Source organism: Triticum dicoccoides, chromosome 6B (assembly GCF_002162155.2).
Source record: "Triticum dicoccoides isolate Atlit2015 ecotype Zavitan chromosome 6B, WEW_v2.0, whole genome shotgun sequence".
NCBI classification, from domain to species: Eukaryota; Viridiplantae; Streptophyta; class Magnoliopsida; order Poales; family Poaceae; genus Triticum; species Triticum dicoccoides.
Genome location: NC_041391.1, coordinates 131,282,665 through 131,353,188, shown reverse-complemented (window position 1 = coordinate 131,353,188; position 70,524 = coordinate 131,282,665). Strand labels below are relative to the sequence as shown.

The 70,524-nt window shown below is 46.2% G+C and overlaps 20 non-coding genes and 3 pseudogenes across 20 annotated transcripts; all 23 read left to right on the top strand.

The window, feature by feature from the left end:
• Positions 1-54,538: 54,538 nt before the first annotated feature.
• On the top strand, positions 54,539-54,633 carry LOC119327103. The gene has a single exon (XR_005158386.1). It is a non-coding gene; the product is annotated as a small nucleolar RNA Z157/R69/R10 (small nucleolar RNA).
• A 66-nt stretch (positions 54,634-54,699) lies between these two features.
• On the top strand, positions 54,700-54,833 carry LOC119327130. The gene has a single exon (XR_005158409.1). It is a non-coding gene; the product is annotated as a small nucleolar RNA snoR80 (small nucleolar RNA).
• Positions 54,834-54,946: 113 nt separating this feature from the next.
• LOC119327030 lies at positions 54,947-55,039 on the top strand. Its single transcript, XR_005158361.1, has one exon. It is a non-coding gene; the product is annotated as a small nucleolar RNA R38 (small nucleolar RNA).
• Positions 55,040-55,150: 111 nt separating this feature from the next.
• On the top strand, positions 55,151-55,232 carry LOC119327022. Its single transcript, XR_005158354.1, has one exon. It is a non-coding gene; the product is annotated as a small nucleolar RNA R12 (small nucleolar RNA).
• Positions 55,233-55,308: 76 nt separating this feature from the next.
• LOC119326942 lies at positions 55,309-55,394 on the top strand. The gene has a single exon (XR_005158284.1). It is a non-coding gene; the product is annotated as a small nucleolar RNA SNORD24 (small nucleolar RNA).
• A 2,196-nt stretch (positions 55,395-57,590) lies between these two features.
• LOC119327017 lies at positions 57,591-57,662 on the top strand. Its single transcript, XR_005158348.1, has one exon. It is a non-coding gene; the product is annotated as a small nucleolar RNA R66 (small nucleolar RNA).
• A 965-nt stretch (positions 57,663-58,627) lies between these two features.
• Positions 58,628-58,722, top strand: LOC119327101. Its single transcript, XR_005158383.1, has one exon. It is a non-coding gene; the product is annotated as a small nucleolar RNA Z157/R69/R10 (small nucleolar RNA).
• Positions 58,723-58,785: 63 nt separating this feature from the next.
• On the top strand, positions 58,786-58,919 carry LOC119327133. The gene has a single exon (XR_005158412.1). It is a non-coding gene; the product is annotated as a small nucleolar RNA snoR80 (small nucleolar RNA).
• A 112-nt stretch (positions 58,920-59,031) lies between these two features.
• Positions 59,032-59,132, top strand: LOC119327032 (annotated as a pseudogene).
• Positions 59,133-59,252: 120 nt separating this feature from the next.
• LOC119327025 lies at positions 59,253-59,334 on the top strand. Its single transcript, XR_005158357.1, has one exon. It is a non-coding gene; the product is annotated as a small nucleolar RNA R12 (small nucleolar RNA).
• Positions 59,335-59,386: 52 nt separating this feature from the next.
• LOC119326943 lies at positions 59,387-59,472 on the top strand. The gene has a single exon (XR_005158285.1). It is a non-coding gene; the product is annotated as a small nucleolar RNA SNORD24 (small nucleolar RNA).
• Positions 59,473-60,008: 536 nt separating this feature from the next.
• Positions 60,009-60,095, top strand: LOC119327140. The gene has a single exon (XR_005158418.1). It is a non-coding gene; the product is annotated as a small nucleolar RNA U31b (small nucleolar RNA).
• A 56-nt stretch (positions 60,096-60,151) lies between these two features.
• On the top strand, positions 60,152-60,208 carry LOC119327122 (annotated as a pseudogene).
• Positions 60,209-60,569: 361 nt separating this feature from the next.
• LOC119327127 lies at positions 60,570-60,651 on the top strand. The gene has a single exon (XR_005158407.1). It is a non-coding gene; the product is annotated as a small nucleolar RNA snoR77Y (small nucleolar RNA).
• Positions 60,652-60,714: 63 nt separating this feature from the next.
• On the top strand, positions 60,715-60,895 carry LOC119327105. The gene has a single exon (XR_005158388.1). It is a non-coding gene; the product is annotated as a small nucleolar RNA Z112 (small nucleolar RNA).
• Positions 60,896-62,014: 1,119 nt separating this feature from the next.
• On the top strand, positions 62,015-62,100 carry LOC119327138. Its single transcript, XR_005158417.1, has one exon. It is a non-coding gene; the product is annotated as a small nucleolar RNA snoR8a (small nucleolar RNA).
• A 752-nt stretch (positions 62,101-62,852) lies between these two features.
• LOC119327102 lies at positions 62,853-62,947 on the top strand. The gene has a single exon (XR_005158385.1). It is a non-coding gene; the product is annotated as a small nucleolar RNA Z157/R69/R10 (small nucleolar RNA).
• Positions 62,948-63,009: 62 nt separating this feature from the next.
• On the top strand, positions 63,010-63,143 carry LOC119327131. Its single transcript, XR_005158410.1, has one exon. It is a non-coding gene; the product is annotated as a small nucleolar RNA snoR80 (small nucleolar RNA).
• A 339-nt stretch (positions 63,144-63,482) lies between these two features.
• Positions 63,483-63,569, top strand: LOC119327031 (annotated as a pseudogene).
• Positions 63,570-63,680: 111 nt separating this feature from the next.
• LOC119327027 lies at positions 63,681-63,762 on the top strand. Its single transcript, XR_005158359.1, has one exon. It is a non-coding gene; the product is annotated as a small nucleolar RNA R12 (small nucleolar RNA).
• Positions 63,763-63,838: 76 nt separating this feature from the next.
• On the top strand, positions 63,839-63,924 carry LOC119326947. The gene has a single exon (XR_005158288.1). It is a non-coding gene; the product is annotated as a small nucleolar RNA SNORD24 (small nucleolar RNA).
• Positions 63,925-64,300: 376 nt separating this feature from the next.
• On the top strand, positions 64,301-64,393 carry LOC119326935. Its single transcript, XR_005158278.1, has one exon. It is a non-coding gene; the product is annotated as a small nucleolar RNA SNORD96 family (small nucleolar RNA).
• Positions 64,394-64,641: 248 nt separating this feature from the next.
• On the top strand, positions 64,642-64,713 carry LOC119327016. Its single transcript, XR_005158347.1, has one exon. It is a non-coding gene; the product is annotated as a small nucleolar RNA R66 (small nucleolar RNA).
• Positions 64,714-70,524: the final 5,811 nt, after the last annotated feature.

The following is a 70,524-nucleotide window of genomic DNA, read 5'->3' as shown; positions in this document are numbered from 1 at the left end:
CAAATTCTGGCAGCAACTTGCGCTTTGGGTAGCTCTTTGTTTGATGGCCATTGCCATATTTGTCTGCGGTCTTGAGTACTTTGCTCCACTTCATTCTGAGTATGTCTTCCGCTTTTTTGAGCTTCCGTGTTTCCTTCTTCAAACTTCTTGCAGTGGCGACGAGTCTTTTGTGATGGTTCTTATGCTCCGGTGTTGTGTCCGGACTGTTGATTGCTCCGTGAAGTGGTTGATTATCTGGTTCGTCTTGTTCGGATGGTTGCTTGGTTGTATGTTCGTCGTCCGCTGGTTTGCCCTGCTCTATCGCTGGGTCGTTAGGAATGCTGCTTTGATCGAGGCGGGACTTAGGGCGGCGTCTATGTTGCCGTTTTGGTTGTTTATCGGCAGGATTATCCTCTGCCGTGTCCCGTTGTTCCTCGTTATCGCTTCCCTTTGGGGTGTCCACCATATGTATGTCATGTGACGAGGTGGCCTTCCAGTGCCCTGTAGGCGCTGGTTCTTGATTGTCTCCGGCATCGTCGTCCATACCGTTGATGTCTTCGGAGTCGTAGTTTAGCACGTCGGTTAGATTGTCCATGGTGGCTACGAAGTGGGTGGTGGGTGGGCTCTGAATTTCTTCATTGTCCGCGTCCCGACCATCCTGGCCGTAGTTCGGCCAGGGCTCTCCGGATAGTGAGAGATGCTTCAATGAATTTAAGATATCGCCGAAGGGTGAGTGCTGAAAGGTGTCCGCAGCGGTGAATTCCATGATCGGCGCGCAATCGGTTTCGACTGGCAGGGGCGCAGGAGGTTCGGAGTCCGGTACCTCGGAGTCATGGGCTTTATGCGGGACAAGGTAAGTGTTCGGCTCCATCGCCGTGGAAGTTGCAGCTCCTGAGGCGGTGTCCAGCCATCCGTCCTCGATCCGTGTGATTGGCTCCGGACTATGGGTCGGAGCGGATTCGTGTGCGGCCTCCAAGGTGCTGTCCAGCGGCAGAGTTAGGTCGTGCCCATCGTGATAGCGCGGCACGCTCGGCTGTGGCTCAGGTCCATCGAAGATCAAGTCCCCGCGGATATCGGCCGTGAAGTTTAGGCTTCCAAACCTGACCTGACGGCCAGAGGCGTAGCTTTCGATCTGCTCCAGATGGCCAAGTGAGTTGGCCTGCAGTGCGAAGCCGCCGAATACAAAGATCTGTCCGGGGAGAAAAGTCTCACCCAGGACTGCGTCGTTGTCGATTGAAGAGGCCATCAAGCCTATCGGTGACGACACAGAGGAACTCTCAATGAAAGGACCAATGTCGGTGTCAAAACCGGCGGATCTCGGGTAGGGGGTCCCGAACTGTGCGTCTAGGCGGATGGTAACAGGAGACAAGGGACACGATGTTTTACCCAGGTTCGGGCCCTCTTGATGGAGGTAAAACCCTACGTCCTGCTTGATTGATATTGATATTGTGGATGTTTACAAGAGTGGATCTACCACGAGATCAAGGAGGCTAAACCCTAGAAGCTAGCCTATGGTATGATTGTAATGGTTGTTGTTGTTCTACGGACTAGAGCCATCCGGTTTATATAGACACCGGAGAGGGCTAGGGTTACATAGAGTCGGTTACAATAGTAGGAGATCTACGTATCCGTATCGCCAAGCTTGCCTTCCACGCCAAGGAAAGTCCCATCCGGACACGGGACTTTATAGCCACCCAGTTACATTGTGACGTTTGGTATACCCAAAGCGTTCCTATGGTATCCGGGAGTTACACAATCTCATGGTCTAAGGAAATGATACTTGACATTAGAAAAGCTCTTATCAAACGAACTACACGATCTTGTGCTAGGCTTAGGATTGGGTCTTGTCCATCACATCATTCTCCTAATGATGTGATCCCGTTATCAATGACATCCAATGTCCATGGTCAGGAAACCATGACCATCTGTTGTTCAACGAGCTAGTCAACTAGAGGCTCACTAAGGACATGTTGTGGTCTATGTATTCACACATGCATTGCGGTTTTCGGTCAATACAATTATAGCATGAATAATAGACAATTATCATGAACAAGGAAATACAATAATAACCATTTTATTATTGCCTCTAGGGCATATTTCCAACAGTCTCCCACTTGCACTAGAGTCAATAATCTAGTTCACATCACTATGTGATTGTAATGAATCGACACCCATGGGGTTTGATCATATCTCGCTTGTGAGAGAGGTTATTAGTCAACGGATCTGAACCTTTCAGATCCATGTGTGTTTTGCAAATCTCTATGTCATCTCCTAGATGCAGCTACCACACTCTATTTGGAACTATTCCAAATAATTGTTCTACTATACGAATCCGGTTTACTACTCAGAATAATCCGGATTAGTGTCAAAGTTTGCATCGGCGTAACCCTTTACGACGAACTCTTTTACTACCTCCATAATCGAGAAAATTCCTTAGTCCACTAGTTACTAAGGATAACTTTGACCGCTGTCCTGTGATCCATTCCTGGATCACTCTTGTACCCCTTGACTGACTCATGGCAAGGCACACTTCAGGTGCGGTACACAACATAGCATACTATAAAGCCTACGTCTAAAGCATAGGGGACGACCTCCGTCCTTTATCTCTATTATGCCGTGGACAGGTCTTGAGTCTTACTCAATACTCACACCTTATAACACAACCAAGAACTCCTTCTTTGCCGATCTATTTTGAACTCCTTCAAAATCTTGTCACGGTATGTGTTTGTTTGAAAGTACTATTAAGCAATTTTGATCTATCCTTATAGATCTTGATGCTCAATGTTCAAGTAGCTTAATCCAGGTTTTCCATAGAAAAACACTTTTCAAATAACCCTATAAGCTTTCCAGAAACTCTATATCATTTCTGATCAACAATATGTCAACAACATATACTCATCAGAAATTCTATAGTGCTCCCACTCACTTATTTGGAAATACAAGTTTCTCATAAACTTTGTATAAACCCAAAATTTTTTATTATCTCATCAAAGTGTATATTCCAACTCCGAGATGCTTACTCCAGTCCTTAGAAGGATTACTGGAGCTTTGCATACTTGTTAGCATCTTTCAGGATTGACAAAACCTTCTGGTTGTATCACATACAACCTTTCCTCAAGAATATCATCGAGGAAACAATGTTTTGACATCCTATCTGCAAGATTTCATAAATCATGCAGTAATTGCTAATATAATTCCAACAGACTCTTAGCATCACTACGAGTGAGAAAGTCTCATCATAGTCAACTTCTTGAACTTGTCGGAAAACATCTTAACGACAAGTCGAGCTTTATTAATGGTGATACTTACCATCATTGTCCGTCTTCCTTTTAAAATCCATCTGTACCCAACAGCCTTACGACCATCAAGCAGTTCTTCCAAAGTCTACACTTTGTTTTCATACATGGATCCCCTCTCAGATTTTATGGCCTCGAGCCATTCGTCGGAATCCGGACTCACCATCGCTTCTCCATGGCTCGTAGGTTCATTGTTGTCTAGCAAGATGACCTCCAAGACAGGATTATCGTACCACTCTGAAGTAGTACGCGTCCTTGTCGACCTACGAGGTTTGGTAGTGACTTGATCCGAACTTTCATGATCTCTATCATCAGCTTCCACTTCAACTGGTGTAGGCGCCATAGGAACAACCTCCTGTGCCCTACTACACACTGGTTGAAGTGATGGTTCAATAACCTTATCAAGTCTCCACCATCCTCCCACTCAATTCTTTCGAGAGAAACTATTCCTCGAGAGAGGACCCGTTTCTAGAAACAACCCCTTTTGCTTCCGGATATGAGACAGGAGATATACCCAACTGTTTTTGGGTGTCCTATGAAGATGCATTTATCCGCTTTGGGTTCGAGCTTATCAGCCTGAAACTTTTTCACATAAGCGTCGCAGCCCCAAACTTTTAAGAAATGATAGGTTAGGTTTCTCTAAACCATAGTTCATACGGTGTCGTCTCAACGGAATTCCGTGGTGCCCTATTTAAAGTGAATGCGGTTATCTCTAATGCCTAACCCATAAACGATAGTGGTAATTCGATAAGAGACATCATGGTATGCCCCATATCCAATAGGGTGCATCTATGATGTTCGGACACACCATCACACTATGGTATTCTAGGCGGTATTAGTTGCGAAACAATTTCCACAATGTCTTAATTGTGTACCAAACACGTTACTCAGATATTCATCTCTATGATCATATCATAGACATTTTATCCTCTCGTCACGACAATCTTCAACTTCACTCTGAAATTAGTTGAACCTTTCAATAATTCAGACTTGTGTTTCATCAAGTAAATATACTTAACATCTACTCAAATCATCTGTGAAGTAAGAACATAATGATATTCACTACATTCCTCAGCACTCACTGGATTGCACACATCAAATGTATTACTTCCAACAAGTTGCTCTCTTGTTCCATCTCACTAAAAACGAGGCCTTTCAGTCATTTTGCCCATGTGGTATGAATTGCATGTCTCAAGTGATTCAAAATCAAGTGAGTCCAAACAACCCATCTGCATGGAGTTTATTCATGCGTATATACCAATAGACATGGTTCGCATGTCTCAATCTTTTCAAAAATGAGTGAGTCCAAAGATCCATCAACATGGAGATTCTTCATGCGTTTTATACCAATATGATTCAAATGTCAGTGCCACAAGTAGGTGGTACTATCATTACTATCTTATATCTTTTGGCATGAACATGTGTATTACTACGATCGAGATTCAATAAACCATTCATTTTAGGTGCAAGACCATTGAAGGTATTATTCAAATAAACAGAGTAACCATTATTCTCCTTAAATGAATAACCATATTGCCATAAACATAATGCAATCATGTCTATGCTCAACGCAAACACCAAATAACAATTATTTAGGTTTAACACCGATCCCGATGATAGAGGGAGCGTGTGACGTTTGATCACATCAACCTTGGAAACACTTCCAACACATATCGTCACCTCGCCTTTAGCTAGTCTCCGTTTATTCCGTAGCCTTTTATTTCGAGTTACTAACACTTAGCAACCGAACCGGTATCTATTACCATGGTGCTACTAGGAGTACTAGTAAAGTACACATTAATATAATGTATATCTAATATACTTTTCGACCTTGCCTGCCTTCTTATCTACCAAGTATCTAGGGTAATTCTGCTCCAGTGACCGTTCCCCTTATTACAGAAGCACTTAGTCTCGGGTTTGGGTTCAACCTTGGGTTTCTTCACTAGAGCAACAACTGTTTTGCCGTTTCATGAAGTATCCCTTCTTGCCCTTGCCCTTCTTGAAACTAGTGGTTTCATTAACCATCAACAATTGATGCTCCTTCTTGATTTCTACTTTCGCGGTGTCAAACATCGCAAATATTTCAAGGATCATCATATCTATCCCTGATATGTTATAGTTCATCACGAAGCTCTAGTAGCTTGGTGGCAATGACTTTGGAGAAACATCACTATCTCATCTGGAAGATTAACTCCCACTCGATTCAAGTGATTGTTGTACCCAGACAATCTGAGTACAAGCTCAATGATTGAGCTTTTCTCCCTTAGTTTGTAGGCTAAGAAACTCGTTAGAGGTCTCATACGTCTTGACGTGGGCACTAGCATGAAATCCCAATTTCAGCCCTTGGAACATCTCATATGTTCCACGACGTTTCAAAAATTGTCTTCGGTGCCTCAATTCTAAACCGTTTAACATTACTGAACTATCACGTAGTCATCAAAACATGTATGTCAGATGTTTGCAACATCCATAGACAACGTTTGAGGTTCAGCACACCGAGTGGTGCATTAAGGACATAAGCCTTCTACGCAGCAATGAGGACAGTCCTCAGTTTACGGACCCAGTCCGCATAAATTCTACTATCAACTTTCAACTAAATTTTCTCTAGGATCATATCTAAAACAGTAGAACTAAAACGCGAGCTACGACATAATTTGCAAAGACCTTTTGACTATGTTCAAGATAATTCAGTTCATCTAATGAACTCCCACTCAGATAGACATCCCTCTAGCCATCTAAGTAACACATGATCCGAGTCAACTAGGCCGTGTCCGATCATCACGTGAGACGGACTAGTCATCATCGGTGAACATTTCCATGTTGATCGCATCTTCTATACGACTCATGTTTGACCTTTCAGTCTCTTATGTTCCGAGGCCATGTCTATACATGCTAGGCTCGTCAAGTCAATCTAAGTGTTTCGGTGTGTAAATCTGGCTTACACCCGTTGTATGTGAACGTTAAAATCTATCACATCCGATCATCACGTGGTGCTTCGAAACAACGAACTTTCGCAACGGTGCACAGTTAGGGGGAACACTTTCTTGAAATTTTAGTGAGGGATCATCTTATTTATGCTACCATCGTTCTAAGAAAATAAGATGTAAACATGACAAACATCACATGCAAATCATAAAGTGACATGATATGGCCATTATCATCTTGCGCCTTTGATCTCCATCTTGAGGCACGGCATGATCACCTTCGTCACCGGCATGACACCATGATCTCCATCATCGTGTCTTCATGAAGTTGTCTCACCAACTATTACTTCTACTACTATGGCTAATGGTTTAGCAATAAAGTAAAGTAATTACATGGCGTTACTCAATGACACGTAGGTCATACAATAAATTAAGACAACTCCTATGGCTCCTGTCGGTTGTCATACTCATCGACATGCAAGTCGTGATCCCTATTACAAGAACATGATCAATCTCATACATCACATATATTTCATTCATCACATCCTTTTTGGCCATATCACATCACGCGGCATATGCTGCAAAAACAAGTTAGACATCCTCTAATTGTTGTTGCAAGTTTTTACGTGGCTGCTATAGGTTTCTAGCAAGAATGTTTCTTACCTACGAAAAAACTACAACGTGATATGCCAATTGCTATTTACCCTTCATAAGGACCCTTTTCATCGAATCCGATCCGACTAAAGTGGGAGGGACTGGCACCCGCTAGCCACCTTATGCAACAAGTGCAGGTCAGTCAGTGGAACATAGCTCACGTAAGTGTACGTGTAAGGTCGGTCTGGGCCGCTTCATCCACAATATCGTCGAAACAAGATAGGACTAGTAATGGTAAGCATATTGAACAAAATCAACGCCCACAACAACTTGTGTTCTACTCGTGCATAGAATCTACGCAATAAACCTGGCTCATGATGCCACTGTTGGGGAACGTAGCAGAAATTCAAAATTTTCCTACGAGTCACCAAAATCTATCTATGGAGAGACTAGCAATGAGAGAGAGGGGAGTGCATCTACATACCCTTGTAGATCGCTAAGCGGAAGCGTTACAAGAGAACGGGGTTGAGGGAGTCATACTCGTCGTGATCCAACTCACCGAAGATCCTAGTGCCGAACGGACGGCACCTCTGCGTTCAACACACGTGCAGCCCAATGACGTCTCCCGTGCCTTGATCCAGCACGGAGAGAGGGATAGGTTGGGGAAGACTCCATCCAGCAGCAGCACAACAGAGTGGTGGTGATGGAGGAGTGTGGCACTCCAGCAGGGCTTCTCCAAGCACTGCGAGAGACGAGGAGGGAGAGAGGTAGGGCTGCGCCTTGGGAGAGTTCATCTCGTGTGTTTTGTAGCCCCCAATACCTCAAGTATATATAGGGGAAGGGGAGGGGCTGCACCCCCATCTAGGGTTCCCTCCCTAGGGGTGGAGGCAGCCCCCAAAACCCATCTACGGTGCGGCCAAAGGGGGGAAGAGAGGGGGGCACCCTAGGGTGGGCCTTAAGGCCCATCTGGACCTAGGGTTTGCCCCCTCCCACTCTCCATGTGCCTTGGGCCTTGGGGGGCGCACCAGCCCACCTGGGGATTGTCCCCTCCCACACTTGGCCTACGCAGCCCTCTGGGGCCATTGGCCCCACCTGGTGGACCCCCCGGTGGTCGCGGTACGTTACCGATAGCACCCGAAACTTTTCCGGTTACCAAAACAGGACTTCCCATATATAAATCTTTACCTCTGGACCATTCTGGAACTCCTCGTGACGTCCGGGATCTCATACGGGACTCCGAACAACATTCGATAACCATGTATATCTATTCCCTATAACCCTAGCGTCATCGAACCTTAAGTGTGTAGACCCTACGGGTTCAGGAACCATGCAGACATGACCGAGACAACTCTCCGGCCAATAACCAACAGCGGGATCTGGATACCCATGTTGGCTCCCACATGTTCCACAATGATCTCATCGGATGAACCACGATGTCAAGGATTCAATCAATCCCGTATACAATTCCCTTTGTCTACCGGTATAGTACTTGCCCGAGATTTGATCGTCGGTATGCCGATACCTTGTTCAATCTCGTTACCGGCAAGTCTCTTTACTCGTTCTGTAACACATCATCCCGTGATCAACTCCTTGATCACATCGTGCACATTATGATGATGTCCTACCGAGTGGGCCCAGAGATACCTCTCCGTCACATGGAGTGACGAATCCCAGTCTCGATTCGTGCCAAACTAACAGACACTTTCGGAGATAACCGTAGTGCACCTTTATAGCCACCCAGTTACGTTGTGACGTCTGGTACACCCAAAGCATTCCTACAGTATCCGGGAGTTAGACAATCTCATGGTCTAAGGAAATGATACTTGACATTAGAAAAGCTCTTAGCAAACGAACTACACGATCTTGTGCTAGGCTTAGGATTGGGTCTTGTCCATCACATCATTCTCCTAATGATGTGATCCCGTTATCAATGACATTCAATGTCCATGGTCAGGAAACCATGACCATCTGTTGATCAACGATCTAAGCTAGTCAACTAGAGGCTCACTAGGGACATGTTGTGGTCTATGTATTCACACATGCATTGCGGTTTCCAGTCAATACAATTATAGCATGAATAATAGACAATTATCATGAACAAGGAAATACAATAATAACCATTTTATTATTACCTCTAGGGCATATTTGAACATAGTATCGGGGGGTATGAACCATAGAGAAGTTGGAATACAGTAGATAAAGTGCTAATATGAAATTGGAATCAGTTTGCAACAGTACCTGAAGGTAGTGATTTGCTTTAGTATACTAACTGATCTCACAAAGTTTTCGTTAAGTTTTTTGTGGATGAAGTGTTCGAAGAACGAGGAGTTACTGATGTGAGAAGAATAAATAGAGGCAAGAGTTCAAGATTGGGGGTGCCCAAGGCACCCCAAGTAAATATTCCAAGGATACTCAAGCATCTAAGCTTGGGGATGCCCCGGTTGGGATCCCATCTTTCTTCTTCAACAATTATCAATATACCTTGGTTTTTGTTTTGTTCACATGATTTGTGTCCTTTGTGTTTTTCTTTTTCTTTGAGAACCATGCTAGTATGAGATGTCCCTTCATCAATTTATGGAATGATTCATGTGCTTCACTTATATCTTTTGAGTATGACCTTATAGAATGCTCTTTGTGCTTCACTTAAATCTTTTGAGTATGGTTTTATAGAATGCTTAGTGTGCTTCACTTATATATTTTGAGCCTGGATATTGGTTAGTCTATATTAATTGTAGAATGCTCCATGAACTTCACTTATATCTTTTGGAGTATGAATAATACTATCATCTAAAGCAGGTTTGGAAGAGTGTCAACTTTAGGAATTAGTGATCCCACTATTCCGAATGAGAAGAATTTTGCTTATGTGGAGAGTAGAAAAATTCTATGCTTGTAGATCATGAAAAGAATGCTTTGTGTCATGGTTATATTGTTGAATTCATTCATGATGCTACTGAAAGTTATTATGAGGGAGGAATATATGCTTGTAGGAGTTGCAATAATATCAAGTTTCCTCTCTATGTGCTTAAAGTTTTGAAGTTATACTTGTTTTGCCTTCCTATGCTAGTTGATTCTTGTTCCTATAAATTATGTGTTCACAAAATCCCTAGGCATAGGAAGTGGGTATATTAAAATGTGCTAGTCATATTCTTCATGATACTCTCTTTATGTTTCAATTCTCTTCTTTTATGTGAGCATCATTGAAATCATCATGCCTAGCTAAAAGGCATTAAAGAAAAGCGCTTGTTGGGAGACAACCCAATATTTACCCTTACTATTTTTGTGTGTTTACATGATTAATCTACTGTAGTAATCATGTTTTATAGCTTTTTGTTTCAATAAAGTGCCAAGTAAGACCTTTGGGAAGACTTGGGTGAGAGTTAATGTGATCTTGCTGTAAAAAATAGAAACTTTGCGCTCACGAGATTAGCTGTCATTTTTTACAGAAGAGTGATTTTGAGTTGATTTTTTTGTGCAGAAGATTAATAGACAAATTCCTCACGTCCACCAGTTTATCTCATAATTTTTGGAGTAGCAGAAGTATGGTTTCTGTTCAGATCACTACAGACTGTTCTGTTTCTGACAGATTCTATTTTCATTGCATTGTTTGCTTGTTTTCTAGTTTCTATGGCTTATATTTCTCAATATAAATTGTAGAAATGGTATGGTACAGTAGGCATTGTGTGAGAACAATTATGAAACTTGTCTTTGACAGTACCAAAGTGAATGGTTTACTCTTTATCATACTAACCTATCTCACGAAGTTCCGTTAAGTTTTATGTGATTGAAGTTTTCAAGCTTTGGGTGAGATATCGATATGAGGAGAATAAGGAGTGGAAAGACCCTAAGCTTGGGGATGCCCAAGGCACCCCAAGGTACTATTCAAGGAAGACTCAAGCGCCTAAGCTTAGGGATGCCCCGGAAGGCATTGATACATCTCCAACATATCTATAATTTTTTATTATTCCATGCTATTATATTACCTGTTTTGGATGTCTATGGGATTTATTTTACACATTTATATCATTTTTGGGACTAACCTACTAACCGGAGGCCCAGTGCGTATTGCTGTCTTTTTGCCTATTTTAGTATTTCGAAGAAAAGGAATATCAAACGGAGTCCAAACGGAATGAAACCTTCGGGAGCTTGATTTTTGGAACGAACGTGATCCAGAGGACTTGGAGTGCAAGTCAAGAAGCATCCGAGGCAGCCACGAGGGTGGGGGCGCGCCCACCCCTACAGGGCGCGCCCCCCTATCTCGTGGGCCCCTCGGGCGGCCACCGACGTACTTCTTCCTCCTATATAAGCCTACATACCCCAAAAACATCCAGGGAGCCATCAAAGAAATATTTCCACCACCGTAACCTTCTGTATCCACGAGATCCCATCTTGGAGCCGTCGCCGGCGTTCTGCCGGAGGGGGAATCCACCACGGAGGGTTTCTACATCAACACCATATCCCCTCCAATGAGTTGTGAGTAGTTTACCACAGACCTTCGCGTCCATAGTTATTAGCTAGATGGCTTCTTCTCTCTTTTTGGATCTCAATACAATGTTCTCCCCCTCTCTTGTGGAGATCTATTTGATGTAATCTCTTTTTGCGGTGTGTTTGTCGAGATCCGATGAATTGTGGGTTTATGATCAAGTTTATCTATGAATAATATTTGAATCTTCTCTGAATTCGTTTATGTATGATTGAGTTATCTTTGCAAGTCTCTTCGAATTATCGGTTTGGTTTGGCCTACTAGATTGATCTTTCTTGCCATGGGAGAAGTGCTTAGCTTTGGGTTCAATCTTGTGGTGTTCTTACCCAGTGACAGAAAGGGTTGCAAGACACGTATTGTATTGTTGCCATTGAGGATAAAAAGATGGGGTTTATATTATATTGCTTGAGTTTATCCCTCTACATCATGTCATCTTTCTTAATGTGTTACTCTGTTCTTATGAACTTAATACTCTAGATGCATGTTGGATAGTGGTCGATGTGTGGAGTAATAGTAGTAGATGGAGGCAGGAGTCGGTCTACTTGTTGCGGACGTGATGCCTATATACATGATCATGCCTAGATAATCTCATAATTATTCGCTTTTCTATCATTTGCTCGACAGTAATTTGTTCACCCACCATAATACTTATGCTATCTTGAGAGAAGCCTCTAGTGAAACCTATGGCCCCCGGTCTATCTTTTATCATATAAGTTTTCAATCTACTTTTATTTGCATCTTTATTTTCTGCATCTATATTATAAAATACCAAAAATATATTTATCTTATCATATTATCTCTATCAGATCTCACTTCTGCAAGTGGCCGTGAAGGGATTGACAACCCCTTTTATCGCGTTGGTTGTGAGTTCTTTGTTTGTTTGTGTAGGTTCGTGGGACTTGTGAGGAGCCTCCTACTGGATTGATACCTTGGTTCTCAAAAACTGAGGGAAATACGTACGCTACTGTGCTACATCACCCTTTCCTCTTCAAGGAAAACCAACGCAAGCTCAAGACGTAGCAGGCATCCCCTCTTTTGTCTTCAAAACTATCGGTATACCTTACTCGGAGCTATATTCTTATTCGTCACATGATATGTGTTTTGCTTGGAGTGTATTTTCAATTTTACTTGCTGTTTGAATAAAATATTTGGATCTGAAATCTTGAATCCATGGCTAGTTAATTATTTGACTACTCAGTGTTCTTCACTTATATCTTTTGGAGTAGTTTGTCATCTGCTCACATGCTTCACGTATATCCTATGAGTAAATGGTTGAATGAATTTAATATTATAAATCTGAATTTATATACATTTCATATGCTTATAACATGGAGAGTAATGACTTCACACATAATAAGTATAGGTAGTAAACTCATTGAAAGTTAGCAAACGCAGAATTGGTCACTTGAACAATTCATGAAAGAATATTGAAGGAAAAGATATTTCACATATAAATATACTATCTTGGACATCTTTTGTAATTTTGAGCACTCATTAAAATATGACATGCTAAAAAGTTGATGTTGGACAAGGAAGACAACTTAATGGGTTATGTTTTCTTATATCCGAAACCTTATATTGTCTTGGATCATTCAACATGTTGGGCTTGCCTTTCCCTCTCATGCTAGCCAAATTCTTTGCACCAAGTAGAAATACTACTTGTGCTTCCAAACATCCCTTAAACCAGTTTTGCCATGACAGTCCATGATACCTACCTCAGGATTGAGTAAGATCCTTCAAGTAAGTTGTCATCGGTGCATGCAATAAAAATTGCTCTCTAAATATGTATGATCTATTAGTGTGAAGAAAATAAGCTTTATACGAACTTGTGATAGGGAAGAAATAAAAGCGACGGACTGCATAATAAAGATCTTTATCACAAGCGGCAATATAAAGTGACGTTCTTTTGCATTAAGATTTTGTGCATCCAACCATAAAAGCGCATGACAACCTCTGCCTCCCTCTGCGAAGGGCCTATCTTTTACTTTTATCTTCTACCCTTATACAAGAGTCATGGTGATCATCACCTTTCCTTTTTTACACTTTTTCCTTTGGCAAGCACTTTGTGTTGGACCGATCTGGATAGATATATCCACTTGGATGTAGGTTTTCATATATTATTACTGTTGACATTACCCTTGAGGTAAAAGGTTGGGAGGCGAAACTATAAGCCCCTATCTTTCTCTGTGTCTGATTAAAACTTTGAACCCATAAATATCACATGAGTGTTAGCAATTGTAAAAGATTAAATGATAGTTGAGTATGTGGAGTTTGCTGAAATTAAAGCTCATACATAGAACCTTCCCGAAAATAAGATGAATTGCAATTGTTTGATGACTGAGAATATAGTTTGTTAGTTTCAGGAAAGTTTATGATCTATACATTAACATGTGAATAGCTTGTTACTTGATCATGAAAAGTTTTATGAGATGAGCTACTGTTATGACATATAATGATGCTAGAAAAGGTGACTGCAATTATCATTGATCAAACTTATGCATTTGCTAGCATGCACACTTCATAAATTATTTCTTTTATCATTTACCTACTCGAGGACGAGTAGGAATTAAGCTTGGGGATGCTGATACGTCTCCAACGTATCTATAATTTATGAAGTATTCATGCCATGTTTACAATAGTTTTATATGATCTTGGTATGATTTGATTAGAACTAACTCGGACTGATGTTGTTTTTAGCAGAACTACCATGGTGTTGTTTTTGTGCAGAAATAAAAGTTCTCGGAACGCGCTGAAAACCAACGGAGATTTTTCCTGGAAAATATGAAAAATACTAGAACAAAAATCTACCGGAGGGGAGTTCCGTGGGCTCCACGAGGGTGGGGGGTGCGCCCCCTGCCTCGTGGACTCCCCGAGGGCCCCCCTGACGTGAAATCAACGCAAACTCCTCCTATAAATACAGAAACCTTCGGGAAATAACCTAGATCGAAAGTTTCGCCGCCGCAAGCCTCTGTAGCCACGAGAAATCAATCTAGGCCCTCTCTGGCACCCTGCCGGAGGGGTCCATCATCACCGGAGGCCACGAAGGAGGATCCCGAGGGGCCATCATCGCCATGAAGGCCAAGGACCAGAGGGAGAACCTCTCCCCCATCCGGTGGGAGGCCATGGAGGAGGAAGCACAAGGGGGAGAACCTCTCCTCCTCTCTCTCGATGGGGGAATCATCGCCGCGGTGATCGTCTTCATCAACATCACCATCATCATCACCACCCTCATCTCATTACACGGTCCACTCTCCCGCACCCCGCTGTAATCCCTACTTGAACATGGTGCTTTATGCCACATATTATGATCCAATGATGTGTTGCCATCCTATGATGTTTTGAGTAGATATCATTTGTCTTTGGGTTGATTGATGATCTAGATTGGTATGAGTTGTATGTTTTATTTTGCTATTGTCCTATGGTGCCCTCCGTGTCGCGCAAGCGTGAGGGATTCCCGCTGTAGGGTGTTGCAATATGTCCATGGTTTACTTATTGTCTGTGTTGCTTGAGTGGCAGAAGCATAAACACGGATAAGTGGGTCACGACATATGGGATAAAGGGACTTGATGCTTTAATGCTATGGTTGGGTTTTACCTTAATGACCTTTAGTAGTTGCGGATGCTTGCTAGAGTTCCAACCATAAGCGCATATGATCCAAGAAGATAAAGTATGTTAGCTTATGCCTCTCCCTCATATGATATTGCAATAGTGATGTCACACCCAAGATGCGACCCTATCCCAAAGGAACTCGAAGGTCCCACCAAGGATAGAAGCGCATCTTGAAGACGCTTTTGCAAGGTGGATATCATTACATCAAACCATTACATAATAGTTAGGGATACATATGTGAGGCACAAACGCCCCAAGAATACATCAACATCATACAAGAGATCAACACCCGACTACGGATGGTACACAAACAGAAACCCAAACAATATCCATCCTGCTAGCCCAGGCTGCCGACCTGGAACCTATCCCCTGATCGAAGAAGAAGCAGAAGAAGAACTCCAAAACAAGCAGACATCGCTCTCGTGTCATGATCATCGCATTACCTGTACCTGCAACTATTGTTGTAGTAATCTGTGAGCCACGAGGACTCAGCAATCCCATTACCATGGGTATCAAGACTAGCAAAGCTTAATGGGTAAGGAAGGGGTAAAGTGGTGAGGTTGCAGCAGCGTCTAAGCATATATGGTGGCTAACATCCGCAAATAAGAGCGAGAAGAGAGCAACGGAATGGTTGTCAAGCTAGCAATGATCAAGAAGTGATCCTAAACTCCTACTTACGTCAAACATAACCCAAAACCGTGTTCACTTCCCGGACTCCGCCGAAAAGAGACCATCACAGCTACACACGCGGTTGATGCGTTTTAATTCGAATCAGGTGTCAAGTTCTCTACAACCGGACATTAACAAATTCCCATCTGCCACATAACCGCGGGCACGGCTTTCGAAAGTTTAAACCCTGCAAGGGTGTCCCAACTTAGCCCATCACAAGCTCTCGCGGTCAACAAAGGATATTCCTTCTCCAAGGAAGACCCGATCAGACTCGGAATCCCGGTTACAAGACGTTTTGACAATGGTAAAACAAGACCAGCAAAGCCGCCCGAATGTGCCGACAAATCCCGATAGGAGCTGCACATATCTCGTTCTCAGGGCACACCGGATTGTCCAAACTTCCGGTAGGCCAGCCCAGAGTTGCCCCTGGTGACCACCGGCGGCTGACAGGTTGGACCAACACTCACGACGAGCACTGGCCCGGGGGAGGGTAAAATAAAGATGACCCTTGAGTCTGCAGAACCCAAGGGAAAAGGGCTTAGGTGGCAAATGTTAAAACCAAGGTTGGGCCTTGCTGGAGGAGTTCTATTCAAAGCGAACTGTCAAGGGGGTCCCATAAATTACCCAACTGCGTAAGGGACGCAAAATCAAGGAACATAACACCGGTATGAAGGAAACTAGGGCGGCAAGAGTGAAACTAAACACCAGGCATAAGGCCGAGCCTTCCACCCTTTACCAAGTATATAGATGCATTAATTAAATAAGAGATATTGTGATATCCCAACATAATCCTATCCGTCATGGAGCAATCTTCAACTTCACCTGCAACTAACAATGCTATAAGAGGGGCTGAGCAAAAGTGGTAACATAGCCAAGCAACGGTTTGCTAGGAAGGGTGAAAAAGGTTAGAGGCTGACATGGCAATTTGGGAGGCTTGAAGAGTAAATGATAGGTAGCGCGGCATAGCGATAGAACAAAGCAACTAGCATAGCAATGATAGTAATGAGATCCAAGATGACGGTCATCTTGCCTGAAATCCCACTAAGAAGAAGAACGAGTCCATGAAGAAGACAAACGGGCGAAGCGGAACCAAGCGTAGTTGAATGAATCCTCACGATCGCAACGAAACAGGAACTATCGAGAAGAAGCACAGCCGGAAAGAAGCAAACAACATAGTAAACACACAAGCATAAACATGACATGATGCACAAACAAGTATGATGCATGTCCGGTTTAATGAGGCATGGGATGGCAAAGTGCAACAAACAATACTACAAGTTAAGTGGAGCTCAATATGCAAAGAGTTGCATATTGACAAAACACCACATTGACATATTTAGTTTAATCTTGGTTATGGACAAGACAAGATTAAATGTTGGTTAACATGGAAGAGGTGAAACATAAGTAAACTAAGTATTTAGGCAAGTTTAAATGAGGCCGGAAACAACAAACAACAAATTCCGGAAAATCCTCATATGCATATTTCGAATTTGGTACTGTTCTGCCCTAAAACATATTTAAGAGTTGTTAAACATGCAAGATGAGTGCATCATGTTAAACTAGGCATTTTTCTACCCCATCACTTTTTTAAGGCAAAGCAAAGCTTTATAAATCAACGGTTGCTGGGCATATCGCCCAACACACGGTAAGCCACGGTGGGCGGTACAGTGGTGTCCCACTCCATACAAATATTGGGTAAGTACATGCGACCTATTTGAGCTAGTTCATGTGCCACATAATTCGCCTCCCGGCGACAGGCTCGTATAGTGAACTTCGAAAACCACATCTTAAGCTGGAGTTTTTTGTCTTGGATAGCTGCAGCATAGGATGAAGAGTCCGCTCTCCCGATGTCCAAAGCATCCGCGAGCAATTGCGAGTCCGTTTCAAAGATGACTCTGATGACACCAAGGTCAGTCGTTGTCGCCACCGCCGCGGCCATTGCCCCTACCTCGGCAGCAAAGGCCTCAGCTGTATGCTCGAGATGGCCCGCCCGAGCTATGATCACATGTCCTGCGGCATCCCTGGCCACGACGCCCCATCCTCCGATGCTTCCTCCTGGCATAAAGGCCCCATCAAGGTTAATTTTAATTTCATCATTGTCGGGTGGTACCCATGCGATTGGGGCTGCTCTGTCTGACTTGTTGTACAGCTCCTCATATTCCAATGCATCGCATCTTGCTCGCTGAACTATCTCCGTAATCTGGACAGTCTGCTCCCCCTCCCGTTTTTTATTCCTATTGTTCCACCAGTGCCACCAGAATATTACTATGAGAAGCCTCTTCTTTTCTTCTAACTCCCACAACTTGTCAAGCATTACATGCACCCCCCTGAGATCTTCGAGCTGCATGCGTTCCTTCTCCAGTCCCATGGCCCTCCATCCCTCCTTCACCAATTTGCATCTAATAAATAAGTGTGCCCCATCTTCCTCTGCGCGATTGCAAAGAAAGCAGTGCGAGCTTTCCAACTTCATGCCTCTCCTTGTCAGATTAGTGCAGAGTGCCAAGGATTGGTGTTTCATTCGCCAAACAAACATCTGCAACTTGACAGGGCAGCGCATCTTCCATATGCGTTTCCAGGTCGGATCTTCGTATCTCTCCAGCTGTCCCGCGCCGTGTCGGGGGCGATGCTGATTCCCACCAACACCTATGGGGACAGGGCCCCTTTCGGTTCGGCGGGGGGCGGAGAGCGCACAAAGAGCGGATCGAGGCAGTGCACGCGGGCGATTTTACCCAGCTTCGGGCCGCACGGATGCGTAAAACCCTACTACTGCTTGTTTGTGTATATTGGATTCTTGCTCAGGAGCGATGGACGCTGCCGAACTGAGCGTGAGAGTGTTCCTGGTGTTGAATGAGCCGAATTGGCCGAACCTCCGAACCTTCCAACCCTTTCTACGTTGCGCTTGGGCCTCCTTTTATACTCTCAAGGGGTCACCGACAGGGGGCAACGTAGACAAGAAGGGTAAAAATGGAAAAGGATGCGGTAGGTGCAGCTACCGCTACTGTGGATACAGTGCGCCCTACCTAACTCTGACGGCAGGGGACAAGGGCATTAAATGCCTGTCTGAGTCTCCTAAACAGTGCAAAAGGTGATCGTTAGGAGTGCCACCGTTTGCCACGATGGGCTTCTCTTCATCTCCGCTTGCCACCACGTACCCCTAGCTACACGGCCTCCTGCCACGCGTGCCTGGGAGAGTCCCAGAGCGACACGTTAGCAGGTGTGCTGGAGCGCGGGCACGAAGTGGGGGTTTCCCGCGGCAAGCTCCTTGCCGCGGCCGTCGTCTTGTCGCGTCCGGAAGCTTGTCGCTCGCCGGATCTTGCCGGGACGCAGGGCGCGTCGCGGCAAGCTTTCTTGGTATGCCTTGAGTGGCCTTCCCGGCAAGCTCCTCTTGCCGGGGTCTTGTCTCTTCCCGACAAGATCCTCTTTCCGGGGCCTTGGTTGGCCTTCCCGGCAAGCTCCTCTTGCCGGGGCCTTGGTTTGAGTACTTCGTTCTTGAATGGTCTTCAAGGGAACCACGGAGGGTCCTGGAGGTCACCCGGCAAGCCTTGTCGCGGGGCGCTGCAACTGCCCGTGCACGAGTTCGGGGTAATAGGGTACCCATACTCTAGTACACCGATAGGAGCCCTCGGGCCTGGGCCATACATGGTGCCGAGCGCTGTTGGGCCAGGCCCAAAATAGTGCACGGGCACGCGCGGCCTAGGTCACACCGAATCTAACTCCGCTCCCACCGTGCACGCCCAGAACGGCACGCGTCAAACGCGGCGTCGTGGGAGAGATCGTGGGTGGCGTGCGTGGGGCTAAGCCCCCCGAGCATGCGTCAGGCCACGATGATGGAGACGGTTCACGCCCTCCTCCTTAAACGGAGGTAGGTGTGAGGGCGTGGTGCATTTACTGGACAGGGCCGGTGCGCGGTTTTCGGGACGTCCACTCCCCGCGTTCACGGGGTGGAGCGAGGCCGCCTCATCTGTCGCCTTAGTTCTGCATCCCCGCCACGCGGCTCTCATGCGCTTGGGGTCACGAACGGTGGAGTGGGAAACTGGGCCGTCGCGAGCGGGTTGGCCCCGACTCCCTGCCCTTCCCGTGCCTTGATTCGCTGAGCGGGGCGGCCGAGCCCCACCTCGCTCCTTTATAAAGAGCGGGATGGGAGCATAGAAACCCGCACTCTCTCATCTTCTCCTTTCTTCAGCTTCTGCTCCCCTTTCTCTCATCTGCCATGGAGAAAGGGAACCCAGGCCCTTCATCGGTGGCGGTGAGGGTCGCCGCCAAACAGCGCATCTCTCCCTCTTCCGCGCTCGTGGTGGTAGAGCCAGCCGTAAGGGGAAGAGGGAGGGGGCGAGGCCGCGGACGAGGTCGAGGACGAGGTCGAGGTGCTCGGGGAAGAGGCGGACGGGGCGGTGCGTCAGCTTCACCTTCGCCGGCGGCTCCTCCCCCCACGGCGGTCCATATAGGGGACGACCCTTGCGAGTTCTTCGTCAGGCTGCGCCGGGCGCCTCGTCGTCGCCTCCGGCTTCCAGCTCCGTTTGCGCGCGCGATGGAAGTGGACCCGCCCGAGACGCTGAGATTGCACATGAGGGGCTGTGGGATCAACGGCACGCGAGTCCGTGTTGCATTCCCAGCCCCTAATGTGATGTATCTTGATCGAGGGTGGAAGACGTTCGCCCGCATCCACAGCTTGACGGAGGGGTTTACCCTCCATTTTAAGTTGATGGAGGGCGATCTCCTCTCCGTCAAGGCCTTCGGGTGCTTCGGCACTCGGGCGAAGTGCTGCGTGGACAGCTCCTCCGACAGTGAAGGCTCCTCCTCGAGCGAGAGCGACGAGGAGGGGAGCGACAACGACGACGAGGGTAGCAGGCGGCGGGGTAGCGAGTCCAACTAGGCGTCGGGCGCCGCCTTGCGCGGCACCGGCGACTCCATCATCCGTGTCGCCGGCTTCTTGAACTCCCCGGGGTCGTCTCCTTGGGCGGCTGGCGTAGGGAGGCTGTGGAAGGGGAAGAGGGCAGGCGACAAGGCCGTCAAGCCGGAGTACGAGGGCGTGGTGCCCTCGACAGCGTGCTGACGTCCTGTCGCCCCGTATTCGAGACCCGCTTCCGGCGCCGCCGTCGCCGTCCAGCCTTCGGACGGCCCCCGGGATGTTCCCTTGGTGTCTTCTGGCACCCGTAGCTCGCCTAGGCACTCCTTTTGCCCTTTTCGCCTCCTTGACCTGCCTCCTGAAAAGAGGGACAAGAAAGGGATTACGAGCACCTTATCTTTTTAATTTGTAAGCCTTCGGGCCTTAGCTATATCTAGAACTTGTAATCCTCTCTTTCATGTTTTTCATCCTCTATGGACTGTACCTGAGTGGGATGTTTTTTAATGAAAAGGGGAATGCTTGCCGGGTTATTTGTCTCGCGAGTTACACCCACGCCAAGGGGCAAATCCTTGGTATCCCTCGGACAGACATTTCATCTCCCGGCAACAGGCCCTGCCGCCTTCCCACGTCGCTCAACCTTTCTCACGCTTTCAACGGAGGCAGGAACGAGGTGGGTGCGGTCTCCTCGTTTCATCCCTTTGCTGCCGCGACTACGACCAAACTTGGCCCCGAGAACGAGCCCCAGGGCCTAGAGTCGAGGGAGCACGACAGTTTCCAGGAAGAAACGTGGTTTCACATTCCCCAGTCCATAAGAGGATGCATGATGAGGGATGAAAGACTTATCTGATATTGCAGCCCCCGGCAACTCTGGTTTGCCGTGGACGATTCTTGGCACTCACAGCCCCCAGCGATACTGGCTTGCCGGGAAGGCTTTTATCCTCAGTAGAGAACTTTGTCGTTCTCGATGCCGGCTTCCGGCAAGCTGGTCGCCAGGAAGGCTTTTATCTTCGGCAGAGAACTTTGACGTTCTCGATGCCGGCTTCCAGCAAGCTTGTTGCCAGGAAGGCTTTTATCTTCGGCAGAGAACTTTGACGTTCTCGATGCCGGCTTCCGGCAAGCTTGTTGCCAGGAAGGCTTTTATCTTCAGCAGAGAACTTCAACGTTCTTGATGCCGGCTTCCGGCAAGCTCGTTGCCAGGAAGGCTTTTATCTTCAGCAGAGAACTTTGACGTTCTCGATGCCGGCTTCCGGCAAGCTTGTTGCCAGGAAGGCTTTTATCTTCAGCAGAGAACTTTGACATTCTCGATGCCGGCTTCCGGCAAGCTTGTTGCCAGGAAGGCTTTTATCTTCAGCAGAGAACTTTGACGTTCTCGATGCTGGCTTCCGGCAAACTTGTTGCCAGGAAGGCTTTTATCTTCAGCAGAGAACTTTGACGTTCTCGATGCCGGCTTCCGGCAAGCTCGTTGCCAGGAAGGCTTTTATCTTCAGCAGAGAACTTTGACGTTCTCGACGCCGGCTTCCGGCAAGCTTGTTGCCAGGAAGGCTTTTGGCGAAGAACTCCATTGTTCTTGACACCGGCTCCCGGCAAGATCGTTGCCGGAAAGGCTTAGGGCGAAGAACTTCGTCGCTCTTGACACCGGCTCCCGGCAGGATCGTTTCCGGAAAGGCTTATGGCGAAGAGTGTCGTCGTTCTTGACGCCGGCTTCCGGCAAGATCGTTGCCGGAAAGGCTTAGGGCGAAGAACTTCGTCGCTCTTGACACCGGCTCCCGGCAGGATCGTTGCCGGAAAGGCTTATGGCGAAGAGCTTCGTCGTTCTTGACGCCGGCTTCCGGCAAGATCGTTGCCGGAAAGGCTTAGGGCGGAGAACTTCGTCGTTCTTTGACGCCGAAAAGATTGGCCCTAAGGGCATTGCCAGCCCCCGAGCCATAACTGCGTTCAAACATAGCAAGTGATTAGCATCCGAAGTGCACTTAACTTGCTTGCAAATTTTGACTTTTGCTGTATATTCCCTATGCCTGCTGGAATGCTTTCCGGTGCGTACGATCCAGCCAGTAGCGCTTGAGGGAACGGGCCCTTAGCGGCTATTCGGGAACAACGCCTCCCGGAAAGGTTTACCTTCTTGGTTCTAGCGCAACTGCACAAGTTGCTGAGCGGACTCGAGGCAACATGGAGCGCAACTAGCCCCGAGAAGGCTCCTCGGCATACAGGTCTATGCAGAAATCTCAAATAAATAGTGCATGCTATCTTCCTGTTCAACCTCTCTTTGTACGTCCACCCTACGCTTTCTAGGGAAACTTGCCGGTGCAGGCACCCTTGCCGCGAGCGCCGAGTGCGGAACTTCAGCAGCCTACTGGCAGGGTTGCTACCGACAAGCAATCTTGTCGCAACTAGTTGCAGCTCGCTTAAGTTGTTGAGCGGACTCGAAAACAAAGTAAGGGCGCTAGCGGCTCACTTAAGTTGCTGAGCGGACTCAAAGCAAAGTAAGGGCGCTAGCAGCTCACTTAAGTTGTTGAGCGGACTCGAAACAAAGTAAGGGCGCGACTAGCTACGAGTTGATTCCTCCGCGCACAGGTTTTCCGTACAAAGAACAAGATCTCCGAGGCGGATAACCTTATATAGTAAGGGAATATCTAAAGTTTTGCATGACTTAGCTTTTCCCGTCGCCGCACTGGCGTCGTTCTTTTGCTCGCCCGCTCCTTGGGAGCCATGACGATGAAGATTTAGCTTGCGTGCACGCCGGATCGGGTTCGCACGATCTCGACGCCCCCTACCTGGCGCGCCAGAGATGTCGGGGGCGATGCTGATTCCCACCAACACCTATGGGGACAGGGCCCCTTTCGGTTCGGCGGGGGGCGGAGAGCGCACAAAGAGTGGATCGAGGCAGTGCACGCGGGCGATTTTACCCAGCTTCGGGCCGCACGGATGCGTAAAACCCTACTGCTGCTTGTTTGTGTATATTAGATTCTTGCTCAGGAGCGATCGACGCTGCCGGACTGAGCGTGAGAGTGTTCCTGGTGTTGAATGAGCCGAACTGGCCGAACCTCCGAACCTTCCAACCCTTTCTACGTTGCGCTTGGGCCTCCTTTTATACTCTCAAGGGGTCACCGACAGGGGGCAACGTAGACAAGAAGGGTAAAAATGGAAAACGATGCGGTAGGTGCAGCTACCGCTACTGTGGATACAGTGCGCCCTACCTAACTCTGACGGCAGGGGACAAGGGCATTAAATGCCTGTCTGAGTCTCCTAAACAGTGCAAAAGGTGATCGTTAGGAGTGCCACCGTTTGCCACGATGGGCTTCTCTTCATCTCCGCTTGCCACCACGTACCCCTAGCTGCACGGCCTCCTGCCACGCGTGCCTGGGAGAGTCCCAGAGCGACACGTTAGCAGGTGTGCTGGAGCGCGGGCACGAAGTGGGGGTTTCCCGCGGCAAGCTCCTTGCCGCGGCCGTCGTCTTGTCGCGTCCGGAAGCTTGTCGCTCGCCGGATCTTGCCGGGACGCAGGGCGCGTCGCGGCAAGCTTTCTTGGTATGCCTTGAGTGGCCTTCCCGGCAAGCTCCTCTTGCCGGGTTCTTGTCTCTTCCCGGCAAGATCCTCTTGCCGGGGCCTTGGTTGGCCTTCCCGGCAAGCTCCTCTTGCCGGGGCCTTGGTTGGCCTTCCCGGCAAGCTCCTCTTGCCGGGGCCTTGGTTTGAGTACTTCGTTCTTGAATGGTCTTCAAGGGAACCACGGAGGGTCCTGGCGGTCAGCCGGCAAGCCTTGCCGCGGGGCGCTGCAACTGCCCGTGCACGAGTTTGGGGTAATAGGGTACACCTACTCTAGTACACCGACACGCCGGCAGTGCTCGACCCAGGCGCTCCTGATAGTGCTTGTTTCCCCAACTCAACGTGCAGCTTATAGGCACTCTTGATAGAGAATTCTCCCTTCGTATCAAAGTGCCAAGCATTGAAATCATCCACCCCCTCCCGGAGGGGAATGTTCAGAATCTGTTTCACGTCCTCCTCGCAAAAGGTGGCTCGGACAAGCACCTCGTCCCAGTTACCCATCTCTGGGTTAATTAGTTCATTAACCGTAGTGAGGAGATTTGCACCCCTTGGCGTGATAACCCTCCTTGACCATGATCTGGGTATCCAAGGGTCCGACCAGATGTGCACTGTGGATCCGTCCCCGATCCTCTTAATATCCTTGGTTCACAAGATCCACTCCCTGCAAAATGCTTCGCCACGAATAAGAGATTCCATCGTGTGCTTGAGCCTCAAGAACTGATTTTCTAGGGAAATATCTAGCCTGTAGAACCCTTGCACAGAGACTGGTGGGGTTCTGGAGTAGCCTCCACCCCTGTCTAGATAGCATCGCCATGTTAAAGCTATGCATATCTCGGAATCCCAATCCTCCCATTGCTTTCGGCCTAGCTAGCTTCTCCCAACTTATCCAATGCATCGGATTTTGCTTATCTTGTTGGCTCCACCAAAACTTGCCCATCAGTGTATTCAATTCTGCACAAAAGGTTTTAGTGAGGTCGAAGCATGACATGGCGAACGCGGGTATGGCTTGAGCCACCCCCTTCACAAGCACTTCTTTGCTCTCTTTTGCTAGAAGTCTCTCCTGCCATCCATTAACTCTCCCACACAAATTACGTTTGATGCAACTGAATGCCCGCCTTCTTGAGCACCCTACATGAACTGGGAGGCCGAGGTATTTCTCATTCCAATTCTCACTCTGGATAGCTAGGGTGCTCTTCACCGCTACCCTTCCAGCGTCATCCGTGTTGGGGCTGAACATTATTGCGGACTTCTCCATATTGATGCACTACCCGGAGCAGTCCTCATACAATTGTAGAACATCGTGGAGAGCCGCAGCTTCACGTTGCTCCGCTTTGATTAGCAACATGGAATCGTCTGCAAAAAAGAGGTGTGGGACGCACGGCGCCCTTGGGCAGATCTTAACTCCATGCAATGCACCCTTCCGTTCTGCGTCCATCAGCGCTGCTGATAGCCCTTCCGCACAAATGACAAACTGATAGGGGGACGCCGGATCTCCTTGCCGAAGGCCCCTCGACGGACTGAACTGTTGAGTAAGTGTACCATTAACCTTAATCTGATAGCGCACGGTCCTCACACATTTCATTACCAGATCAACCCAACTTCTTTTGAAGCCTAGCTTGCTCATCATGGCCTCTAAGAAGCACCATTCTACCCTGTCATAGGCTTTGCTCATGTCTGCTTTGACTGCCGCATATCCAACCTTTCCAGTTCTCTTGTTCATCAGGTAGTGGGATAGCTCGTATGCTATAAGAACATTATCCGTGATGAGTCTTCCTGGCACAAACGCGCTTTGATTGTCTGAAATGATGTCCGGGAGGATTATCTTCAATCTGTTCGCAATGACTTTTGATACCAACTTATACACCACATTGCAGAGGCTAATAGGCCTTAAATCCTTGATTCTTCTCGGGTTTTTGACTTTTGGTATGAGCACAACCATTGTATCATTCCATCCTTCCGGGATTTCTCCTCCATTCAGTACAGCTAGCACTTCCTCCACTATCTTGTCCCCCATAAGGTGCCAATGGCGCTTGAAAACAACTGCCGGCATCCCATTAGGCCCCGGTGCCTTGAGGTCACCGATATGGTCCAGCGCCGCCTTGACTTCTTCCCGAGTAAACGCTGCATCTAGGGTTGCATGCACGTCAGCTGTCACCCGCGGCTGGACCTTGTCAAGAAATTCGGGCAAACGGTGGGGGTTTGAGGACGTAAACAGTTCCTGAAAAAATGAGCACACGTAGTTAGTTAAGTCCTCTCCCTCCTCTACTACAGTGCCATCCTCCCTTCTAATCTCCTTGAGCCTATTTGTTTTCTTCCTTGTTGTCGCGACAAATTGCAAATATTTGATGTTATGATTGCCCCCCTTCAGCCACCACATATGAGCTCTCTGCTTCAACTTCGTGTACTTCTTCTCCTTGAGGTCGTGAACTAGTGCACGGAGTCTCGCTTCTTCCCTGATTTTTCCTTCTAACACCGGCTCCTTCATACACCTCTCTAGCTCCCTTCGTGCCTTCTTAATCCTCCCTTCCAGTTCACCCACCACTTCTCTGCTCCAGGTGCTCATCTCTGATGCCACCGATTTTAAGGCCTGGGTGACACTCCCTCCTTCTCCACTCAAGCTCTTCTCCCATGCTTCCTTGATCACCTCCTCACACCCCTCCTCCTGCAGCCACCTAGCCTCAAACCTAAAATTATTATCTCCGGATCTCCACCTCTTGTCAACCCCTTCCAACTGCACAATTATCGGATGATGGTCCAAGTGTCTCGGTTCCCCGTTGATGACTACAGACTGTGGAAACATATCACACCATTCCTTGTTTGCTACTGCCCTATCAAGCCGCTCACAAATATAAGTCTGCATCTCCTTGCAATGGTTCCTCCAAGTGAAAACATCTCCTTCATACCCCATGTCCATCAAGTTGCAATGGTCTAACGCCTCCCTAAACGCATCAAGGTACTGCTGTGGCCGTTCAACACCCCCCACCTTCTCATTGCTTGCTAGAATTTCGTTGAAGTCCCCGAAGCACAACCACGGCCTTTGTCCTTGATGTTGCTGATTGAGAATTTTCAGAAGCTTCCATGTTTCTATCTTCCTCTGCAATTCAGATTCTCCGTACACCCCGGTAAGGCGCCAAATCGTTCCATCCTCTCTGGCTACATCTAGATCTACATGCCTCCTCCCATATGAACGTAGAGTGACATCGACTCCCTTCCTCTAGAACAACGCCACCCCTCTTCCACTCCCTTCATCCTTCCACGCAACCATGTTGGCGAGCCCCAACAACCACCTAAACCTTCCCAAATCCTTCTCCTTCATTCTAGTCTCACACAGAAATAAAATGTCGGGCTCCTCCGTTCTTCCCAGCTCGAGAAGAGATTGAACTGCCGGGCCGTTCCTGAGTCCCCGGCAGTTCCAACTTACGAGTTTCATTGTTCCCGGCGGGGCTGCATTTGCAACCCGGTCGATATGTTTGTGTTCTGCGTACCCTCTACTGAACAGACAACACTTGCCACTTGTCCTTCCAAACTAATGTCCCCTCCCCTGCCCTCTGCCTTGCTCTTCTTGGTCAAGGCTGGTTCATCCACCTCCATACTGTCACCTTCCCTCTTTCCAAGCTTAACACCTAGATTGTCATGCTGAATATCACTTCCTACTCTTTCCCTTCTCCTAAACTTCTTCCCTTCCTTCCTTTCTTTTTTTTCCTCACCACGTGACCCCAATTGGCCTACACTCTCCATTTTATCCTGGCCTTTCTCCCTTCCTACCTCTCTCTCATTAGATGCGGCATCAAGTTCTGCACCAGTGGATTTAGTATCTATCAGCATATTTGGCTTCGCCGGTGCACATTCCTGCAGGTTCTTCGTTTCTGCCCCAAACTTGAGAGCTCTCCCCACGCCCCCTCCCAGTTGTTTGTCATTCCTACTTGCAAGCTTAAGCGGACTTGTTACTTCCTTCTCCTCCTCTCCTGCTACCTTCTCGGTACTTCTTGATGCCACTCCTTCCTTCCTCCAAGAAGGTGCATCGCTACCTGGTCCACCCGAGCCTCTCCCCCAACTGTATTGTCTGCGTTCCCCTTGATAGCTATTCCCATTACTCCCCCTGCCTCCACTCAAGCTCCTACCACTGCTACTACGTCGCCCTTCGTTCCATCTATTTCTCCCTCCTTCCTCTTTTTTGTGACCTTCCTCAGCTCTCATCCATGGGCCGTACTGGGGTGCTTCACCTCTCACAGGTTTCATATTGCACTCCTTCTCTCCGTGTCCAATTATCCCGCAAGTGTAACAAAAATCTGGCATGTGCTCATACTCAAATCTGCACCAGGTCAGCTCTTTCTTCATTTCCTTCCTATTGTTCTCTTCTCCATCCACTACCTCCACTATCATATTGCCATCTGTTCTCCTCTCTCGGTCCAGCACAAAGCCCCTTTGGATTGGTTCGGTAATGTTCAGTTTAACTTTCACCCTGAGATACTTCCCCACAGCTCTCCCATCATGCCCAACATCCACATCGACTAATTCATGGAAGCCGGCACCAATTCTCTCCCCGGTGGTTCTTTTCATGTGCCCGAGTGGTAGCCCGAAGATGCGAAACCATATTGGGATCAGGTTGAAATCGTACTCATCGACTGTCTTCTCTGGGTCGAATTCCTCCATTACTAGGAGCTCCTTGTCAAACCACCATGGACCTTCCTCTAGTGCCCGCCTCCAGCCCGCCGGTTGCCGGAAGGTAAAGAGGAAAACATTGGACTCCACCTCCTTGCAATCCAGACCTTTTATGGGGCACCATATCCTCCCTAGGGTTTGCCCAATCACACTAGCATGCGCAAGTTTCTCTGAAAAAAGTTTACCCATCGCCTGAGGCTCATCTGGCGCCCAGTCAACTGCCTTCCCTTTCTCCACTTCCCCGATCTTCAGCCCCCTCTTCTCCGCCTCCGACAACTTCAAGCCCTTCATCAGGCCCTCAACTGCTTCCATCTCCTCCCCTCCGATTCCACACCTCTAGAAGCAGAACCCTAGGGACAGACTCTGTGGTGTACGACCGTGATCCCTAGTACGCAGAAGGCTTATCGTGGATGGGATGGGCTGATGGACTACTGCTATGTCGATGGATGGGTTCAGAGGAGATCGGCACCTCCAGGGAGGATGAGGAACGGCGATCTAGGCCGCACCGCCGTCAGGAACCTAGCACCCCACGCGCTCGCCCTCGTGATCGCCCTTCCGGTAATTACGCCAACCGCCACCGTAAGGGGCGGATCCGTCCCGGCTCTACCCCATCACTCTAGTTACTAAGCTCCCAAGAAATAGAGCGTTCACAGCCCTCGAGCGTTTTACTTAGGGGTGGACCCAGTCTGTAAGGAAAGGTTGTGGTGTGGATTTTTGTATAATAACTCAACCGACGTATATACCTGTGAAAGAAAAAATCTCATGCAACCGACCTCTTGGTCAAAACTCCCTCGGCCCTAGCTCTCGTGGAGTCGTGGTCTCTCCGCTTTTCTCCTAGCCGCCGCCGCCCCTCTTCCCGTTTGGTCGCGCCGCTGCCCTCCTCTTCCCCTGCTCCGCCTCAGGCCATTCTGCGCGGCCTCCTCGGCATTCCCCTTATTTTTCTTGGGCTTGAAACGACGCGACGGGACTGTGCTTACCTTCCCTTCTTGATCTGCAAGATAGCCCATGTATCCATGGCATCTTGATTTCATAGCAGCCAGGCCTGGCCGACCGTGTCTGATCGCCTCCGAGGTCGACCATGGCTCACGATCCTAACTACGTGCCTTGCCAACCGTCTCGACCAAGAGGTAATAGATGCAATTTTATCGAACTGATTAAGGTGACATATTTTTGTGATTTAGTCGTGTGGAGCTCTTGCGTGATGGTCTTGAGTAGGGCTGGACATGAGCCGAGCCGAGCCGAGCTTGATCCAAGCCTGCCTTTGACTCGCCATGAACGAGCTAAGCTCGGCTCGGCTCGCTGGTCGAATGAGCCTGGTTTTGGAGGCTCGGCTCGCCTTGCCTCTGGCTCGGTTCAGGCCGAGCGGCTCGTGGGTGCCCTGCTGTATTATTTTTTTTGAACGGAAGTGCCCTGCTGTATGGGTGCGCGGCGATGCAGTGTGCCAGTGCTGCAGTGCATGCGTGCGTGAGTCAGCTAGTGCTAGTGCATGCGTGAAGTGTGCGTGCTAGTCGTCGGTGAGTGCATGCGCGCCGCCGGAGGGAGCCATGGAAGTCATACCTGCTTGTGCTTGGGGCGGCCACACTAGGGACTGCCGCGAGCTTGGCGATGAACCTCGGGAGCGACGAACGGCGACGTCCAACGCGGAGCCGAACAGGCACGTCTGCCGGTGGTGCCGAGAGAACGTCGTCCAACATTGGGCGCGGCAAGGAGGACGACGACTTCGTCGGGTTATGGAGAGAGCGGCGGCGCGGTGAAGGAATTTGTGGGTCAGAGCTCGCTAGGGTTAGTCGGGGGTGCTTCGTAGTGGGCTTGGGCTGTTCTGTAAGCTGCTTAGTGTATACACTGGGCTGTAAAATTTCAAAAAAGAAAAAAGAAATCTGGGCCACCGAGCTGGACCGAGCGGAAACCGGCTCGGCTTGGTCGCCGAACGAGTCGAATATTCACAGCTCGGCTCAGCCTATTTTCATGTCGGGCCGAGCTGAGTCGGGCCGAGCTGGAGCGAATTTCGGGCCGAGCTAAAAAGCTCGCTCGAGCGTCCAGCCCTAGTCTTGAGCTCTGAACTGAACTTGGTTGGAGCTGAGAAGATCTGTTTGTGCTTACAATTCATTTGTATTGCGGTTATTTGTGCTGGATCACTGTATGTTTGTCCAGCGGGAGAGGCCGATTAGTTAAGTTTAGGTATGTGCCTTTTGTTCGTCGGGTATACATGCCAATAATTTATATTGTTTAGTTGAAATCTAAGAATAGGGAGCGGCCACAGGGAAGGTCGCGTCTGAAGATAATCCTTGATTTTTGAGTTTATGTTCAGATAATATGGAGGTGTACTCGAGTAGTCGAGTTGACTGATGCCTCCGATCGACATACAGCGCTGCCAGCGGTGGGCATGTTTTTCTACCTACGGCACGAATTTGACCGCTACAAGGGAGAATCTCTACTGCTACTAGAGCTTCAATGGTGGCAGGAAGAGACAGAACCACAAAAGGCAGTGGTATGGACTCACGTTTGTTTTTTAAATTGACACGACAAAGTAATGAGTGTTTAATTTCTTCCAGGAGCTTCAGGAACTAATACCAGACAAATGAATAGAGGTGGATTGGGAAAAGAAAGACACATCTACTGATTTTTGGTACGTACTGTTTTTCTCTTCCATATTTCATTTGTTTGATAGCACCCTTTGCGTCATTCTTCCTCTTAACTAGAGATCTGGAGATGTAGGATCATGTACGTGTATGTAGTCCAAAGATGGATGGATTGCAAGAGATATTCCAAACTGGACAGATGGGCGGTTCACCATATACGACATGAACACATTCTATTTGCCATACAAGTTAAGTGACGACCGTCCAAGAAAATAAGAGGTACTTCACACATGTTAAAATGAAGAATACATGGTTTCTAGGTGATTCATGACGGAGTTCATTTAGTTGACGATCTTGGTACATGACGGAGTATTGACAAAGTTTTTACCTGTTACTGTTATGTATAAACATACAATTTGTCCATGCTCCTGTAAGGATTTGTAATATTTGTCTGAAATTGATTCCAGATAAGATAGTAGTTGTGGTTGTATATTTAGTTTAAATCATGGATATGATTGGCATTCATTGTATAAAAAACAGATAGACATATTGGTAATTTGTTACTAGATTCATCAGACTATGTGATGTCGGGTGGTGAATGCTAACCTATGGAGATGAAGAAAGTGTATTATCTCTTATCTAGTGGTCAACAACCACACTGTTTTTTTGCTAAACTGTGGAAGAGTGCATATCATGACACAGTTGGAAGAATACGCCCCATTTTCTTGTATACGTGAGCCATCTATTTTCAAGATTTGGTTGATTTCATACATGTTGGCATCCTTAGTTGTAAAAGATTAAGCATGCTTTGTTAGTGAAATCATGTTTTCAATTCGTGTGCTCTTCCATTATCAGTTGGATGGCGTTCTTTACAAATTAAATCCATGCTGAGGTTTGAAGTTCAAAAGCACCTGATTCACCAAATTTAAAGTTCATCCAAAATGTATTTATTCTGCATTGTCCCAACCTGAAGATTATGCACATGATACTCTGGTTTGCCATATTACCTCATCCAACCAATTTGTGGAAATAAAAACATATGCAGATAAAAAAATGGGAAGATGGTTTGATGTGGTGTGTTGTCTTGTTTTTGTGAAATGCTTGGCCGAATGTGCACATTATACTTCGGCGGCTGTTACAAATCAGCGGTTGATTTGATCCAAAATTAAGCCGTCTGGAGAGCCGTCAGATCGGTCGCATCTCAACGGTAGGATGCATGTGCCATATAAGCCACATGGGGTGCTCGATCGCGATAGACCTTTGCAATTTGCAATGTAGAATGCGTTGCAACGTACAACCGTCACAGCCACGCCCGGCCGCTCACTCGCGATAGAGCTGTCGACGTGCACCTGGTCGGAGCACGGGTAGCAGCCCACGATGCTTCACAGTAACAACAACAGCGGCGCGACATCGCTCTATTGTAGCAGCCACCGTCGCCGGTGATGCTTCACTGCAGCGGAGTCGCCGGCAAGCGCTGCATTGGAGCACGGGTAGCTGCTCGCGAGCGTTTCATCGAAGCACGGGTACCCGCTGCAGACGGTCCACTACAGCGACAACACCGGCACGGCGACGCTCCATCGCAGCACCCGACACCGCTGGTGATGCTTCACTGCAGTGTCGATGCCTGCGTGAGAATGTTGCATCTGTGCTCCATCGCAGCAGCTGACGCTGCCGGTGATGCTTCACTGCAGCACCAAAGCCGGCGCACTGTGCTCCATGTAGCATCCGGTGGTTGCCAACGATATTTCACTGTAGTGCCGCCACGCGGTTCAATGCAACATCGGCGCCAGACTCGATGTGCCCTCCCCGCAGCACTCTCAGGCCGCATGATTCAATGCGGCATCGCTGCCCAACTTGTCGCGCCCTCGTTGCAACATTGCCGCACCACATCGCTTCATCGTCGTTGCCGCGGGGCCGGTGGCGAGTCGCCGACCGCTGCTGCTGCTGCTGCGAAGAGATTGAGGAGCTCCTCCATCCATAGCTGCAAAGCTGGTGCTTCGAAAATGGATTCCCTGCGCTATTGCTAGGACGGAAGTGCTCGTGTGGTGCTACGGAGGATGGTGGGAAGCGCGGCGAGGTCCAGTACCCGCAACCGACACGGGTCGCGTGTGCTACTCTGGGCGGAGAGATGAGGAATGATAGAGGTAGGAGACGAACGCCAAAAGATAAGGTAGGGAAACGAGTGGCTCTAGGGCATAAGCGGTGCCCCCGTGCATGGCCCCACCAGAACACGTGGTGTCCAAGCGACGCGGTTGGTTTCTTCTAGAAGTCAGTCGGTTGAAAGCAAACATTTTCCTTATACTTTTGTAAAAAAATTGTAGTACATGTGTGAAAATTATTAATGAATCTCATATGTTCTAAACCCAATGAAGAAGGACAGTTGAAGGTTAAAATCCCCTGAGTTATTCAAATGGACATTGAGTCATTCAAACAGAAAGACCAAATGCAACGATTCCCCGGCGCGGCAGAGCGCGCCTGTTTCTCTAGTTTACATATAAAGTTTATTAAAATTGGAGCTACGGTTATTTAGTTATGAAATAAATCATTTTAGCATGGCATTTGAGCAAATTTAAACAAATAGCATTTTAAACATTTTAAACATGGATGAAAGTGACATATTATTAATCTACACAAAATTCTAAGCATTTTACATGTTTAAAGTTTTTACATATGATGCATGGTTCTGGAGTTATTAAATGCATGAAGATGAGGGTCTTTCCTGTAAAACTGGCAGTGTCTGGATAAAATTGCTAAAACATTCAGAACTGGAAAAAAACGATGCGGGCCGAATCTGGCTGGCCCAACATGCACAGGAGAGGGCTGGAGGGGGCTGCTCACCCATGGGCTCGGCCCAGTCGGTGGTGAGGTCAGGCCGGAAGGGGGCGCTGGGCCTGGGGTGGCTGTGGCCCAGCCGGATCGGTCAACGAGCGAGGGGTCGGGCGAGCTGCTCTGCTCGTTTCTGAAGAACAGCAACAGCAGCAGGTCGAGGCAGGGGCCAGGCACGGCGGCGCGATGCAGAGGAGGCAGCAGGCCGGCAGGGCGTGATGCAGGAGGCGCCGACAGCGGAACTTGGCGAGGCGGTGGAGGCAGGGCTTGCCGGCGGCGGTGGACTTGGCGAAGTAGGGGAGGTCCGGGATGAGCGGGATGCGTCCGCCAGCAGCGACGGGCATGGCAGCATGGCACAGGGGCGTCAGCAGAACGGGGTTGCGCCGGGGAAGATCGGGGATACCGCAGGCAGCGTTCTCGTCGAGGTCCTCCGGGAAGAAGATGGCAGCTTCGCTGTTACAGAGAAAAGAGAGGGAGTCCAGTGAGATAGAGAGCTTCAGCGAAGGAGGGAAAAGGGGCAGGGCGGTGAGGACGGCCTGCTGGTTCGAGCGAGGAATGGAGCAGCTCCGGCGGTGGCGCTCGCCGGCGCGGGGAGGTGGTCCTGGACGAGGAGGTGGCTACGGCCTCGGACGCTCGCGGGCGCAGGCGCATGAAGCAGGCGGTTAAAGGCGGATGGAGGCCGAAGGCGACGCTGGTTGGGGATGAGGAGGCTCTAGACGGCGACGAGACGTGCTGGAGGAGCACGGGGAGGCGCTGGATCGAGCGAGGTGGAGGGCGAGGGGATCTGGAGGCTGTTGGTGGCGAGCGATGGTTGGTGAGGGATGGATCCCGAGGGGGATTTGGTTGGCGATGGGACAAGCTTCCGAGGAACATGGGTGGCGGCGGCGGGAGGATTAGATGGATCGATGGGACAGGACTAGGGTTAGACTCATATATATAGCAAGTAGGTAAAATGAGGGAGGATTTGGATCATCGGATCGGTATCGGGTGGACGAAAAATATGGCTAGGGAAGTCCAACTAAGAAAATGGAGATGTTTTATAGATGTTAGGGGATGATCCGGACTCAAAGGTTACGACTGTCGGGCCGGGTCCGGGGCAACTTTAGGACGCGCGCGAGGGGTCGGTGGCGTGCAGAGAGGTTAGGTGGTACGACAAGAGGGAAACACAAACATGGTTGGTCTCGGAACGGTCAACGAAAGCAAGGGGTGAGTCGGAAACTACGAGCAGATACGGGTTTTATGAAAACATATGGATGCGATGCACATGATGCTATGATATGAGATGCATGCCATGAACAAAATGCAAAACACAAGACAAAACCCAACCACGAAGGAAATATCATATCGCATCTCCGGAAAAGGCAAGAGTTGGAGTTACGAATATGGAAAGTTGCATCCGGGGTGTTACAACACTCCACCACTACAAGAGGATCTCGTCCCGAGATCTAGGATGGCACCGGAGAAAAACGGAAGAGGGAGAGAGAAGAGGTAAAACCAAGTTGCTTCTTTGACAAATGAGTGAAACCAAAGAATCTTGAGAGGTTGAAAAGTTGAAAGAAAGAACACAACGGAGTTGAACACAATTGAGAGCACTGCGGTAGAAAATAGAAACAAGGAACACCATGTGAACCTTGGAGTTGCAAAGCTATGAATGTCGAGTACAATGGACAAGAAGGAATTGGAACCACTCTGGTTGAAACGAGATAAACAAGGAACAAGGCAAGATCAAATTCGGACAACAGTCCAGTTGAAAAGAGATGCAAGACTTGATAAGATGAAAATAACTTGAAGAGATGACACAACACTCCGGTTAAATGGATAAGCACGAAAAGAACATGATCCTCACAATTCGAGATGATGAGTGAAAAGAGCAACATCACAATGCCTCCGGAAGAAAGAATAGAAGATAGATCATTGGAATAACAGAATGGAGAAGAAAATACCAACTTCTGCCACAAATGAGCTCGGAAAGCACCCTTCTCATAAGGTTATAACGGAGTTGTTAGAAAAAACCAACAACGAAACGAATAAGCTTGTAGTGGGCTTATGGAAAACTTCTCAAAATTGAGGCGAAATTCTGCCACTAACGGAAACAATAGATTGGATTGAGGTCAACAAGGAGATGACAACTCCTTTCGCCGAGAGGATAAGAGAAAAACTTGGATCATTGATAGTCACCACAATGAGCAACATTCCTTAGGGAAGGCTTTAGGTGAAAACTAACCCAAGATAACTCCAACAAAGAGATTGATTGGTCGAAAAGATCTCTTGAATGAAGAGAAAATGATGGATTTAATTAACTCATTCCTGACAACTTGTGAATCATGAAGCACGAGGAGAAATTGCCAAGGATGACATAACACCATCTCAAAAGATAAGGTAGAAAGGATTGCACTTCGGAATGCAAGATGAAGAATGCTTGAACTCCTCAAAACAAAACATGTGTTGAGCACCATGTTTATCTTTGATTATGGCTTGGAGGATCATAACTTCGAAAGAAATCTTGAAGAACAATTGAAGAATGAAAGGAATCCTTCACGAACCACCATGTAGAGCCTCCATGAAGAACTCCAGTAATAAAAGGAGGATAAAAAGAAAAACAAATTAAGAACACAAGGTGAAGCCTTGCGATGATTTAGATGGAGCTTCATGACGAGATAATGCGGAAAACTTGGAACTCCGGAAGAGGAATTAATCACTTGGATGAAACAAGAATAAGAATTATGTTATGTGTATCATTCACCAATATAAATTGATGACAAGCAACGGACTTGGCATACTACTTATTCTTCTTGAAAAGATTGAAGAGAGAAATAGCGCAACTTGGGAAGGTCTTCCATGAACCATCGGTAGGATTTGGAAAGAGCGAATGAATTGGTATGATAACAACAGAAGAGGGATGTTGGACAAACCACCGTAAGGATTAAAATAACAAACGAAGAAAACGAACACATCACCAGAAAGAATTGGAAAATGAACGAAGATGCTTGAGAGAATTTAGATACAAGTGAACGAATAGATCACGAACTGATTAGAGAATACTTGAATGATGCACCAGTTAGATTTGGAGAACAAGAGTTGAAGGTTGAGAATGAGTAATATTCAGAAATGATGGCATTCGGATTATCAAGAAAGGAAGCAACTCCTGAAATGCGTCGGATGGTTCAAAAGAATTCTCACAATCAAAAACAATTATGAGAGGATGACATAAGCTAGAACTATGAATCTTCAAGAGAACGGACCAAGATTTAGGAGAAATTCTTCTTCGGTCTTCAAATGTTGAGAAAGATGATGAGAACCACCATGAATTGTTGAGATACTCCGAAATGAAGAATAGAAAGGTTGAATCAACGATGAAAAGAATTTGAAAACAATCTTGGATAAGGCATATGACTGATGGAATCCATTCTTACGTCACACTTTGCAAGAATTTGAGAATCGCTCTAGATAAATTAGAAAAGTCAGGCAGGATCCTGGAAAAAGACATGTGGGTTAGGGCCCACTCAGAAGATACACCATTGAACAATTTAGAAGAGAGATTGCACCGGTTGAATTAAATGTCTTGAATGAGATAACAACCTCGAAATATCTTGAATGGATTGAGAATGGAAACACAAGTCTTGTGAGATATCTTCAGCACTCCAGAACAAATGAATAGGAAGAAGTGAATGATTAAGAGGTGCATCGACATGAGAAAGCATTAGAAACGAGGAAATGAATATGATGAATATCGAAAGCTTGAATTGGATCCGCCGGAGAAGAAACAACAATGAAGGATGATGAACTTGAAACTGTTGAGCATCTTCATGGGAAATCACCGGATAAGAACATTGAAAGAAAAGAATGAAGAGACTTCCCACAAATAAAAGGATACATGATTAAGAAATTTGAGTCCTTGAAGAAAAAGGGTGGGAGGGCGGGAAAACAAAGGCAACTTGGGGACGGATGAAACAGATACCGCTGAGAAAAACTTAGAATTGATCTCACAAATGTTGAAATGATCGGATTCACTTGAAGAGAAGCACACCGGTTGGAAAGAATTGACATGACAATCTCGATGATCAAAAGGATTAGCACTCACATAGAAATATGAGAACACCGCTTGAAAGGTATGGAATCAACACTTGACATTGAAGCAACTCAAATACCACAACTCAAAACAAAACAAAGGATTGGCTTCAGAAATAAGCCGGAACAAATACATATGATAGAGATTTACCCAATCCCATATCATGCATCTGTCGGAAAGATATTCTAGGAGCTACTTGAATTCCCACCTATAAAACTCCCGAAACTTTCTGGTTATGCAATCTGGTGTTGGGGATACAGGGGAAGCAATATATCTCACCCAAACTAACAATCCCTACATCCAGCCGTATCCATCCGTCAACACATAACCAAGAAAACTCCGGAAATCATGTACCTCAACCTTCGAAAAGCATCCGTTATACGAGCTATGGCAATACTCCTGAACTCCCCAGTACTATGTGGCATCGAGGTTATCTCACCAACAACTGCATAAAAGAAATTTTCGATGTCGGCAAAACTCAGGTATTCCAGAACTGCAACGATAAAATTGTGATGACAACACCTCGGAGCTCAACTCCCCGGGACACTGCCACAACCCCTAAATGTCAGGAGGCACCAAGAACAATGTTCTCGTCACAAGAATATCGGAACAATCCCAAGATACCCGCGTGATCCTAAAAAAATTTAGTAAAATTTGAGGAGAGGAAAGATAAAATATCTACGTCGAGAGTCCTCACCAGAGCAACGAAGGGGGCTGAGGAGTAAAAAGAATCCTACTCTCCGATATATATAATCCTAAGATTCAAAATAGTTTTATTCTAGACTCAACAACGGCCAACAATCAAGGGGGCTCCTATGGTTGGTCGAGGCCCTGATACCAACTTGTCACGCCCAAGATGCGACCCTATCCTAAAGGAACTCGAAGGTCCCACCAAGGATAGAAGCGCATCTTGAATACGCTTTTGCAAGGTGGATATCATTACATCAAACCATTACATAATAGTTAGGGATACATACATGAGGCACAAACGCCCCAAGAATACATCAACATCATACAAGAGATCAACATCCGACTACGGATGGTACACAAACAGAAACCCAAACAATATCCACCCTGCTAGCCCAGGCTGCCGACCTGGAATCTATCCCCTGATCAAAGAAGAAGCAGAAGAAGAACTCCAAAACAAGCAGACATCGCTCTCGCATCATGATCATCGCATTACCTGTACCTGCAACTGTTGTTGTAGTAATCTGTGAGCCACGAGGACTCAGCAATCCCATTACCATGGGTATCAAGACTAGCAAAGCTTAATGGGTAAGGAAGGGGTAAACTGGTGAGGTTGCAGCAGCGTCTAAGCATATATGGTGGCTAACATCCGCAAATAAGAGCGAGAAGAGAGCAACGGAACGGTCGTGAAGCTAGCAATGATCAGGAAGTGATCCTGAACTCCTACTTACGTCAAACATAACCCAAAACCGTGTTCACTTCCCGGACTCCACCGAAAAGAGACCATCACGGCTACACACGCGGTTGATGCGTTTTAATTCGAATCAGGTGTCAAGTTCTCTACAATCGGACATTAACAAATTCCCATCTGCCACATAACCGCGGGCACGGCTTTCAAAAGTTTAAACCCTGCAGGGGTGTCCCAACTTATCCCATCACAAGCTCTCGCGGTCAACGAAGGATATTCCTTCTCCTAGGAAGACCCGATTAGACTCGGAATCCCGGTTACAAGACATTTCGACAATGGTAAAGCCGCCCGAATGTGCCGACAAATCCCGATAGGAGCTGCACATATCTCGTTCTCAGGGCACACCGGATTGTCCAAACTTCCGGTAGGCCAGCCCAGAGTTGCCCCTGGTGACCACCAGTGGCTGACAGGTTGGACCAACACTCACGACGAGCACTGGCCCAGGGGGGGTAAAATAAAGATGACCCTTGAGTCTGCAGAACCCAAGGGAAAAAGGCTTAGGTGGCAAATGTTAAAACCAAGGTTGGGCCTTGCTGGAGGAGTTCTATTCAAAGCGAACCGTCAAGGTGGTCCCATAAATCACCCAACCGCGTAAGGGACGCAAAATCAAGGAACATAACACCGGTATGACGGAAACTAGGGCGGCAAGAGTGGAACTAAACACCAGGCATAAGGCCGAGCCTTCCACCCTTTACCAAGTATATAGATGCATTAATTAAATAAGAGATATTGTGATATCCCAACATAATCCTGTCCGTCATGGAGCAATCTTCAACTTCACCTGCAACTAACAACGCTATAAGAGGGGCTGAGCAAAAGCGGTAACATAGCCAAGCAACAGTTTGCTAGGAAGGGTGAAAAAGGTTAGAGGCTGACATGGCAATTTGGGAGGCTTGAAGAGTAAATGATAGGTAGCGCAGCATAGCGATAGAATGAAGCAACTAGCATAGCAATGATAGTAGTGAGATCCAAGATGACGGTCATCTTGCCTGAAATCCCGCTAGGAAGAAGACGAACGGGCGAAGCCGAACCAAGCGTAGTTGAACGAATCCTCACGATCGCGACGAAACAGGAACTATCGAGAAGAAGCACAACCGGAAAGAAGCAAACAACATAGTAAACACACAAGCATAAACATGACATGATGCACAAACAAGTATGATGCATGTCCGGTTAATGAGGCATGGCATGGCAAAGTGCAACAAACAATACTACTATTGGGGAACGTTGCAGAAAATAAAAAAATTCTACGGTTTCACCAAGATCAATCTATGAGTTCATCTAGCAACGAGAGATGGGAGTGCATCTACATACCCTTGTAGATCGAGCGGAAGCGTTCAAGAGAACGGGGTTGAGGGAGTCATACTCGTCGTGATCCAAATCACCGGAGATCCTAGCGCCGAACGGACGGCACCTCCGCGTTCAACACACGTACGGTCAGCGTGACGTCTCCTCCTTCTTGATCCAACAAGGGGGAGGAGAGGTTGATAAAGATCCAGCAGCACGACGGCGTGGTGGTGGATGCAGCAGGGATCCCGGCAGGGCTTCGCCAAGCGTCTGCGGGAGGAAGAGGTGTAGCAAGGGGGAAGGGAGGCGCCAAGTGCAAGGGTGCGGCTGCCCTCCCTCCCCCTCTTTATATAGGGACCCTTGGGGGCAGGCCGGCCCTAGGAGGTTGAATCTCCAAGGGGGGCGGCGGCCAAGGGGGGTGCCTTGCCCCCCAAGACAAGTGGAGGCGCCCCCTCCCCTAGGGTTCCCAACCCTAGGCGCAGGGGGGGCCAAGGGGAGGCGCACCAGCCCACCAGGGGCTGGTTCCCCTCCCACTTCAGCCCATGGGGCCCTCCGGGATGGGTGGCCCCACCCGGTGGACCCCCGGGACCCTTTCGGTGGTCCCGGTACAATACCGGTGACCCCCGAAACTTTCCCGATGGCCGAAACTCGACTTCCCATATATAATTCTTTACCTCCAGACCATTCCGGAACTCCTCGCGACGTCCGGGATCTCATCTGGGACTCCGAACAACTTTCGGTTTGCTGCATACAAATATCTCTACAACCCTAGCGTCACCGAACCTTAAGTGTGTAGACCCTACGGGTTCGGGAGACACGTAGACATTACCGAGACGGCTCTCCGGCCAATAACCAACAACGGGATCTGGATACCCATGTTGGCTCCCACATGCTCCTTGATGATCTCATCGGATGAACCACGATGTCGAGGATTCAAGCAACCCCGTATACAATTCCCTTTGTCAATCGGTATGTTACTTGCCCGAGATTCGATCGTCGGTATCCCAATACCTTGTTCAATCTCGTTACCGGCAAGTCACTTTACTCGTACCGTAATGCATGATCCCGTGACCAGACACTTGGTCACTTTGATCTCATTATGATGATGCATTACCGAGTGGGCCCAAAGATACCTCTCCGTCATACGGAGTGACAAATCCCAGTCTCGATCCGTGTCAACCCAACAGACACGTTTGGAGATACCCGTAGTATACCTTTATAGTCACCCAGTTACGTTGTGACGTTTGGTACACCCAAAGCACTCCTACGGTGTCCGGGAGTTACACGATCTCATGGTCTAAGGAAAAGATACTTGACATTGGAAAAGCTCTAGCAAACGAACTACACGATCTTGTGCTATGCTTAGGATTGGGGTCTTGTCCATCACATCATTCTCCTAATGATGTGATCTCGTTATCAATGACATCCAATGTCCATAGTCAGGAAACCATGACTATCTGTTGATCAACGAGCTAGTCAACTAGAGGCTCACTAGGGACATGTTGTGGTCAATGTATTCACACGTGTATTACGATTTCCGGATAATACAATTATAGCATGAATAAAAGACAATTATCACGAACAAGGAAATACAATAATAATTCTTTTATTATTGCCTCTAGGGCATATTTCCAATAGTCTCCCACTTGCACTAGAGTCAATAATCTAGTTACATTGTGATGAATCGAACACCCATAGAGTTCTGGTGTTGATCATGTTTTGCTCGCGGAAGAGGTTTAGTCAACGGATCTGCGACATTCAGATCCGTATGTACTTTGCAAATATCTATGTCTCCATCTTGAACATTTTCACGGATGGAGTTGAAACGACGCTTGATGTGCCTGGTCTTCTTGTGAAACCTGGGCTCCTTGGCAAGGGCAATAGCTCCAGTGTTGTCACAGAAGAGAGTGATCGGCCCCGATGCATTGGGTATGACTCCTAGGTCGGTGATGAACTCCTTCATCCATATTGCTTCATGTGCTGCCTCCGAGGCTGCCATGTACTCCGCTTCACATGTAGATCCCGCCACGACGCTCTGCTTGCAACTGCACGAGCTTATTGCTCCACGATTCAACATATACACGTATCCGGTTTGTGACTTAGAATCATCTAGATCTGTGTCGAAGCTAGCATCGACGTAACCCTTTACGACGAGCTCTTCGTCACCTCCATAAACGAGAAACATGTCCTTTGTCCTTTTCAGGTACTTCAGGATATTCTTGACCGCTGTCCAGTGTTCCTCGCCGGGATTACTTTGGTACTTTCCTACCAAACTTACGGCAAGGCTTACATCAGGTCTGGTGCACAGCATGGCATACATAATAGATCCTATGGCTGAGGCATAGGGGATGACACTCATCTCTTCTATATATTCTGCCATGGTCGGGCATTAAGCCGAGCTCAATCTCACACCTTGCAATATAGGCAAGAACCCTTTCTTGGACTGATCCATATTGAACTTCTTCAATATCTTATCAAGGTATGTGCTTTGTGAAAGACCTATGAGGCGTCTTGATCTATCCTAATATGTAAGTAGCTTCTCCAAGGTCCTTCATTGAAAAACACTTATTCAAGTAGACCTTAATGTTGTCCAAAAGTTCTATATCATTTCCCATCAGAAGTATGTCATCTACATATAATATGAGAAATGCTACAGAGCTCCCACTCACTTTCTTGTAAACGCAGGCTTCTCCATAAGTCTGCATAAACCCAAACACTTTGATCATCTCATCAAAGCGAATGTTCCAACTCCGAGATGCTTGCACCAGTCCATAAATGGATCGCTAGAGCTTGCATACCTTGTTAGAATTCTTAGGGTCGACAAAACCTTCCGGCTGCATCATATACAGTTCTTCCTTAAGATAGTCGTTAAGGAATGCCGTTTTGACGTCCATCTGCCATATCTCATAATCATAGTATGCGGCAATTGCTAATATGATTCGGATGGACTTCACCTTCGCTACGGGAGAGAAAGTCTCATCGTAGTCAACCCCTTGAACTTGCCGATAAAACTTAGCGACAAGTCGAGCTTTATAGATGGTAACATTACCATCCGCGTTCGTCTTCTTCTTAAAGATCCATTTGTTTTCTATCGCTCGTCGATCATTGGGCAAGTCTGTCAAAGTCCGTACTTTGTTTTCATACATGGATTCTATCTCGGATTGCATGGCTTCAGGCCATTTGTTGGAATCTGGGCCCGCCATCGCTTCTTCATAGTTCGAAGGTTCACTGTTGTCTAACAACATGATCTCCAGGACAGGGTTACCATACCACTCTGGTGTGGAACGTGTCCTCGTGGACCTACGAAGTTCAGTAGCAAGTTGATCCGAAGTACCTTGATCATCATCATTAATTTCCTCTCCAGTCGGTGTAGGCACCACAGGAACATTTTCCTGAGCTGCACTACTTTCTGGTTCAAGAGGTAGTACTTCATCTAGTTCTACTTTCCTCCCACTTACTTCTTTCGAGAGAAACTCTTTTGCCAGAAAGGATCCGTTCTTGGCAACAAAGATCTTGCCCTCGAATCTTAAGTAGAAGGTATACCCAATGGTTTCCTTATGGTATCCTATGAAGACGCATTTTTCCGACTTGGGTTCGAGCTTTTCAGGTTGAAGTTTCTTGACATAAGCATCGCATCCCCAAACTTTTAGAAACGACAGCTTAGGTTTCTTCCCAAACCATAATTCATACGGTGTCATCTCAACGGATTTAGACGGAGCCCTATTTAAAGTGAATGTAGCTGTCTCTAGAGTGTATCCCCAAAATGATAGCGGTAAATCGATAAGAGACATCATAGATCGCACCATATCCAATACCTTAAGTGCGTACCAAATTCGTGATGTAAATATTCTCCTCCATGATCTGATCGTAAGAACTATATCTTTCGGTCACGTTGATTCTCTACCTCATCCGGAAGGGGGCGTTGGGCCTGGGGTGTCAGTGGCCCAGCCGGATCGGTCAACGGGCGAGGGGTCGGGCGAGCTGCTCTGCTCGTTTCTGAAGAGGAGGCAGCAGGCCGGCAGGGCACGATGCAGGAGGCGCCGACAGCAGAACTTGGCGAGGCGGTGGAGGCAGGGCTTGCCGGCGGCAGTGGACTTGGCGAAGCAAGGGAGGTCCGGGACGAGCGGGACGCGTCCGCCGGCAGCGACGGGGCATGGCAGCATGGCACAGGGGCGTCAGCGGAACGAGGTTGCGCCGGGGAAGATCGGGGGTACCGCAGGCGGCGTTCTCGTCGAGGTCCTCCGGGAAGAAGATGGCGGCGTCGCTGTTACAAAGAAAAGAGAGGGGGTCCAGTGAGATAGAGAGCTTCAGTGAAGGAGGGAAAAGGGGCAGGGCGGTGAGGACGGCCTACTAGTTCGGGCGAGGAACGGAGCAGCTCCGGCGGTGGCGCTCGCCGGCGCGGGGAGGTGGTCCTGGACGAGGTGGTGGCTGCTGCCTCGAACGCTCGTGGGCGCAGGCACACGAAGCAGGCGGTTGAAGGCGGATGGAGGCCGGAGGCGACACTGGTTGGGGACAAGGAGGCTCTGGACGGTGACGAGGCGTGCTGGAGGAGCACGAGAAGGCACTGGATCGAGCGAGGTGGAGGGCGAGGGGATCTGGAGGCTGTTGGTGGCGAGCGATGGTTGGTGAGGGATGGATCCCGAGGGGGATTTGGTTGGCGATGGGACAAGCTTCCGAGGAACATGGGTTGTGGCAGCGGGAGGATTAGATGGATCGATGGGACAGGACTAGGGTTAGACTCATATATATAGCAAGTAGGTAAAAGGAGGGAGGATTTGGATCATCGGATCGGGATCGGGCGGACGAAAAATATGGCTAGGGAAGTCCAACTAAGAAAACGGAGATGTTTTATAAATGTTAGGGGATGATCCGGACTCAAAGGTTACGATTGCCCGGGTCGGGTCCGGGACAACTTTCGGACGCGCGTGAGGGGTCGGTGGTGTGCAGAGATGTTAGGTGGTACGACAAGAGGGAAACGCAGACACAGTTGGTCTCGGAACGGTCAACGAAAGCAAGGGGTGAGTAGGGAACTACGAGCGGATACGGGTTTTATGAAAGCATATGGATGCGATGCACATGATGCTATGAGATGAGATGCATGCCATGAACAAAATGCAAAACAAAAGACAAAACCCAACCACGAAGGAAATATCATATCACATCTCCGGAAAAGGCAAGAGTTGGAGTTACGAATATGGAAAGTTGCATCCGGGGTGTTACAAGTGATTACCTGTCTTGTTAACAATTGCCTAGGACAACACCGATCCATCATTATTCCACACTCGCTATTTATAATATTTAGTAATATATTCTAACTTTATGATAACAACACCTACTTTTATATTTTAGCTCTCCGATATCATGCAAAGTTATCCTCTTCATACCCACGACGTAGTTTTATTTCTCGTTTCTAGTTGGAAGCAAACGTTCGGTGTACGTAGATTCGTATCAGTGGCAGACAGGGCTTGAGAGAATATTGATCTTACCTTTAGCTCCTTGTGGGTTCGACACTCCATACTTATCACTTCCACCTTTGGAAATTGCTACGATGATTCCCTGCACTTGGGGATTATCAATGCGGTCCAATGAGTATTGATGCTCATGGTGGGTATCGTTATTTTCTTACCTTCACAGATGATTTAAGCAGATATGGTTATATCTAGTTAATGAAGCATAAGTCTGAAACATTTGAAAAGTTCAAAGAATTTCAGAGTGAAGTGGAAAATCATCGTGACAAGAAAATAAAGTTTCTACAATCTGATCGTGGAGGAGAATATTTGAGTTACGAGTTTGGTCTTCATTTGAAACAACATGGGATAGTTTCACAATTAACGCCACCTGGATCACCACATCGAAATGGTGTGTCCGAATGTCGTAACCGTAGTTTATTAGATATGGTGCAATCTATGATGTCTCTGACTAATTTACCCCTATGTTGGAAATATGCCCTAGAGGCAATAATAAATTAGTTATTATTATTATATTTCCTTATTCATGATAATCGTTTATTGTCCATGCTAGAATTGTATTGATAGGAAACTCAGATACATGTGTGGATACATAGACAACACCATGTCCCTAGTAAGCCTCTAGTTGACTAGCTCGTTGATCAATAGATGGTTACGGTTTCCTGACCATGGACATTGAATGTCGTTGATAACGGGATCACATCATTAGGAGAATGATGTGATGGACAAGACCCAATCCTAAGCCTAGCACAAGATCTTGTAGTTCGTATGCTAAAGCTTTTCTAAATGTCAAGTATCTTTTCCTTAGACCATGAGATTGTGCAACTCCCGGATACCGTAGGAATGCTTTGGGTGTACCAAACGTCACAACGTAACTGGGTGGCTATAAAGGTGCACTACGGGTATCTCCGAAAGTGTCTATTGGGTTGGCACGAATCGAGACTGGGATTTGTCACTCCGTGTGATGGAGAGGTATCTCTGGGCCCACTCGGCAGGACATCATCATAATGTGCACAATGTGATCAAGGAGTTGATCGCGGGATGATGTGTTACGGAACGAGTAAAGAGACTTGCCGGTAACGAGATTGAACAAGGTATCGGGATACCGACGATCGAATCTCGGGCAAGTATCATACCAGTAGACAAAGAGAATTGTATGCGGGATTGATTGAATCCTTGACATCGTGGTTCATCCGATGAGATCATCGTGGAACATGTGGGAGCCAACATGGGTATCCAGATCCCGCTGTTGGTTATTGACCGGAGAGATGTCTCGGTCATGTCTGCATGGTTCCCGAGCCCGTAGGGTCTACACACTTAAGGTTTGATGACGCTAGGGTTATAGGGAAGGTATGTGCGCGGTTACCGAATGTTGTTTGAAGTCCTGGATGAGATCCCGGACGTCACGAGGAGGTGAAGATTGATATATTGGACGAAGGCGTTTGGAGTCCGGAAGTGTTCCGGAGGTACCGGGTGATGACCAGAATGACCGAAAGGTATTTCGGGAGCCCCGACAAGTGTTGGGGGGCTTCATGGGCCAAGGGAAGGGGGAAAACCAGCCCACTAAGGGGTTGTGCGCCCCCTCACCTATTCCCACGTGACCAGGGGGTTTGGGGCGCCCCATCTAGGGTTCCCACCTCCTGGCTTGGGGGCCAAGTCACCCAAAGGGGAGATCCCATCTGCCCTGGCCGCTGCCCCCCTAGGGGAAACCCTAGGGTGCCTCCCCCTTCCCCTTGCCCTATATATAGTGGAGGTTTTGGGGCTGCCCAACACATGAGTCTCTCTCTCCCAAGGCGCAACCCTACCTCTCTCCCTCCTCGTCTCTCGTAGTGCTTGGCAAAGCCCTGCTGGAGTACCGCGCTCCTCCACCACCACCACGTCGTCGTGCTGCTGCTGGACGGAGTCTTCCCCAACCTCTCCCTCTCTCCTTGCTGGATCAAGGCATGTGAGACGTCACCGGGCTGCACGTGTGTTGAACGCAGAGGCGCCATTGTTCGGCGCTTAGATCGGAATCGACCATGATGTGAATCGCCACGAGTACGACTACCTCATCCGCGTTCTTGCAACGCTTCCGCTTAGTGATCTACAAGGCTATGTAGATGCACTCCCCTTCCCCTTGTTGCTAGATTACTCCATAGATTGATCTTGGTGATGCGTAGAAAATTTTGAATTTCTGCTACGTTCCCCAACACCCTATTGTTTTGGGGTTATGCATTCACTTTAAATAGGGCACCATCAAAATTCGTTGAGACGGCGCCTTATGAACTGTGGTTTGGCAAGAAACCAAAGTTGTCATTTCTTAAAATTTGGGGATGCAATGCTCATGTGAAAAAGCTTCAACCTGATAAGCTCGAACCCACATCAGAGAAGTGCGTCTGCATAGGATACCCAAAGGAAACTGTTGGGTACACCTTCTATCACAGATCCGAAGGCAAAATCTTTGTTGCTAAGAATGGATCCTTTCTAGAGAAGGAGTTTCTCTCGAAAGAAGTGAGTGGGAGGAAAGTAGAACTTGATGAGGTAGTTGTACCTTCTCCCTTATTGGAAAGTAGTTCATGACAGAAATCAGTTCTCGTGATTCCTACACCAATTAGTGAGGAAGCTAATGATGATGATCATGAAGCTTCAGATCAAGTTACTATCGGACCTTGTAGGTCTTCTAGAGTAAGATCCGCACCAGAGTGGTACGGTAATCCTATTCTAGAAGTCATGTTACTGGACCATGATGAACCTACGAACTATGAGGAAGCGATGATGAGCCCAGATTCCGCGAAATGGCTTGAGGCCATGAAATCTGAGATGGGATCCATATATGAGAACAAAGTGTGGACTTTGGTGGAATTTCCCGAGAAGCCATAGAAAATAAATGGATCTTTAAGAAGAAGACCGACGCAGATGTTAATGTTACTGTTTACAAAGCTCGACTTGTTGCGAAAGGTTTTTGACAAGTTCAAGGAGTTGACTACGATGAGACTTTCTCACCCGTAGCGATGCTTAAGTCTGTCCGAATCATGTTAGCAATTGCTGCATTTTATGAATATGAAATTTGGCAAATGGATGTCAAAACTACATTCCTGAATGGATTTCTGGAAGAAGAGTTGTATATGATGCAACCGGAATGTTTTGTCGATCCAAAGGGTGCTAACAAAGTGTGCAAGCTCCAGCGATCCATTTATGGAATGGTGCAAGCCTCTCAGAGTTGGAATAAACGCTTTGATAGTGTGATCAAAGCATATGGTTTTATACAGACTTTTGGAGAAGCCTGTATTTACAAAAAAGTGAGTGGGAGCTTTGTAGCATTTCTAATCTTATATGTAGATGACATATTGTTGATTGGAAATGATATAGAATTTCTGGATAGCATAAAGGGATACCTGAATAAGAGAATTTCTATGAAAGACCTCGGAGAAGCTGCTTACATATTGGGCATCAAGATCTATAGAGATAGATCAAGACGCTTAATTGGACTTTCACAAAGCACATATCTTGATAAAGTTTTGAAGAAGTTCAAAATGGATCAGTCAAAAGAAAGGGTTCTTGCCTGTGTCACAAGGTATGAAGTTGAGTCAGACTCAATGCACGACCACTTCAGAAGATAGAGAGAAAATGAAAGTCATTCCCTATGCTTCAGCCATAGGTTCTATCATGTATGCAATGTTGTGTACCAAACTTGATGTACGTCTTATTATAAGCATAGCAGGGAGGTACCAAAGTAATCCCGGAGTGGAGCAGTGGACATCGGTCAAAAACATTTTAAAATACGTGAAAAGGACTAAGGATATGTTTCTCATTTATGGAGGTGAAAAAGAGCTCGTCGTAAATGGTTACGTCGATGCAAGCTTTAACACTGATCCGGATGACTGTCGCAAACCGGATACATATTTTTATTGAATGGAGGAGCTGTCAGTTGGTGCAGTTCCAAGCAGAGCGTCGTGGCGGGATCTACGTGTGAAGCGGGGTACATTGCTTCTTCAGAAGCAGCAAATGAAGGAGTTTGGATGAAGGAGTTCATATCCGGTCTAGGTGTCATACCTAGTGCATCGGGTCCAATGAAAATCTTTTGTGACAATACTGGTGCAATTGCCTTGGCAAAGGAATCCATATTTCACAAGAGAACCAAGCACATCAAGAGACGCTTCAATTCCATCCGTCATCAAGTGTCAGAAGGGGACATAGAGATTTGCAAGATACACACGGATTTGAATGTTGCAGACCCGTTGACTAAGCCTCCTCCACGGGCAAAACATGATCAACACCAAAGCTCCATGGGTGTTAGAATCATTACAATGTAATCTAGATTATTGACTCTAGTGCAAGTGGGAGACTGAAGAAAATATGCCCTAGAGGCAATAATATAGTTATTATTTATTTTCTTAATTCATGATAAATTTTTATTATTCATGCTAGATATGTATTAACCGGAAACTTAGTACATGTGTGAATACATAGACAAAACTTATAGTCCCTAGTATGCCTCTACTTGACTAGCTCGTTTATCAAAGATATTTATGTTTCCTAACGATAGACATGTATTGTCATTTGATGAGCGGGATCACATCATTAGGGGAATGATGTGATGGACATTGACCCATCCGTTAGCTTAGCATTATGATCGTGTTAGTTTCATTGCTACTGCTTTCTTCATAACTTATACAAGTTCCTCAGACTATGAGATTATGCAACTCCCGAATACCAGAGGAACACTTTGTGTGCTACAAAACTTCACAACGTAAAAGGGTGATTATAAAGGCGCTCTATAGGTGTCTCCGAAGGTGTTTATTGGGTTGACATAGATCGAGATTAGGATTTGTCACTCTGTGTTTCGGAGAGGTATCTCTGGGCCCTCTCGGTAATACTCATCACTATAAGCCTTGCAAGCATTGTGACTAATGAGTTAGTTGCGGGATGAAGTACTACAGAACGAGTAAAGAGACTTGCCGTTAACGAGATTGAGCTAGATATTGAGATACCGACGATCGAATCTCGGGCAAGTAACATACCGATGACAAAGGGAACAACGTATGTTGTTATGCGGTTTGACCGATAAAGATCTTCGTAGAATATGTAGGAACCAATATGAGCATCCAGGTTCCGCTATTGGTTATTGACCAGAGACGTGTCTCGGTCATGTCTACATAGTTCTCGAACCCGTAGGGTCCGCACGCTTAACATTCGATGATGATCGGTATTATGAGTTTATGTGTTTTGATGTACTAAAGGTAGTTCGGAGTCTCGGATATGATCACGGACATGACGAGGAGTCTCAAAATGGTCGACACATAAATATCGATATATTGGAAGACTATGTTTGGACTTCAGAATGGTTCCGGGTGAGTTCGGGCATTTACTGGAGTACCGGGGGGGTTACTGGAACCCCCCAGGAGTGTATGGGCCTTACTGGGCCTTAGTGGGAGAGAGGAGGAGATGGCCAGGTGGAGGGCATGCCCCCCAAGCCCACTCCGAATTGGGTGGGGGCCGACCCTCCTTTTCCTTCCCTCTCTCTCCCTTCCTTCCTCTCCTACTCCAACTAGGGAAGGGGGAATCTTACTCCCACCGGGAGTAGGACTCCTCCCTTGGGCGCGCCATGAGAGGGCCGACCCTCCCCCTCCTCCACTCCTTTATATACGGGGGGAGGGGGGCACCCTATAGACACACAAGTTGATTGTTTAGCCATGTGCAGTGCCCCCTCCATAGTTACACACCTCAGTCATATCGTCGTAGTGCTTAGGCGAAGCCCTGCGCTGGTAACTTCATCATCACCGTCACCACGCCGTCGTACTGACAAAACTCTACCTCGACCTCAGCTGGATCTAGAGTTCGCAGGACGTCATCGAGCTGAACGTGTGCAGATCACGGAGGTGCCGTACCTTCGGTGCTAGGAATCGGTCGAATCGTGAAGACGTACGACTACATCAACCGCGTTGTCATAACGCTTCCGCTATCGGGCTACAAGGGTATGTAGACAACACTCCCCCCTCTCGTTGCTATGCATCACCTAGTGATAGATCTTGCGTGATCGTAGGGAATTTTTTGAATTTGCCGCGTTCCCCAATATAAAGCCCCGATAAAGAATTTTCCCGGTCAAGAATCGAATGTACGACCCCCTGCAGTATCCACGTGTACAATGCCAATGTTCGACATCACTTCATCATCTAGGACGAAGAGCAATCAGAGGGTTAGAGGTGGAGCAACCTGGCGGTGGAGAGAGAGAGGGAGAGGGAGAGAGAGAGAGAGAGAGAGGAAAGGAGGGAGGGAGAGAGAGAGAGAGGGAGGGCCCAACCTGAAAACTTTTGTATTTGGAGGGCTGCCCCTCCCTTTTATTTATAGGTGAGAAAGGGGGCATAGCCTTGGAGGAGGGTTGCCCTTTTAGGGCCCATGGACCAGGGAGGGAGACCCTCCCAAACCCAGGCCACACACCTTGCTTGCCCTCCAAGTCTGGAAGGGGGTGCACCACTTGGGCCAGCCAAGGGGGTAGCCCGCTATGGCCATTTGGAACCTTTTGGAAGGTTTCAGAACCTTCCAGGGTATCTCTGGGACATTCCCGATTTTATAGGAACATTTCTAGAACCTACCGAGACACTTCCGGTATTGTTTAGAACATTTCTGATGCATTTCTCTGATGCTCCTTATATATCCTAGTACTCTATCAAACCGTTGTCCATTAAGCGTGTGACCTTGCAGGTTCGGTAGCATGCAAACATGATCAGGAACACCTTCCGGGCAATGATCAACAACAGGATCTGGACATCCATATTGATTCCCAGACATACATGAAGATATTTATCGTGCAAACCTTTTGCCGTTGTAAGTGTAAATATACTAGTATTTCTTTAAGAGCTTAGGATAATATAGACCAAGTCCTCATCAAATCAGTTGTGTAAAGCGCAACCTAAGTATATTGTGGGCATTTTTAAACTTCCCTACTTTTTTTGAAGGGAAAGCCTCATGATACTTTATTCATCTCTTGGCAAGGTTACATCAGATAGTACATGCGATAACAAAAAGTTAGGTGCCTCATCCACCCACTCAAAACTACTACCTTGCTCATAACTATATCTAGCTAAAAAATGTGCCAGATTGTTGGCTTCCCGCGGGCAATGCTGGAAAGAATCGAAGGAATTCTATGTGCTAAATCAAAGCAATCGATCAGAATAGGCGTGTAAGAGCTCCAGAAGTCCGACCCACCCTTGAGTGCCTCAACGAGCTCAAGGCAATCTGATTCCACAACAACTCTAGAGCAGCCTCGTTCAAATAGCATCTTGAGACCTCGTTTGACAGCTGGAGCCTCCGCTGTTTGTGCATTCATCACATTCTGGAAGGGTTCAGCTACACCAGATAATGCCTCACCCTTGCAGTTTCTAAGAACAGTCGCGATTGCTCCACTCCCATCCTCAAAAAATGAAGCAAACCGGCCAAAGTAGTGTTACCCACGGCAAGGTGGGAGAAGCCTTCGCCGGGAAACTACAAATTTAAACTTCCCTACTTGGTGTGTGATGATCTTACGAGGATGGTTAGATTCTTTTTTTTTATTTTGGTTCAAGCAAGGGACGGCGTAAGGTACATTGGAAAGCTTGGGACATGGTTGGGGTCTGGTCTTCCTGATGCCATCTAGTTGAACAAGAGTGATTATAATTCTATTGTGATTGAGTAATACTGTACAAGTGTTCTACCCGGGAAGAAAAGAGTGTAGGATAACAAAGGAGTACTCCCTCCGTCCTTTGAAGAGCGTACTTCCAGCTTTGTTGGAAAGTCAAACCTTTTTATGTTTGACCGTATTTATACAATAATGCACCAACATTTATGCCATCAAATTAGTAGCATTAGATTCATGATAAAATATATTTTCATCATATACATATTTGGTTTCATAAACATTGATATATTTTTGCACAAACTCGGTCAAACATTGAGATAGTTTGATCCTCCAACAAAGTTGGAAGTACACTCTTTAAAGGACGGAGGGAGTAGCAACGAGCCGCTTGAGCAGAGAGAGAGAAAGAGACGCGCCTACCGTTCGGCCGGCCCACCAAAACCCGCGCTAGCCCTTTGTGCGGCAGCCCAGCAGGCCGACGCGTCGGCCCGCCTCATTTGCAGCCGAACCCTAGACCCCATAGTCCAGACCTCAATATAAATCCCCACCAACGCCGCATCCAGACCGCAGACCCCGATAGCTCCTCCCCTCGCGGCTCCGCCCTCCTCCCCTACGCATCGCTCTGCTCTGGTTTTCGATTCGGTTCGTTTCTTGTTCTTCGTTTCGATGGTTGGCCGATGAGAGGTCGCAGCTGTGATGACAAATTTGTGGACTAGAGTTTCTGATGCCGCCTCTTCAGCGGCATCTGCAGACAACCCCTTGGCTGTCTGAGCTCCCAGATCTCATCCCAACGAATCCATCTGTCTTTGCACTTCTTTGTTTTGAATGATTGATGCGCGTTCATTACCAATTCCTGAGGATGATTTGTGTTCCTCATGGCGATTAGTCTCGGACGCTACACGCGATTCTTTGATGTGTGGTATATCCTGATTGGTGGCGTCCTCTGTGCCAGCTTATCCTGGAAACGCCACATACATTCACATGCCGTCCTCTCTTTTATTTTTTTTTCTTTGTTTTATGGATCAAAATGTGCCGACCGTGATAGATTGTATGAGCATTTGATTTTTATTGATAATTCTTTATGTATAGTATGGATGTGGATGATGAGATCACAAGTAAAAATACAGTTATCCCTGTCTTACTTCCTCGGAAGGGTGCTGAGAACACTTTCAATCTGACACGATTACTTAAAGCATTTTGTGCAGTATGGTTGGTTATAGAAAGAGTATTCTGTTGGATTCTGCTTGTTTTTGATGTTTGAAAACGTGTTGTCTTTATTTTGATTTGGATTGGTTGTCGAGCATGAAGAAGAAAATCATTCGGATTCCCATTGATTTGTAATAAACATGAGATCTTTAACCAGCTACTTCTGACTCGTCATACAATCTGCCATCATGTGGCTTCAGTCGATTATTTCTTATTTGTTTAAGCGGTGTTTGTTTGTGTTTTCCTTGAGCCTGTGATGTTATCAAAATATTTGCTACTCTTGATGGGGCAACAACCCCATTTGATGATCACAACCACCAAGATCTCTGAGGCCCTGGAACTGGAAGTCATCTATGTTAATTTTTGCCATTCATTGTATAGCTCTTACATTAAAAGTCTTCAGATGCTCCAATTCTGAAGGTAAACGTTTAGGAACGGCTGACCGGCTGAACGCTTGGCCGGTCGCCTTCCTCACGCGCGTACGTCCAGTGCCAGACCCACACATATCTTATCCCTTCCAATGCCTTTTCCCTCTGTTCTTATCCCCAACATATCGTCTCTCCCTCGCTTCTGCCCTCCTCTTCCTCCATTAATCCCGACCAGAATTTGTGCATCTGGCGAGAGCCCGCCACAGGACCTCCCCTAGCCATGCTGCTTTCTTCTTCCTCCTCTAGCTAGTGGGGAATAACAGCTGCACCTGTGCAGCTGTGCAGTGCTGGTGTGAGCGGGGGAGCAGCGCCCGGGGGATGTGTGGCGAGCAGGGACCGCGATGATGGTGCTAGGCAGGCCACATGCCGGAGATGGAAGAGAGGGAGGTGGGTGACGGCGGTGCGGCGCATCACAGCTAGGCTGGGGGCTTTGGGTGCGACTGGTCTCACCATTGATGCGAGCCAAGCATAAGAGCTGAGACGACGGCAGAGATGCTGGAACCAGCAGCAGTGAATGTTGCATTCGGCAAGAGCAAAAGTTGGAACCGTCGACGTGCAATGCTGGAACCAGCAGCAAGACGCCCTGCGACTGGCGGCGGGGTTGCTGGTGAAAGCTTCAACCGGCATAGAGAAAAGCTTCAACAGGCATGAAAAAGGCTTCAACCGTGGAAAATTTTATCAACCGGCGTGAAAATAGCTTCAACTGCAGAAGAAGCTTCAACCGGGGAAGGAGAAAGCTTCAACCATGGGGGGGGGAGCAGAAGAAGCTTCAAACGAGAGATTCGAGCTGCGAGGGAAAAAGCTTCAACTGGTCTGTGAAAAAGCTTAACCGATGAAGGAGGAAGCTTCAACCATCAAAAGCTTCAATGGCCATGGGTAAAAAGCTTCAAACCGTAGAAATAAATACAACCGGCCCGAAAAAAGATTCAAGGGACATTGAAAAAAGCTTCAATTGGCACGACATGCCAACAATGGTGCGAGCGGCGACATCAGGAGCTTCAGCCGATGGCAGGGCGGTGCTGCATCGGTGTGCTATGATGGAGGCGGCTAATTGCTGTAAACGATGAAAGCGTCGAGCGACGATGGCGTTGCTACGGGACGACGACGGCTGCGAGGACGGCGACCGGCGGGGCGAGGACGGGTGCTACGAGGAACGGATGCTTCAAGGACGGCGAGCCGGTGATGCTTCAAAGTCATGTCTCATGCGTCCATGGCCGTTGTCCAGCAGGAACCGCTGTTTCTTTTACCCTTCTTCCCTGCATGAATTGTGGATCAGATGCGTATTTTGGTGAGGAACAAAAAACTCTGAAATGCCTGATCCAACAGTGGGTAACGACACAATCCGACGGGCACGGTGCGACCGGCTGAACCGTTGCGCCGGTCCGCCGGCGCATAGCACTGGCCAATTCTGCATAAGATAAGGTGTGCTGCCCGTTGACGATGCCAACTTGTTTCTGCTACAGATTTGGTTTGAAAAAATATTTGTTCTGTAGTTTTTCTACAGCATTGCTTTGACGACAAAACAATGTGTTGAAAATAAAAAGCCTAAGGAAAGCTGTATCTGAAAGATAAGATTTGGGCAAATAGATAAGATTGTTGAAGTTTCAGAAGCAGTGTTGTTGAAGGTTAACAACGAAGTGCTGTTACTTCTTCCTGTTATTCTTTTTATATATTGGATAGGACCCGAATGCATCAAATTTTAGATTTTGACAGAGAAGTGCTTTCAACTATATTTGGTATCCTAGACATGCAAAACGGTTGATTTCTCATGACTAAAAAAAAATCTAATGTCTGATTTTTAGCAATTTTGTTTATGTATATAGATGCAGCTTGCCGCATCAAGATTTCCGTCATTGGTTTTAGTCACCATGTCGAGACCGTATAATGTGACTCAGCCCCTTGATTAGTTGAACCTTATGTTTAATTGCTCTGGGTCTCGATTTTTCCAAAGGGGTAGACTTTATGGGGATCTTGAGTCGCTTCCCCTACTTCCAAATGTGAGGTGCAGCGAATAACATTCTCCAAAATTGCTCTCGCTTATCATTATATGTTTTATGATTTTTAGTTTGCCCTTCTCTATTCAGTTAAGTTCTATGAGTCTGTCCAGTGATGGCACATCTTTGAGACCTGAGTTTTCTTCCTTGATGAAAATCATAAGCATAACCCCTGAGGGCTACTGACTCAGTCTTCTGTTATTCCTTGACCCTCTTTCTTTACTCTTGATTGACCTGTTGCTTGATGAAGGTGCATTTGTCTAGAATACATTTTCTTACAGCTCAACAATCTATCACCATGGTATTCATTCCTGTTGACGAGATGTATATTATCACCTAGAGGCATCAGAAGCAATGATATACCATATGTAGTTTGTTTGTGTATATTTTTGGCTGGAAATCGATCTGCCTTCAGATTTGGTTTTTGTCATTGCTGAATTTATTGATTATTTGTTTGGTAAAAAATCAATGTAATTATTGAATGCAAGTTCTAACGCAACAAATTCGTTTGATGCATGGTCCTCCTGCAATGCTGTCTATCTTAAGTTGGTCCAATGATGCATGGGTCCGGGTCCACATGTCAGTGTGTGTTGCTGTGATGGTCATGTAGACTTAGTGCATTGGCAATATTTTAGTTTGCTAATATTGGAGTACTATACCTCTGACCTGCGCATTGGCAATATTTTAGTTCGCTAATATTGGAGTACTATATTACCTCCGTTCTGAATTTACTTATCGATTATTTGTCACATCGTGGGTGGTGCATAGGAAACATAATTTTGATCTGTCTAGGTATGTTAGACATCGTGTGTGGTGCATAGGAAACATTATTAACAAAATCAGAGTGGAGCATTGGCGCCATTCTGGCTGTAGGGTGTGCAGGCCCGGGAGGGCAGGGGAGTGGACCTTGAGGTCCACCAGGACAGGAATTCACACCTCCTTCGACATCAGGCCAATGCGTTGGCCCACCTCATTTGCAGCTGAACCCTATACCCCCATAGTCCAGACCTCAATATAAATCCCCACCAACACTGTGTCCAGACTCCTGACCCCAATAGCCCCCTCCTCCCTCCGCTACACATCGCTCTGGTTTTTTGATTCGGTTTCGTTTGTTGTTCTTCTTTTTGACGATTGGCAGATGGGAGGTCGTAGCGGTGATGACAAATTTGTGGACTAGAGTTTCTGATGCCGCCTCTTCAGCGGCATCTGCAGACAACCCCTTGGCTGTCTGAGCGTCCAGATCCCATCCAATCAATCCATCTGTTTTTTTGTAGTTCTTTGTGTTGATTGACGCGCGTTCATTACCAATTCCTGAGGATGATTTGTGTTCCTCATGGCGATTAGTCTCAGACGCTACACGCGATTCTCTAATGTGTGGTATATCCTGATTGGTGGCGTCCTTTGTGCCAGCTTATCCTGGAAACGCCACATACATTCACACGCCGCCCTCTCTTATTTTGTTATCTTTTTTTCTCTGTCTTTATGGATCAAGATGGCCGACAGTGATAGATTGTACGGGCATTTGATTTTTATTGATTTAGATTAGTATGGATGTGGATGATGAGATCACAAGTAAAAATACAGTTATCCCTGTCTTACTTCCTCGGAAGGGTGGAAGGGTGGTGAGAATACTTTCAATCTGACACGGTTACTTGCAGCATCATGTGGAGTATGATTGGTTATAGAAACTGTAATTCTGTATACATTGTGAGATTCTGTTTGTTTTGATCTTCGAAAACGTATTGTCTTTGTTTTGATTTGGCTTGGATGGTGAGAATGAAGAAGAAAATCATTCGGATTCCCATTGTTTTGTAATTAACATGAGATCTTTAACCAGCTACTTCTGACTCTTCGTACAATCTTCTCTTATTTGTTTTAGTTGTGTTTGTTTGTGTGTTCCTTGGAGCCAGTGATGTTATCAAAATATTTGCTACTCTTGATGGGTCAACGACCCCATTTGATGATCACAACCACCAAGATCTCTGAGGCCCTGGAAATCATCTTTCTGTTTGACGATTGGCTTATAGCTCCCACATGAAAAGTCTAAAGATGCTCCAGTTATGAACAAGATTAAAATTGTAGGGGTGCTTCCACTAAACGGTTCAACTCAGTTGTCCCGTGCTGCCCTGCCCCTCAGTTGTCACGTGCAACAGTTGTAAACTATGTCACTTTCTGCTTCATATTTGGTTGAAGAAATACGAGAAAGCTGTATTTTTTACAGCTTTGCTTTGATAACAAAACAACAGCATGGAGAAAACAAAAAGGCAAAGAAATCTGGATCTGAAATGCTTCATGATTTGTACTCCATGCTTGTGGAGCATAAGATTTGGACGGACAGTACCAGTTTCAGACCAAATGTGATAAGATGCCTGGAGTATTTCTTTACATTTTTGTCTGCCAATACAGAAGCAATGTTGTGTGCCATGCTCTGCTGTATCACCGCTCATATTCCGAGTCTGCTTTTTTACATATTAGAACTGACTATGTTTGTTTAGAACATGGTTAGTAGATCTATGGTGTGGTTATGTGGATTATGATTTCAAATTTGTCGCCCCAGTCTTAGGGTCCTCTTAGGTGGATCTGTGCTGATTGACATACTATTAAATCTGACTTGGCAAAAATAATTTTGAACAGTTGGTTTGATTCTCATTTACTTAATTTCCATGGGTGATGGCAGTGACGATTCCAAATATTCAAGCTCAACAGACCAAATCACAGGAGCCATCTGATAACCTTTATTGGTAAAAGAGAATTTGTCACTGCCATCACCCAAGGAAATATTCTGGCCCAGATCCATGCATCCGCCGAAGAACGCATGGCGACTGTGTCTGTGTGACAACTGAAACAATTAGAATGTCTCAAAAAAAAAACTGAAACAATTAGAGATCAGTTTAATTATTTAGTTTATTCTTGGTTTCGTCAGTATCATGTGATGATACCTCGATCAATCTTAGAACACCTTCTGACTCGGTGCCTATTTACCAGTGGGTGAGAAGGCTTTTATATTTTGATTACGCCATGCTTTCTTGGGCATTATCTTAGTTGTGGTATTGGCTGGTGAGTAGTGTTTTCTTTTACACCAGTGATCTGCCCATGATGATTAGCTTTATGTTGCAATTACCGTCTGATTCTGAATGACTGATATTTTTATGGCTTTCCGAGGCATAAAACCAGTAGCGTAATATTTTCTATATTTAATTATTATAATTTTTAATTTTGTTCAACTTAAATTATCCCTCTGAAGATTCTCAGACCAGGAAGTGCCGTATGACACTGTAAACAACAGCTGCTTCTCACCACTGCACGTGACCTCCTTTGGCTATAACCTTTGTGGTTTGGTCATGTTTGGAATCTCCATTTGCACCTGGTTTGGTTCAGCTGTGTGCTTGATTTTAAATGTGTCTCTGATCGAATCTCTCGTTTGTTTGTTTTGTTTTTTGTGTGTTGATAGGAACAGTCTCTATTTTGGCAGGTATACACTTTCTAGAGCTGGTTATTGTGGTTAAAATATTTTGTGTCAGTTTTTGTTAAAAATATTATTTTATTTTTGGATATATTATACTATAGACCCAAAGTGGTCGGACCCTTCCCTGGACCCTGCGCAAGCGGGAGCTACATGCACCAGGTTGCCCTTTTAGCCTACCCCAACTTGTTTGGGACTAAAGGCTTTGTTGTTGTTGTTGTTGTTTTTTGTTTTTTTGGATATGTTATTGCGATGATGATAAATTTAAGGCTTGTTTCTCAAAACATTCGCAGATGCCGCCTAAGGCTGGTCACAATGGGCAAGAACATAAGCTAGACTATGTTACTACCTCCATAGTGGGTAGGAACATCTATGTAGTGTCATGCAACGATGTATTTATTAGGTTATAGACTCATTGTTTCTTGGAGTGTGTGATGTTCCGGTAACTTAGCTAGTTACCACAAGCACCTCTTTTTTCATTAAATACGTGCCACATAAGCAAAGTTGTATTGGAGTGTGTGATGTTACTCCTAAGTTCCTCCCCATTGTGACCAGCCTAAGGCTGGTCATAATGGGGAGTAACTTAGACTAGTAACATGCATATGTTACTAGTCTATGTTACTACCTTTATAGTGCATAGTATCATATAGTAGTATCATAGATGGTCTCATTTATTGCCATGCATGACACATAGTAGCATCATATTTATTATGTTACGGTATCTACTTATGTTACTATAACCATCTCTCTCTTTTTTAATTACCTGCCACATAAGCACATTTGCGAGTCCCCCACTATGGCCAGCCTAAGAGCTTTCGCCTAGCCAGGCTTGAGAGCTAATGCTGCTAATTCCTTCCTTGGATGTCTGAGCCTTATTAATATCTCCATGCTTTGTTGTATTTCATTTGATGTTTTCTTCTTGTTATGTGGGGTGCACTGTTTCTATGTTCTGCTGCTGTTCTTGCATCCGAGTTTACAACACTCCTGAGATGTTTTAGGTGGCGGTTATACAAATCCGTCCAGGGTTATGCTTGGCCCCAAATTTCAGTTTAACATTAACAAGGAGAAAATTGGTGCAGTGATTATAAAACATTCCTCGTACTGACGGGAAATCCCTGTGAACGACATCTATACACCCATAGAATCTGAGCACCAATACCAATTCTGTGTTCAGTCTTTTTTTTTTGTTCAGAAGGTTGGGTCCTCTCTGCAGAGCGAACCATGAAACTACCATACTTGTCATAGTGTCATGCCCAAAAATCGTCTTGTCTTGTTGAGCTAATAGGAATCCTCATAATAATCTTTGACCATCTCCAGAAAATGTTCATTCAATGCTTGTGCACTCCATCTTCCCATGCTGCTCTGGGTCAATTCACAAACCAACTCCGGTGGGTTGACAGATCTTGCAACAATTGGCCCGAGATTAAAATCTCAGGGAGCCAATTACACAACTTGAGGGTATCTCCCCCCTCAACAATAGCACACCATAATTGGCTTGATGAAGAACCCAATTCTGCTTCAGGCCAGGCCTTGTTCGGTTCCATCACAAATGAGGGATTGACAGGTATTGACTGGGATTAAATCCCATCCATGTCAAATTCCCCTAAAATCCACTCCTAATAAATTGATTTTAAGATTTGACTACTAAGATCCATGATCTTGCAGAAGTATCCAGGGTTAACATTAACAAGGAGTATCTTGAGCCGAGAGAGAGACGTGTTAGCCCCTTGTCGGCAGGCTGGTTCATCAGCTCACCTCATTTGCAGGCAAGGAAGGAAACCCTTGACCCCATATTGCAGACCTCAATATAAATCCCCCTGTGGCTCCGCCCTCCTCCCTCATGCATCTCTCTGGTTTTCTATTCGGTTTGTTTCTTTCTCTTCTTTTCGATGGTTGGTCGATGAGATGTCGTAGCGGTGATGACAAATTTGTGGACTAGAGTTTCTGATGCTGCCTCTTCAGCAGCATCTGCCGACAACCCCTTGGCTGTCTGAGCTCCCATATCTCATCCCATCGAGTCCATCTGTTCTTCTACTTCTTTGTTTTGATTGATGCGCGTTCATTACCAATTCCTGAGGATGATTTGTGTTCCTCATGGCGATTAGTCTCGGACGCTACATGCGATTCTCTGATGTGTGGTATATCCTGATTGGCGGCGTCCTCTGTGCCAGCTTATCCTGGAAACGCCACATACATTCACATGCCGTCCTCTCTGTTTTTTTTTCATTTCTTTGTCTTTCTGGACCAAAATGTTTATCTATATAAATGCAGCTAGCCGCAGAGACACTTCCGTCATTATTATTGTAGTCACCATTTGATTTTTATTGATTTTTTGAGTTACGAAAGAAGCTTCGGACTCATATTGTTCATGGGTTGAGAGCGGGAGTTGAACTCTAGGAGGTCGAATCCCCCCTTGTTCCTCAGTAGCTCAGTGGTAGAGCGGTCGGCTGTTAACTGACTGGTCGTAGGTTTTAATCCTACTTGGGAAGATTTTATTCATTCTTTAATGTAAGAATTTTTATGTAACTGATAAGTATGGATGTGGATGATGAGAGTAAAAATACAGTTATCCCTGTCTTACTTCCTCGGAAGGGTGCTGAGAATACTTTCAATCTGACACGTTTACTTCCAGCATCTTGTGCAGTATGGTTGGTTATAGAACTGTATTCATAGTGAGATTCTGTTTGTTTTGATGTTCGAAAGCGTATTGTCTTTATTTTTATTTGGCTTGGATGGCGAGCATGAAGAAGAAAATCATTCGGATTCCCATTGATTTGTAATAAACATGAGATCTTTAACCATCTACTTCTGACTGTCATTCAATCTGCCATCAGGGGGCTTCAGTCGGTTATTTCTTATTTGTTTTAGCGTTGTCTGTTTGTGTTTTCCTTGGAGCCAGTGATGTTATCAAAATATATGCTACTCTTGATGGGGCAACGGGCCCATCTGATGATCACAACTACCAAGATCTCTGAGGCCAGGACCAAATGCATTGAACGTCAAATTTTGACAGAAATGTTCATTGAGCGTCAAATTTTTCTTTTTATCTAGGACAGGTCCGAATGCATTGAACGTCAAATTTTGACAGAAAAGTGCTTGCCATCTATATTTTTCACCCTAGACATGCAAAATGGTTGATTTGTCATGTCTAAAAAAAATCAGATGTCAGATTTTTAGGATTTTTGTTTATCTATATAAATGCAGCTAGCCGCAGAGACACTTCGTCATTATTATTGCAGTCACCATGTTGATACTGATTGGTGCGCTCTTGTGTGTAATGCTGTGAAATATGCAATTCTGACGTCCGAAACTAAAATAATGTGGGTGACCTTTGTTTTGTGTTGTTGGTTATGGTTGTCCGGTGATGAAAAACCTGTTAATTCATACCATCTTTCGGGACTGATTGGTCGCTATGCGTCCATGCTGTCATTCTGCAATTCTGAGGACAAATTATGATGAAGAGCACTTTTTGTTCTGAATAATGTGACTCTGCCCTTTGATTAGTCGATCCTTATGTTTGTTTTCTTTGGGGATTGATTTTTCCTAAGGGGCTATACATTATGGTGATCTTGAGTCGCTTCCCCTACTTCTAATTGTGAGGCGCAGCGAATAACATTCTCCAAAATTGCTCCTGCTTATCATTATACGTTTTATGATTTTTAGTTTGCCCTTTTCTATTCAGTTCAGTTCAGTGAGTCCAGTGATGGCACATCTTTGAGACCTGAGTTTTCTTCCTTGATGAAAATCATAAGCATAATCCCTGAGGGCTACTGATTCGATCTTCTGTTATTTGTAGATCTTCTCTCTTCACTCTTGAGGACTATTGTTTTGCTTGATGGAGATGCATTTGCCTCAACACATTTTCTTACTCCCTCCGTTCCCAAATATAAGTCTTTCTAGAGATTCCAACAAATGACTACATAGAGAGCAAAATGAGTGAATCTACACTCTAAAATATGTCTACATACATTCGTATGTTGTAGTCCATTTGAAATGTCTAAAAAGACTTATATTTAGGAACGGAGGGAGTACATCTCAACAATCAATCACCATTCGTATGTTGTATTCCATTTGAAATGTCTAAAAAGACTTATATTCTGGTGCGCTATTTTGTGGTGCGGTGTGGAAGCAATTTGGAGACCTGAACTGAGGAAATACTTCATTATATCTTCTCTCCCAAAATAACCTATTTGGTGTTTACTTTTCCTCTTCTTGTAGTTGGGAATGAAAAATGTTACTCCTGGATTGAGTAGGTGTCTGTTGTTGCTTCACAACTGGAAGAATTTGTGGTGTGTATGTTTTTATTTTTTGAGGATTTAGTTTTGCTTTGGATTCTGTTGCAATCCCACATTCATTTGGTGGATGAAACCAAGCATTAACCAGAATTCTCCATTCAGATCATTGTAGCAGATTTGTGATTTGTAGGGGAATCAGTACATCTTTGGATTTGTGATTTGTCATTGCAGCAGAAATTATGTTATTCATCATGTAGCTTTTAACTTAAATTTAAATTTAAATTTTGAGTTCATTGATGATTTGTTTGGAAAAAATATCAATGTAATTATTGAATGCAAGTTGTAACGCAACAAATTCATTTGATGCATGGTCCTCCTGTAATGCTGTCATTTTGATGTGATGGCCATGTAGACTTGGCCCATTGTCTATATTTTAGTTCGCTAATACCTCCGTCCTGAATTTGCTTATGTAGATTTGTGATATGTTGACATGATTATCATGATGTGGTGCAGATTAAACATAAATTAAGAAAATTAGAGTTGAAACCGGCTGCCCCGTTGCCCGGTGTTCGTGGTTGAACGGAGGCGTGACCACCAGGTGGATGGGCGGTTGCGTGGGTGAGGCAGGGGTCAGACTTGAGCTCCACCAGGTGAGGAACTCACGCCTCCTTCGACATCATGTGGAGGTTTCCGTAGGTAGTCAGCCATTGGGCAATGGCAATGCCGATGTTGTTATTGAATAATGTTCTTATATGATTTCATGACCTTTATAAGAATGTCCCAAATGTGGAAGGCTGCCTGAAGTTTGTTTGTACCTTTGACATTGTGCAGATGCCTATTTTAAATTCGTATGATTTCCAGTGACCCAAATGATTAATTTCCTTTTACCATTGTGTTTTTGTTCTAACGCCTTATTCACAGTCCAATTCTACCCTAGCACTCCTTTCCAAGTTGTCATTGCTAGAAGTTTGTTTTTAGGTAAATCATCGCTGTAAGTTTAGCATAACTAGTCGATATTGCTCCCACGCGCCTCGCACACCCACCAATGTCAAATAGCCACAAGCCCACACATATCGCTTCTCCTTTTCCTATCTTTGTCGTCCTCTTGCGAACTCTTCTCTCACTTTCCCCATGCTTGCTGCCATAGCCTCCTCCAGCACTCCATGGCCATGGCCATCAAGTTTTTTTTTCCAACAGTCCACAAATACTATCTGATGCGTTCATCGCCGGAACTCGCGACTGCGTGTTGCGTTCGTGGCCATGGTCACGAGCTCTTGTTTAGGGACGAGGCCATGTTTTTTTTTGTTAACGAAGCGGGACACGTGTTGTCACTGGTATTGCTGGAACCAACAACGCCGTTTGATGGAACCGTCTATAAATTTTGCTGGAACATGAGGTCGGCGGTTGCGATGTTTTGCTGGAACCAGCGAATATGGATGCTACAACCACCGACAAATGAAGCTACTACCGACAAGCCTAGGATCGGGCTGTGAGATGGGTTTTTCTTCGAGAGATGCTGCCCACAGGAGACAAACCCGACGGCCACATCGTTAGGGTTTGCTGGTCTTCGTGAGAAGAGAGATCGATGAGAAGAAAGATCGGGAACTCAGAGCAAGATAGAGAGGAAGTAGTCTGCATATCGGTAGCCCCGAAACGTTTTCTAGGGCTTCGAGTGGCCAGAGGCAGCGCGAAGGCGATCTTCGATCTCCAGGGGCACAAGGTGTGATTTCCATGGATTCGTGGTCTTCGAACCGAGCTTTGATCCCAACCTCCCCCCTATAGCCTCTCGGGGTGATCAAGGGGGGACCTTTGCGCCCCTGCCCGCCCTTGGAGCGCTTGGTTGGAGTTAGTGTTTTAAGGTTTGACGTGAGTTTGACGTGAGATCGGCGGAGATGAACAACTCTGGTTCGAGGAACCGAGGTAGCTCGGGATCGAGGAACAAGGATATAGAGGGGGTGGAAGAAGAGATGGAGAGGATGAACCTGTCGGAGAGAGAGAACATGAAACTGGTGGTTGAAGATTCAGAGGTGGATGGTGGAACTGTGCCGGAATGGGTGGTCGTGGGGAAGGTTCTCCACATGAGAGTGCTTCGTGTTAGCACTATTTCTGATGCTCTTAGGCCTGCTTGGGGTAATCCGAGGGGGCTCAATTTCGATTATGTTGGTGACAATACTTTTGTGGCAATTACAGAGAGCAAGAGGGATCGTGACAAGATTGTTGAAGGCGGCCCATGGATGGTGGGCAAGCATGCATTAGTTATTGAGGTTTTTGATTGCCGATCAAGCCGTCAGACTGGAAGTTCGAGAAGCTTCAGATCTGGGCGCGTGTTATAAACTTTCCCTTTAATCTTATGTACCCGCCATGGCCTAAAAAAATTACTGAGATGCTCGGAGAAGTGGTACGGGTGGATGTAGATGGGAAGGGTTTTGCCTTTGGGGAATCGCTACGGGCGAGGATCTGGATCAATGTAATGAGCCACTTATGTGTTGGGTGCAGCTTAAATCGGCAAAGACCAAAGAGACCATTTTCGATGATATTCAATATGAGAACCTACCCTATTTTAGATTCTTGTACGGACTTCTTGGGCACGCCGATCAGTTCTGCCTGACACGGGCAAAGAGGGATTCGCTGGGACGCCTACCGTTCAGAGATAACATCAGATGGCCGGGGGCGCGGCAAATTTGGGGTAATAACCAGACAAATCAAAGTGAACATCATGGAGCCAGCACGTACACTGAGGCAGATGGAGGAGATGAAGTTGAGGAAGGGGAGGAGGTCTCATCCCCGGTGAAAACATGCCAACGGATAGTCAAGGATGCTGTGTATAGATTTAATGCCAGAGGTGGGCTAGCTGGTCGTGGAGGTAATGGTAACAGGGGTAAAGACATGAATAATAGTCCAGTTTACAGGAGGGTAGACATGAATGCAAAAACTGTAGCCACTTCCTCACAACTAATGCTTGTTGATTAGGAGTATCTAAATAAAAAACAAATAATGATGGAGAGCTGTCAACTGATTTGGAGGACAGTAGAGACTCGAAGAAGAAACGTGCCCACGAGGAAAAGCTATCAGCGGAGGCTGCGGCGCAGCCCGTCGGGAGCAACGAATTGCCTAATATGGAACTGTCGCGGGTTTGGGAACCCGGAGACAGTTCGCGAACTTCATAATTTGGCGAGGTTGGAAGTGCCGACTTTAGTCTTTGTGTGTGAGGCGAATATTGAAGGAGCTAGAGTTGCAGAGTTATGAGCCCGTTAGGACACCTGCGTTATCTTTTAACAGATGTGCCACCCCAGCCAAACTCCTCACCTGACAATTTCTTTTGCTCGGATCGGCACGGTAAGAACAGGCCTTGGAGCCAAAAGGAGGGGACATGCCCCGCTTCCGACCCACGGAATAAGTAAAATAACGTTAAAAGTAGTGGTATTTCACTTGCGCTGGTGAGAGCTCCCACTTATCCTACACCTCTCAAATCATTTCACATAGTCGTACTAGAGTCAAGGTCAACAGGGTCTTGGGTTTCAATGGATGTATGCCCATAAGCAGTACTAGCTTAAGTGGCGGATTAGCCTTGTTCTGGACTAAGGATGTGGATGTCACCAATGATAATCACTTAGATCAGCATATTGATGCATTTGTTCAGAATGTAGGCAGTGACCAGAAGAAATGGAGGTTTACAGGCTTTTATGCCAAAGCAAGCAAAAATGAGAGAAAAGAAAGTTGGGAGTTACCTAGATGGCTGAGAGCACAAAGCGATCTTCCATGGCTGTGTGGAGGAGACTTTAACGAGATCCTGGATAATTCAGAATATTTTGGTCCCAATGTGAGAGCTAAATGGCAAATGGAGGATTTTAGAGGGGTTGTGGATCATTGCGGATTCCATGTCTTGGGGTTCCATGGCATTCCCTACACATGGGATAGTAGGCAGGATGGATCGTACAATGTGAAAGTTCGGCTTGATAGAGTTCCGGCGGATCCGAAGTACCGCAAAGTGTTTTTTACTGGTGCTGGGAGCTACCGGTGATATACTCTCACCAATGCCTTGTTGCCATATGTAAAGGTGTGGGACCAGATACATGTGTATATCAAAGTATTTATTTAAATATTTTTTTGTATTTTTGTTTTAAGTCAAATCAATGTGAGAGTGATGCGAATCATGTCAGGTGAGAGAGAGAGAGAGAGAGTCTATCCCGACGTTGCATATGGTGCCGTGGTACAAATCTTTTGCTTTTATTTCCTCTTTAGGATTTTCAATCATTTCTATCTTTTAAACCATACTGTTATTTTTGAAATATTTTATATATTTGAAATCCTGAAGCCAAGAGCTTTAGAATAAGACCAAATTTGGATGCATTTCAAACATGTTTTAATTTCAACATTTCAAATGACCGAAATCAGGTTTCTCAGACAAGCGAAATATGTTTTTTGAAATAATTGAAATTAGTTTTTTTCATTGAGTGAAAATCAATTTTGAAATAGGTTTTCTCAAATGAGTGAAGTATGTTTTCTCAACCATGTGAAATTATTTTAAACCATACTGTTATTTTTTAAACCATACTGTTATTTTTGAAATATTTTATATATTTGAAATCCTGAAGCCAAGAGCTTTAGAATAAGACCAAATTTGGATGCATTTCAAACATGTTTTAATTTCAACATTTCAAATGACCGAAATCAGGTTTCTCAGACAAGCGAAATATGTTTTTTGAAATAATTGAAATTAGTTTTTTTCATTGAGTGAAAATCAATTTTGAAATAGGTTTTCTCAAATGAGTGAAGTATGTTTTCTCAACCATGTGAAATTATTTTCTTCAGATGAGTGAAATTTGTTTTCCATACACCTGACACATATTTCGGTCAGAAATACGTTAAGTATAGTGAAATGTGATTTCTAAAATGAGTGAAATCTAACATTTGTCAACGGGTGTAATGTGTTCTCTGAATCTAGTGAAATATGAAACTGACTGAAAGGTTTTATGAAACTAGTAGAATAGGTTTTTTGAAATAATTGAAATTAGTTTTTTTCATTGAGTGAAATCAATTTTGAAATATGTTTTCTGAACTGAGTGAAGTATGTTTCTCACCGTGTGAAATTATTTTCTTTAGATGAGTGAAATTTGTTTGATATACACATGACACATATTTCGGTGTGAAATACGTTAAATATAGTGAAATGTGATTTCTAAAATGAGTGAAATCTAACTTTTGTAAATGGGTGTAATGTGTTTTCTGAATCTAGTGAAATGTGAAACTGACTGAAAGGTTTTCCGAAACTAGTGAAATGTGAAACTCGCTGAAATCCGTTTTCTGAAAAGAGTGCATGTGGTGCTGCATGTGGTTTGTCAGG